General features: G+C 36.3%; 1 protein-coding gene and 3 long non-coding RNA genes across 4 annotated transcripts; 1 reads left to right on the top strand and 3 right to left on the bottom strand.

Annotated features, from left to right (window-relative positions):
* Positions 1-13,543: 13,543 nt before the first annotated feature.
* LOC113309666 lies at positions 13,544-14,326 on the bottom strand. Its single transcript, XR_003340704.1, has 3 exons — positions 14,231-14,326; positions 14,008-14,129; positions 13,544-13,700 (listed from the first exon to the last, which is right to left on the bottom strand). It is a non-coding gene; the product is annotated as an uncharacterized LOC113309666 (long non-coding RNA).
* A 12,852-nt stretch (positions 14,327-27,178) lies between these two features.
* On the top strand, positions 27,179-29,034 carry LOC113308588 (two-component response regulator ORR9-like). The gene is made up of 5 exons (XM_026557056.1): positions 27,179-27,993; positions 28,103-28,206; positions 28,294-28,371; positions 28,488-28,558; positions 28,677-29,034. Exons 1-5 carry the CDS (start codon positions 27,891-27,893, stop codon positions 29,032-29,034), a joined length of 714 nt encoding a protein of 237 aa, XP_026412841.1. The 5' UTR covers positions 27,179-27,890.
* A 2,176-nt stretch (positions 29,035-31,210) lies between these two features.
* LOC113307857 lies at positions 31,211-32,272 on the bottom strand. Its single transcript, XR_003339353.1, has 4 exons — positions 32,126-32,272; positions 31,643-31,750; positions 31,435-31,509; positions 31,211-31,331 (listed from the first exon to the last, which is right to left on the bottom strand). It is a non-coding gene; the product is annotated as an uncharacterized LOC113307857 (long non-coding RNA).
* A 23,324-nt stretch (positions 32,273-55,596) lies between these two features.
* Positions 55,597-57,414, bottom strand: LOC113309131. Its single transcript, XR_003340342.1, has 3 exons — positions 56,942-57,414; positions 56,381-56,537; positions 55,597-56,297 (listed from the first exon to the last, which is right to left on the bottom strand). It is a non-coding gene; the product is annotated as an uncharacterized LOC113309131 (long non-coding RNA).
* Positions 57,415-72,089: the final 14,675 nt, after the last annotated feature.

The raw sequence follows: 72,089 nt of genomic DNA, 5'->3' as shown, positions 1-72,089 counted from the left end.
TTTGCTCAGACGAGCAACATTAACATATAGTCATGAATCGCTGAGCATTTGTCAAAAGTGATCGATTCAACAAAACCTAGACTCATTGTTTGATCAGTCAACAACTGACTAACTAAGACATGTTTGTCATACAGACTCCACGATTCGTGAGACATCAATCACGTCATAAATGGGGGGATATCACTTAGGGTTTTGGTCTGGCGGTCTACGGCACGTGGATTCATCCACGACGAGAAATGTGTGTAATTCGTGCAAACGGTTGAAGGAGTTAGCAAAGTAGTGGGTGCACGATCAGTCAAGTCTCCACACGACATGGAACTGACTTTAACACGATCTCCCATTTTCCCACTCTTTCACTCAAGAAACCGACACACTTACATGGATCAATGTGTTCACAACTCTGACAATATAAATAAGTCTCTGAATCCATGATTAAAGGACAGAATTACATCATCAATAATCGTTCATACATAATTTCTCGAGTAACTACTCTCAAGAATTCGTCAATCTACCAGAACTTATTCGAACTTACCAGTTCACCAATTATTGCAGAAACCTTCAACACATCCACAATCCTTGATCATTATTGATCTCACATAATTCTCAGCTTCCCTCCTACAGATCAACCCATCTCCCTCTTTGCGACCGAATCGACTTTGGAACGGCCATTGACTTGGTTTAGGCCGGAGTACTACATATTGATCTCTCGAATCTAAGCACTCCCTTTGCAGTGCATCTGTGTGAGGTTGAGCAGTTTGATCGGTTGAGGAGTCTCGACAACACGTCCGTCTCTTCATTTTCCAAAAAAACCAGTAAACCGTTTTTCCGCATCTACAGATTGGCGACCACAGTAGGAGAATATTCTCTCGGTTGCAATCTCAATTCTCACAAAGATGGTCGATCTTAGGTCTGTTTCAATTACCAATCCGGGTTCAAGACCTGACTCTAACATCGCAAGTTCTAGTGGTACTGCCACCGCAAGTACTACTTCTATCAACATTGCAGGCTCCAGTGGTACCGCTAATACCACTCCTCCGACCATTAATGTCACGCCACATGTTACTACCACTCTTACGAGTGTTGGTGCTCCAATGATCACTCTTGTTAATGCTACAATCAATGCTACTAGCACTATCAATAATTCACCTCCTAGCGAATCTCCTGAAGAAACCAGAGGAAAGCTTATCTCATGAAGCTGCAAGAGACTCTCGTCAAAAACCAGATTGACATGGCTGCAACACAAAAAGAGTTGTGCAATCATCTCAAAACTCTCACTGACAAGATGTCAGAGAAAACTCAGGAGAAGGGAAAATCCAAAGAAACATCTTCGACTGCTGATCCTGAAGCCACTCCGATCCATGTAATAAACGATGATGAAGTCCACAAGGCTGCAGACAATCCACCAACGAAGGAACCTGCAGGATTCATCACCTGTGAAGTCCTGGAATGCTTTATGGAGGATCGATGAAAAGACAAGACATTGATTCATCGTCATCAACTTCCATATCCTGTTGTTACACAAAGAATTCCTCTCCCGAAGGGCTACACTTCCCCAACGTCCATACTACAAATAAACAGGGAACGCTCGAGAACACGACTGACGATTCATGGAGGCACTAGGAGAGCATGAATACAACGGAATGATCCCAATCTACAGAGCCTTGCCGGAGAATCTGTGATTCCAGACTTTTTCAGAACTTCATGAAGCAGGCAAGCGATCAGCAACTACCGCGCATGCTTTACTGGAAAGAGCAAAGTCTGCAAGGTCGAGGAACCTCGAAGCATCCGATGTTTAGTCAGCGATCAGTACAATCCCCAGCCTTCAACAAACGTTGTTGCTGAAAGGAATGAAAGGAAAGCCGATACACATCATCAGAGCGCTTCTCCAACATCCCAGGCTCCTCTGAAGGTGCAAAGAAAAGATAACCAATCCTAAAATGTGCAAACCTCGACTCAACATCAACGAACGGGGATATGATCAGGCAGACTCAAAATTCTCTCTTATCATGAAGGAGTGATCGAGTTACTGGAAGTCTGAGTTCAAGATGGTGCAATCAAATTATCGTTCATCAGGAGAGAGCCAACTGAAGAAGAAATGGAGAATCCCAGGTATTTTCGCCTTCATAAGTCCATCGATCATCCAACAAGTAACTGCAACATATTGAAACACATCTTCAAAGAGAAGGTTGATCCATAATAGCTTCAACTGGGGACTGAAGTAGTACAGATGAATCCTCTCCCAAACCTTTACACTCTCTGAATAACCAGTCAAAGAAGCAGTCCAATCGTTGATCGAGCATACCTGTGAAATTGCTCTATATGTCTAAGGCACAAAGGAAAGACATGTTCACGACACCGAATTACATTGTGTCAGACATCCGTCCATCCTGGAAATCCTCCTTGAACCTTCATCCACAGACAAGGAGATGCACGACAGGGGACTGCTTACCACAGTCCATCTCAGAGGAAATGAATTCGGAAGAATGTTGATCGATGCTGGCACCGCCATCAACGTCATTCCACTGAAAAACCTCAGAGCCGCAGGCATCACTCGAAAAGAAGCTACTCGTGATCCCATCTCAATCAGATACCTTGAAGGAACGCTCGGAAATGCTTATGGCTACATCACTCTTAAAGTGAACATAAGTTCAACCTGGACAGAAACCAAGTTTCGCATAATCAGAAAGATCCAAGATATGACATGTTCTTCAGACGAGCGTGGGTCCACGCTGAAAAGATGGGTACTGACAAGCGCCTTTGGTTGCACATCTCTCCAACAAAGAAAGTTCTGATCCAGAAGATTTTGACGGACATTCCATCATCAGAGCACTTGGAGGAAGTTCGAACTTTGACGAGGTTGAAACAAGAACCTACAAAAGATGCATAGACATTCATCAAGAGGTTTCGCACTCAGGAAAGTCTCATTCCTTCCATGTCTATGTCATTTACTTCCTCACATGATATCCTAGCATGGAGACTCAATACTTCTAGCAACTCCGCTATTGCAAGACGAATGGTAGCTTCACCGCATTAGTATTTTACCAAGTGGTTGAATCTGAAATTTCTCCGAATCGAGCACTGAGACGTTCATTACTGAGATAATGTCCAAGCATGGCAAAGAACACTTTGGGCGTTTCTCCATAGCCTTGTAGAAGTGTCCATGTGTGCCACAAAATCAGAAAGCTCTGATGACTGCACAAGTGTTGAATCCCACTACCGCAACGAAAAGGATGTTGAATCAACAGAAGATACTCAGGGTCGAGACGATCAACGCTAAGACATTCGATGCTTAAGAGATATGACGCTTCAACGCTCAGGCATCTAAGAAGTCTTCAAATTGTACTCCCAATCAAAGAGTACACCTCCTATAATGGTGCATCTAGCTTTAGCACAAATATCTCTACGATGACACACTGATTTAATACCTGCACGATCGAAGCGTAACTGAACTACAATCGATAAGTCTTCACTATCCCATGATAAGACTTCTAAAGATGCAACATCATTCATCCATGGATGACACAAACTCCTTAACATACACTGGGGACTTGATATTATTGGAATTTGCAATCTGATGTGATTCCATGAAACTTCATCAACGGAACCTCTCTACATCACAAGCCGTGCACGACCAAGGAACTTTTTCTCCTCACATCCAGAATGGAGACTGCCGTTGTTATCTGCCACAACAACATCGATTCCCTGACGAAGCCACTTCACAGTAAAGTCATATTCAGGAGAATTTAGATTGAAGTCCTAGAACATCTTCATCTTAGGAATTCTCAACTCACCAACTAGTTCGTGAATGTAAAAGGCTCACTGGATGAATGAGCAAAGGCTATGTCGATAATCCTGGTTCTAGCCTTTTTCGGTCTCTGGAGCAACTCCAAACATAGTATAAACATCAACAAGGATATGCGGAGGAACTCCGTTCATGGTCTTAGCATCAACAAGAATTTCTGGAGAAATTTCAATCGTGATATAGCATCAACAACGGTCTCAAGAGCAACATCCTCATGACAAGGATTCATCAATTAACCATTCTCTGAAGTATTGCTCGACGAAGCGGACTTCTCCAAGCACTAATGACTCATATCAAGGTGTATAGACATGAAATATGTACACATGAAAGTCTTTCCGAAGCTTGCACGATGGGCGGGCACAATCCCAAGTCTTCTACAAGATGTTCTCATCACCTCTACAAATGAGATACAACACACTTCAAGCCATGGGTTTAGAAAAACGTACCAATAGGTGAGGAATGGGACAATTATTATTGAACAAAAGATGTTTGCCTATGTCTATTCTACAACATACCAAAAGTACGCATCAATCGGACATACGATCTGAAAGATATGGCCCTTACCGTCAGGTCTACAAAATCTGAAAATTTTGTACGGGATTATAAAATACAAATGTGCACACTTCGTTGGCTGACCTCTGCAACTCCAAATTGAGTGATTCTTTGATCATATGATAACTTAGTATATTAGTTCAAAATTTGGGGTCAAGCATCGAATTACGACGTCGTATGAGGTTCCTACAGCTTCCAGAGCATACAACATGCAAGCAACAATTCTCAGACGGGATTCATAACTTCCACAGTCGGTCGGTGTCCACCAGGTCTTTCCACTGAGTCCTTCATCAAGGTATCTCCAACTTCGACCAGCTAGGTCATTACATCAATTTTTCTACCCGGTCCTCTATCTAGGTCTTGCCAGAAGATGGGAAAACGAAAGGGAGAGATTTAACAAAATACTGGGGATTGATGGTCCGCTGATCATGACGATCAATTTCACAAGTCCAAGACTCGTGACACCAGACTCTCATGTGATGATCATTCATCATAAAAGGAATGCTGCCACCGGGACATGCAATCATAGTCACTACATCGCCCCCTCTTGAGAGCAACCTCAGTGATGGTCCCGTGACCAGGGTTTCGGAAGTGATGTTTCTACGACTGACAGAAACAAGATGGCGCTGCAAGCACCATGCTCATGTATCAATCAAGGGGTCCTGAACTCAAATGAATCAATGACATCAAAATCCTTCACCAACCGTTCAAGAAAAAAGCGAATGGTCTAAAGACACAACAAGAGTGTTTTACAACAAGCCCGTCTAAGATAATTTTACGCTGCCCTGTATAAGACGACGAACTGGGAGAAACTGGTGAAGAATCTAGGGATGGGTCATATACAATTATCTTCGTATCGATGTCATCTACAACATATCCAAAATTCACAGCAATCGGAGAAATAAGCAAAGAGATATGGCCAAAACATTGGACAACATACAATCTAAAAAAGTTCTGAAAGTCTCCTGGAAGTTTACTGTTTCGCCTTTTTCAGGCCCTAAACATGCTCAATACTCAAAAAGCTTCTTTGCTAAAGCTTGGAAATTTTTTGGGCTTGAAGATACTTATGCAGATCGCAAAAATCCAACTCCGTACGAAGATTATACAGTGTTTTTACTAAAAGGCTGAAGTCTGAAATTTTCTGGTGATGTATTTCAGCAAAATTACTCGTATACTCACATGGATTCTCATTCATTCATTCGCAAATCAGAAAGTTCATACTTCTATAAAGAGATTACAGGAGATATACTTACTAGGGGAGTCTCTAAATCATTTGAAGGATTAGCAACGCTGAAATCTCCATCGGCAACGTTGTTATCTCCATTCGATTCGGGATTTCTGGAATTCTCCATATTCTCATGTCCCAAAGAAGAGCACTCTTCGTCAACATGATGCTTATCTACAATGATTTCCTCCTGGGTACATCGACAACAATTATTATTATTTCATTCAATGAGATGCCACGATCACCTGCACGAAAGAGATACTTACATCGACTTCTTCATCAGTGCTAGATTCCTGAATTGTTTGTCCGGGAACAAGTTGAAGACCGTCATGGAGCAAAATCTGAAAATAAATAACAAACCTTGGTCCCGTGATCCTAATAGCATGGGCAGGGAAAAGTCATGACACAAGGAGCACTAACAACTCACCAAAGAAACAGTTGGGGAATGCACGTCATCCTATAGTCCTTACTGCTAGGTTCTCCGCTCCCGTAGACTTTCTTCCATTTCCGTGGAGTCTACATTGATTCGGGATCTCACCATTTGATCATCCTATGGTAAAGCTAATAAAATAACCAGAAGTACAACTCAGTATGAAGGATCTCTCACCATCACTCAGAGCTCCCAGAAGTACCATTTCTTAAAGTTGTTTCCGTAGAGATGTCATCTCTAGAAACACCATCTTTGGAATTATCATCATGGGAGTCAGTCATTCTTGCAAAGTGGCTACTTCGGCACATCGTTCATACAAAGTGCAGGATTCAACAAAACAATGAATCATGGAATAGAGGTGCTCACAACAACGTCTAGAAAAATGGTAACTATCCAACTCTTACATATTTTCAGTTTCACTAGCTGTAGTGATTACAATCTCGAGAATTTGTTCGCTCCTTCAAACCTGCAAAGACGAACAAAATTTGTTTTTCAAAACCATAACGTGATTTTCATAAAACTGTGAACAATTCACGAAACTTCCATCATGTGACCAATTCACATTATTTTCACCGTGTGAGCGACTCCCAGCGAGTGAACACTCATTGGTTTTGTGCATACACAATCAGATCACAAAATCCATACAAATAGTATTTTATCAAAAATTGCTTACTTCTAGCAAATTGCGGAAAATCAAAAATTTAATTTCACATAAATTTTCACTGTGTGAACGTTCACTGATTTTTCAAAAATTGGACAAACTTCCATTCTACAATTGTGAAAACTCACATACAAACATCACCATGAACAATTGTCTATTTTCAACAGATTGTTCAGAATCAAAACATTGATTTTACAAAATATACATTTTAACGTGAAACTCACGTAACTTTGAAAATATATGTATATATTTTTGCTCTCTCTCGCGAGCATCCATCTTTGAAGCGATAGCATATTTTCAAAAATAAATTATGAAGGCTCACATATCGAAAATAAAAATTTTCATGAAAGCTCATATACAAAAATTTTATTACTAACAGACGCACTTCTATTCAAAAAAAAAAAAAAACTTTTCTCTCGTACGAGCATCCACCTTTGAAACGAGAGTTTATTCCCTTTTGTGAAATCTCACATATTTAAAAAATAAAATTTTGGCTTACGTGAAAGCGCATATACAAATTTTTTATCATTAGACTCAGGTCTATTTTGCTTGTTTCTTAAATTAACAAACGAACGAACGTCTGTTCCTAAAACAAAGATTTTTTTTTGGGATCGGACCCACGAACGCTAAACTGACCAAAACTGAGCCTTCGAGCGTCCAAATCAGCGGTGACTCATCTCCCCGTGCTCATGAGATGACACTCTATCTTGCTATCAGGGTCCTTATCTATGCATTTGCTCGTACATGACACCATTGGGGCAAATCGAGGATTCTGAAGCTACCTTTGTGCGATTGAGCTCAACCACCGATCTCGTCGACTGAAAATCACCATCTAATGCTTACTGCGGAACATGACTGTCCATCACTAAGCAGGGGACTTAATGTTGATGGTGGATTTTCAACAAAGGACAAAACCATAACATCATGATACTACATGTTTTTGAGTTGGCTTCAGGCATATGACGATTCATATTTTACAAAGCCATGATGAATATGTTTCCTGAAAGGCCTCCACTAGCTGAGTGTTCAGTGCCACACATTTCATCATGTCCTTTATGTAGAATAACGTAATTGGGCGGTTCTCCGTAAGATTGAGAGCAACAACGCCTTCAGGACGTCGATGACACTCACTGTTCCCTGACTACATGAGAGAGACCCGCCTCTACATAGAAGAACGATTGTGCGGTTCTCCGTAGATTGAGAGCAACAACGCCTTCAGGACGTCGGTGAAACTCACTGTTACCTGACTATGTAGAGATACCGTGTATAGATCCAGGCGGTTCTCCGTAGATTGAGAGCAACAACGTCTTCAGGACTTCGGCAACTCGCTGTCTTCTGACTATGTACCTTCAGAATGGGTATGACGCTTTAACTGGCTAATATCCCTTCTGTAATAGATTAATTATGCCGTGACATTTACCACTGAATTCCCAGAATGATCTATTATTGCTCCTATTCCATGGTCGAATCCACGACCTGATCCCATGGAATGGCAATAACTATTGCTCCTATTCCATAGTCGAGTCCACGGCCTGATCCCATGGAATGGCAATAACAATTGCTCATATTCCATGGTCGAATCCACGGCCTGATCCCATGGAGTGCCAGTCACAATTGCTCCTATTCCATGGTCAAATCCACGGCATGATCCCATGGGATGGCAATAACTATTGCTCCTATTCCATGGTCGAATCCACGGCCTGATCCCATGGAATGGCAATAACAATTGCTCCTATTCCATGGTCGAATCCACGGCCTGATCCCATGGAATGGAAATAAACAATTGTATCATATCATTATTCCGATTTCATGATCGAATCCACGGCTGGTCTCATGAAATGGTAATATTTAATTACTCCGATTCTATGGTCGAATCCACGATCCCGTGGAATGGTAATATTCGACTCTATTATTCCGAATTCATGGTCGAATACACGGCTGATCCTATGGATTGATAATAAACAACTACTCACTTTTATTACTCTGTTTCATGAATCATTCTCCACCGAATTTCATAAATTAGTGATAAATACTTAACAATCGGGCATCTAGATCATCACCGAGTAAGCCCCACAAAAATGGTGCAAGTGTACTCGACAATGATGCACGACTGAGCACCCGGATGCACAAACGAGCATTCAAAAATATGGACAAATGAGGAATCCTACGCAAAAAGGGAGAAAAACAACAAATAATAATAAAATAATAAGAGGCGCTCAGGGGCCGGGCCCACCGGCCGTGCCCTGGTCGTGGCCGGTCCCGTGCCTCTCCCATTATTTTTCATATTTTGTTATTTTAATGAACTCATGAAAACTCCTTGATTTTATCAACTTTTCTTGTTTGAGCAAAACTCATGAATTCTCCATAACTTCATGGATTCCTGAAAAATAATATTATAAAATAAGGAAAGGTGTGCGGGACCGGGCAACATAGCCGGCCGGCCGTGCCCAAGCCGGTCCCACACCTCACAGTCCATAGCTTTTTATAATTATTATTCCTAAACTCATGAAACTTCTTTGTTTCAACGAAAACTCATGGATTCTCCATAATATCACGGTTTCATGAAAAAATAATAATATAAAATTAGGGAAAGGCGTGCGGGACCAGGCAACATAGCCGGTCGGCCATAAACTCGCCATGGCCGTCCCCACACCTTGCAATCCCTAGTCTTTTATAATTATTATTTTTCTCAATTCATGAAGCTCCTTGGTTTGAGCAAAATTCATGATTCCTTCGTATTTTCTCAAATTTTGGTCGAATCATCAAAAACTAAAAGCCAACATGGTCACATGACCGGCTAGCCTTTCACGACAATATTAAATGTTAAAATGTCCTTATTTTAATATTTACAAAATATTGATCAATTGAGCATACATGCTCATTCCAACAAAAATCAAGAATTTCAGTCAGGATGAAACTCTTCTGAAAATTCACAATGTTGCTCGAATGCACGTCAGGAAATACTGAAACTCTCAGTACGGAGATAAGGACACCACGGAAATACGTGCATTCCTTAATGACCGACCAGAGTCATCCCTAGGGCTTACACAAATCCGGTCCCACAAAATTTCATAATTCTGACCTAATTTGCTCAATTGCTCATACTGGGCCCAAATTCTCTCCAACTAACCTGGGGATTTACTCAATCGAGCACAAGCTGGTCCCACAACCCTAAAGGCCATTCATGCCTTCTTGGCCGGTACCTCACTTCTCCGTGAATTAGGTTTTATCATCTAATGTCAATCAAGCAACTATTTTTCAATAAATGATGAAACCGGCCTTTTATCATCATTCCTTCACCAACAGTCCAACTGAGGACCCTGGTGCGTGCTTACTCGAGCACTTGGGCATCACATGGATGTCCATAATCTCATGTGGTCGGTCCCTCCTTTACTCATGGCCAATTTTCAGCAATTCGTCAATTGATGAAGGATTGATAAAAAATTAGGGTTCCGAACAAACGCTCCACGAATTACCATTCTGAGCAAGTTCAAACACTACATTATATCGATCCAGCGATCAACATCTGAATTAATTACACGTAATCTACCAATATTTTAATTAATATTTTATTGGATCACGTCATCAGTAAATAATTCGTCGAATTGAGCAATACTTTCTTAGTTGCTCGAATATTGATCCCACTATCAATATTCAGTAATTTATCAGTAATTCTTCGAAAGCAATACTTGCTCAGTCGCTCGAATATTGATCCCACTATCAATATTCAGTAATTTATCAGTAATTCGTCGAATCGAGCAATACTTGCTCAGTTGCTCGAATAACCAACATATATTCAGTAACTCATCAATATTCAACAACTCGTCGAATTTATAATATTTGCTCAGACGAGCAACATTAACATATAGTCATGAATCGTTGAGCATTTGTCAAAAGTGCTCGATTCAACAAAACCTAGACTCATTGTCTGATCAGTCAACAACTAACTAACTAAGACATGTTTGTCATACAGACTCCACGATTCGTGAGACATCAATCACGTCACAAATGGGGGGATATCATTTAGGGTTTTGGTCTGGCGGTCTACGGCACGTGGTTTCATCCACGACGAGAAATGTGCGTAGGTCGTGCAAACGGTTGAAGGAGTTAGCAAAGTAGTGGGTGCACGATCAGTCAAGTCTCCACGCGACATGGAACTGACTTTAACACGATCTCCCATTTTACCACTTTTTCACTCAAGAAACCATCACACTTACGGGGATCAATGTGTTTACAACTCTGACAATATAAATAAATCTCTGAATTCATGATTAAAGGACAAAATTACATCATCACTAATTGTTCATACAAAATTTCTCGAGTAACTACTCTCAAGAATTCGTCAATCTACCAGAACTTATTCGAACTTACCAGTTCACCAATTATTGCAAAAACCTTCAACACATCCACAATCCTTGATCATCATTGATCCCACATAATTCTCAGCTTCCCTCCTACAGATCAACCCATCTCCCTCCTTGCGACCGAATTGACTCTGGAATGGCCATTGACTTGGTTTAGGCCGGAGTCCTACATATTGATCTCTCGAATCTAAGCACTCCCTTTGTAGTGCATCTGTGTGAGGTTGAGCAGTTTTCTCGGTTGAGGAGTCTCGACAACACGTCTGTCTCTTCATTTTCCTAAAAAACCAGTAAACCATTTGTTCCCATCTACAACTTGGTACAATTCCTTTGGTTCGTATTCCAAACAGTTAAGGAACAACAAATCTGTTTGGTAGCAACTCTCTTCAACCAAGTGATGTGAGTTCGACAAAGGCTGTTCTGTTTATCCCAATAAACTCCTTCGTCAGGTTCTTAGATTTATCTTATTATCAACTACCGAAGTAATTGTTAATATTTTGCAATCAATACTTTTAATCACCAAGAATTGTATTGATGCCGATCTACACAACTAATCAATCTAATCTACCACAAGGACAAACATATTATAGTTGGATCCTCTTTTTACCGAAACAAGTATTGTGCACACCAAAGATTATGAACCCCAAATCAAAAATCTTCAATATCTTCTTTGTCTTCAAATCTTCTTAGATCTTCAATAAACGCCTGTACACAACAACTTGAATCTCTTGTGATCAATCACGCACCGAACGGAGTCTGTTAACAATGGATTATCACAAGACGTCGTTAGATCTACAAACAGTTTAAAGATCCCTGTCGAAACTTTGATCTAGTTTGAGTGAATCTTATATCAGAAGAGAAGATTCTCAAGCATAAAAAAACTAGGTGCAATCAAATTTCAACCACCGCTAGTCAATCAAATCAATTGAAAACACAAGATAAACCGCAATTATCTAGTTTCCCACCAACGGTACTAATAGAGCTTCTCAATCCCAAAGAAGACTTTAAACTGAGCGGCCGTAAGAGATTTCGCCTAATTAGGTTACTCTCCTCTCCGAATAGGCGGCTTCACCAGTAACAACACAACCGAGGAAGTTTGTTGTCTTATAGACAAGGATTAGTTTGCACGAATGCAAACTTAAAGTATTTATAGACAAGGAAGTTTGGACACCAAGGAATTTCCAAAACCGAAAATATTCTCAAGATATGCAATATATTCCAAATTCGCTTTTCATAATCCCTGGAAATGCTCTGTCCAAAATATTGACCGAAAATCTCATTGGAAAATCTTCAACTAGTAAATGCACATTACTAATTCTCATTTTCCTAAAATAAAATTAAAAACCTTAAATAAAAGATTCTTAACTATTTTATGTTTCGACCCTGGGATTTTCTTCCTTTAACTATTAAGGAATAACTTTGAATAATTAAAGATAAACGTTACTGCACATGTTCAAAGTATGTCGACATCCTTACTTTGTAAGTCCTAAATCATACTTACAATCTTGAAACCGATTTTCCACACTTCCAAACAAGTTTAGAATTGGTTCATCTGACTTTCATGAACTACGTGATTGATCATGAACACTCAATCACAAATCATGGGTTTAACGGTTCTACCAAAACAAGTTTCGGTTCTACCTCCATGTGAGTACTGTGCATAGTCACACTAGCTTTCCAAAATATGGTTGACTAGGTACTAGGATCAGTTCCCCACATATATATGGTATCTAACTTGTATGTGTTTCACATGTCCATAGGATCGGTTCCCCTTTGCCTAAAAACGTGTTGCACATGTCAATAGGATCGGTTCCCCTTTCTGTTACAAACTTGATGCACCTCATACAAGGATCGATTCCCCTTTGTGATGTGTTTCACCTCTTACTAGGATCGGTTCCCCATTACCCAGAGTTGGTCATACACAAAATCACAAAATGGATCATACCATCTCAGGTGATTACTTAAGATCGGTTTCACCAATAAAAGTCATACCAATTAGGGATGTCAACGGGTCCGGGTCCTCCCGGGTAGTACATGGCCCAGAACTGGACCCGTCATATCAGCGTCGGTTCCGGGTCCTAACGGTTCCGGGACCGGTTCCATAATGTGTTGGCCCAGAACCGGACCCGGTAAAGGTCACGGGTAATCACCGGGTCCGGGTACCCATCGGGTAAAAACACAAACTTATATCAGTTATATGACTTCCCAATTTTATGGCTCCTGAGTACTGAAAAAAGATTATTCAACACCTGAAAAGTGACCATCTTTAACATACATACAAAAGTAGAGTAAACTTGAGCTTAGAATCCTTAGATTAGGAAAATCAAAGTTACTTTCCTAGCTATAAGTAAGAATCTGCCATTATATATGATAAATATTAAATACAAAAGTTGGAAGACATTTTTTTAGCCGATAACTACAAGTAACGCCAGCCCTAATGGCTAATATAGTCTGTCGTATTATAACCACAAAAGTTGACAAACATATCATTCTATAAAGTGTAAAAGCCCCAAAAGATAAATGTGTTTCCTTCACAAGTACATATACAAAAAAGAAGGATGTAGTTCGCACTTCGCATGTTCTTTGGCTATGCCTATATAATATATATATACCAAAAAGAAGTTCCAACCAGTTCACTAAAGATTTCACCATCATATTTCCAATTGTTCCTGCAAGAGAAACAAAAACAGTTGATCATATTCAACCAAACAACATGTACAAGTAACCATATCACAATCAAAGACCTTGCCTTTGATGAAGCAAGAGTTGCTTCCATGATTGCACTCACCAAATATACAACTAGCTAGGGCCAGGACCACAAGCAAACATTAAAATTCCCAAATATACAACTAGCTAGGACAAATATTGTATAGACAGACACAAGTCAAACTTTCTTATACTGTACTACTAATCACATTTCGACAAAGTTTAAGGAAATACAAATTTGTGCATTCCAAGGTTAGCTGGTTATTTTACCTTAAATTGATAGTCAGTCAGTTAGACAATGTGCGATGTTGCATCATCATCGTCTGATTCGAGCTCCTCCATTGCCTCCAAAAGAGTCTGAAGTGAAGTACTACCTAACCCAAATCCCTCATCTAACACAATAAAATAGTTAGTTGACGTACAAGAACCATAGTAAATGAATCACTAACTAAAATTGATATAATAGCAAACATGAATTGAATATGTTACTTACTCTTTAGCGCACTTCTTATCCAATCTTGTGTGCATATCAGAGCTTCAATTGTTTCTGGAAGCATTGAAGAACGAAATTTATCTACAACTCTACCACTGATGCTGAAAACAGATTCAGAAGCCACCGATGACGCATGAATTGATAATATATCACGATCTATCACTGCTACAATTGGATACATTGGTCCATGAAATTTCCACCACCCCAAAACATCAAAACTAGAATCATTCAGATCAATACCACTTCCTTTTCTAATAGGGTGAACATCAGATGATAGGTATTGCTCTAGATCTGTGCGAACAACGTCATGTTGTGAACTTTCTTCCAGAAATGCCGTCAAACTTTTCCTTCTAGAAGTAAAAGAACTTTGAGAAGATGAAGTACTACCACTACTACCAACTGAATCTTCCATGTTCACTTGATTTGTCGAAATGTTTGCTGAGTATACATGAGCTGAAGAAGCATAATGTGTTGCATATTCATTATACAATCTTTTCAAGACTTCCATAACTTCTAACTTCTTCTCCTCGCTGTTACCAGGATATATTAATGGGAAATAGTAATCCAATAATTTCATTTTAACCCGAGGATCTAAAATGGAAGCTATTGCAAATGTTTTACTAGTAAGTTGCCAATATCTTTCAAACTTTTTCATCATATTCACTGCCATTTTTGAGATTAATGCATCATCGGAATCACACCACTCACGAAGTTCTAAATACAAAGAACAAGCAGTATCAAAATAACGATTAACTGTCACGTATGACGTACCTGAAAAGAGAATGGTGACTTCATAAAATAACTTCAAGCAAATTGAAAGACTACTTGCATTCTTCCAGTCTTCACTCGTTGGAGCAACATTAAGAAAATCAGCATACGAATGTTCCAAGCATATACGCATAAACAGCATACGCATCAACCACACACAAGGAATTAGTAGTTTATGACTTAATTGCCAAAATGGCAGTAGAAGACTTGCTCTTGTGCATGTTTGCTGCAAGCTACTGAAAACACCCAACCTTCGAGCTATCATTGATTTCTCACAAAAACAACCATAGAGTTCACATATCATTGAGATTACAGGGATACCCATTCAAGCATAATAAGTTTGCCTTGTCTGTGCAAGAGAAATCATCAAGAACAAGGAAAAAAAATTGATACAAAAAAATGAAAGAAATTAAACAGTAGACTAATAAGAGATGAGCGATTCATTTCAACTAGACAATTACTAGATAAGAAATAGTATAATAAGTTAATAACTAGACACAACAACAAATCTAGGCCGGCCTGTTTGACAACTCTACCCACAAATCTAACTTCACTAGCAGCAACAATTAGAGCCATAAGTTCAATTATTGAATTTAGAGAAATTGAGCACACCAAATACTGATTAAAATTGAGAAATTGAAAGATACCCACTGATTAAAATTGAGAAATTGAAAGATACCCACTGATTAACCTTTAAGAATTTGTAGAGTAGCATATCATACTTTTCTTTCAGTGAAAGAATTTGAGAAACAAAGGATTTCCACTTCGTAATTGCAGGCAGAGGCAGGAGAAGAAAGTAGATCGGAAATTCGGAATGGGTGGTGAGCTTCACCCTTTGCTTTATATATGACCTAATTTTCGCTGGGGATTTTACACAATTACCCTTCATGAAATACCCGAATACCCGCGGGTACCCGACGGGTAGGATCCGGATGGACCCGTTCATAAACGGGTATATATGGGTAATTACCCGCCGGGTCCAAAGTGGTTAATGGGTCCAATTTAAGGACCCGGAACCGGAACCGAATCCATCGGTTCCGGTTCCGGACCCGGTTAATGGGTACCCATTAACAGCCCTAATACCAATACAAAAGTCAAGCCTTTGTGAATATTTTTACCAAGAACACAACCAAGTCATGAGCGGTTATACTAATCACACATATTGGTAGTTCAACAGATATGCAATGAATAACAATGCCAATAATTCCTGGCGATTTCCTTTTCGATTCACAAAACAAGTTCATGAATTTACTTCCTTAAAACACATGTAAAACATTGTTTCATAGGATGAAATACTCACCTCATACCCATACATAATCACAATAGCATTCAAACGATTATGTCGATGTCTTATCTATAAAGTTTAATGGTTAAGCAATAAACCTCATATTGTATTCCTTAATACTATGTCTATCTAGAGTGTTCATGCTTCGCAGTTTTGTTTTCAATGTGCACGACTTGAAGGATACGTTAGGGAATGAAACAGTTCAAGTCAAATATCACTAACCTCAAGTGGAAGGATGATATTGTCGTTGTAGCTTCTTCACTTCTTCAAGTCTTCACAATACTTGTAATGTCTCATATCCTAATACTTTCAAGCTAACCTATACGAAGTTGACTCTAGTACATAATCAAGCGACTCTTAAAATGAGTTTTGATTCACTAAAATATGACAACCAAACTTGACATACCAACGCTTGGTAGGTTCAACCGATCTATGCACTAACAGATTGACTCTCTCAGTCAAGGTTGAGATTAACTTTAATAATTTTTGGAACATATCATGTGGTGTTTACACGAATGATATAATCGAGATTGGGGAGATTGAGGTAGACTCATTTTCTTTTGTGGAGTGACAGTTGTACCCACCAAAAAAAAAACATTTGGCTGGATGTTTGGGCCTAAAAAAATGTACCGAAAATGGGTCATTTGTCCAAATATTTCTAAAATATTGTTCTAATGGACGAGTAAAATTAGTATTGGTGAAATGGACACCAAAAAAATAGCAAGGATGAAACTGGATTCATCCTGGATTAAACTTAAAAAATAGCGAGGATGAAACTGGATGCATCCTGATGTAAATTAAAAATAAGACAAAGTATTTGAAAATGGGTAGGATGAAACTGTTTACATCCTGACTATTTTTACATTTTTGTCCATTAAACAGTATCAAAATCTAGATTTCTTTTTCACCCAGGAATTGTTGATTTTGGTCTTTTTAACCAATTTTGTGAAAAATGTATGGTGTGGCTGGTTCGTCACCACTTGGAGTTGTTCTCGCAGGTCGAGTTCGAGCTGGCGAGTTAACAAGACTTGGAGGAGAGTTTTGCATGACTGGAGTTACTACCTCTTGGGCGGTAGGTGTAGTTGATCGACATGGTGACGTTACTCCAGGTCGAGGTGTTAATACTCTTCTTGGCGGTAGCGATGTCATTTTCTTCATCGAGTCCTCTAATCATGCGATTTTATTGTATCTTTCGGATCTCAAATCGTCGTTTTCCACCCAAAATAGAAAGATTCTCTAAAAGAATTTGTTTCTCAACATTGTATCATGCATTTAACATGCCTTTTAGTTTATGACTCATCCTATCTAGAATATTTTTACGAGTGTAACTCGAAAATACACAAAAATTGTTAGGTCCACGAGATAAACTGTATTTTCAGTATAATAATAATATCTCCAATATAGTGATCAGATTTTTACCAGATCTGGAAACTTCAAGAAACAATGTTCTGACGACATGAGTCGGTTAAACAATGGTGGAACATAACTGCTTTATGTTTAAATATTAAAAGATTGATAAATTAATCTAGAATCAATTGTTGCTAAATCTGCTTCACATCAATCAAAATAAATCCGTAAAAGATATGCTCGAAATAGCGTCATACTTCGAATTTCTCTGATGAAATTCCTAGCATTTGAGATAATATGCATTCAAGATAGCAATATCTAAATATTGACAATATTAATTAGCAAGAATCATAATTGAAAATATCAAAAAAAAATGCTTCAAACTTGGATAATCATCTGATATGGTTATAGATCTATATGAATTTAACATAGATCGAGATGCTCATATTTTGTTTTTAGATTCATTTACGACATGAACTTTACGTTATAAAGATAAAAATCTAAATGGATTAGATGCAGATTGAGCTAAAAGATGAAATAATGATGATTTTGTGATCTATTCAAGCAAGATTAAGATGAGATCAAGATATTCAACGCATATCAGCAGAAATTATGTTTTAAAGTGGGATTCTAGAGTAAGATTATCATATGTGGATGCAATATTGATTGCAAAACTCATTTTTCTCCTCAAGAAAAGATAATTATGCATCGAAATTATGATTTACAAAGAGATACAAGATTAAAATCAAAATTACGAGGCAGCCTTGGACCACGCCGATGAAGATGCATACCTTTTTATCGGGATTATACTTACGAAATACATACCTACACAAGATTGCGATTGGTTAATTGCTTTGATTCTATCTCCCAACTTGATCTGATTATTGATCTTCCTTTATAAAATAGTTATCTATAAATCCAATTGGTGATTATCAAGTTATCTTTAGGTCGGTGATCACAACTTATTAGGAGAGAGAACAGAGAAAAGATAATTCTTATTATTGAGTTAGACTGAATCATACTCTTATTTTACAAAGTGAGCCTTCAAGGGATTATATACAATTGGTTTAGCGTGTGACTCACGCTAAACTTGTTAATACAGAGGGACCACTTCTGTCTAGCTGGCGAAGACGTCATGATCCACTCATACTTCAACTCCTTAGTTGGTTAATCCTTGGACCTGTGATCTTCAATGTCTCTCGATCTTCAGGTCTAGATCCTAGCCTTATCTTCGCTTCTTGCTCCAGAACTTGCGTATTTCAGGTGTGGTGATAATATTTATCATGTTTCGTCTTTCGTTAAGTCATTGTGTTCAGATTATCTTCAGATCGTGCTCGAGGTGATGACTTGTTAATCGATCTCGACATGAGCTTCTTCTTAGCTCCAAGCTCCGAGACACTCCAACTGTTAGTTGTTGGTAGATGTTATATTTTGTCATCTACACGAGAAAGATCAGTGCATGCTTCCAGCTTAATGCCTACGCTAATTGGGAAAGATGTAAATATCCTTGAAATGGCATATGCACAGGTCTAAGGCAGGTGATATGCCTGGACGGGACTCGGAAGCCAATGATGCATCGGCTTTAACCTCTACAGTTGTATACCCTTCGCAGAAAAACGGAAAGTTGCATAAATCTGTAACCTAATCCTAGTTGCATCATGCTTTCCAAGCATGTTTGCAAAGGCAAATGGAGTTGTATTTGCTTGGCGTGAAGATAATATTTAGGGCATAGTCAGTAGTATCAGAGTGGCGCATCTTGGGGTTACGGCCTGTGATCCCTGGTGCACTAGGCGTAATTTTCCGGTCCTTCACATATCTAGGTGATATTTTTTCCACCTTTTCTTATCAAGCGACACATGTCGAGTTTTAGAATTAAACAATATTCTCTCTGAGGAATATTAGCCGTTCATTTTATGAGAGACACGGAAGTTACTGGTGCTAATTATGAGCATCGCTTTTCACATGGGATATATTCTTCACCCCTTCTCGAAAATCGAAACGTTGAGGTTGGTTTCTTTCACTTATTTTTGGAAACTGAAAAGTTTATAGGTATTTCAATAGATCATCCGCATTGTTGATGCATGAAAAATGATTAACTATTGATATGGAGGGTCACCCTTGAGGGGAGCCTAAACCCATGAAATAATCTGGGGACTAAGCCCAAATCCCCATGGGGTTTTCCATCAGAAAGGAAGGATAATGAAGGAATTAAAGGAATGTTTAAGGGGGAAAAGAAGGAGGGAGCGATTTTGGTAAATAAAAGGGTCTAAGGACATGTGTGATAATAAAGAGATAGCAAAGTCTATAAATAAAAAAAAAATATTATGGAGGGGATTTTCTCTCTCTTATCTCTCTAAGGGGTGTAGTACTTGCTGTGACTTGGATAAGTTAGCCTAACACCATTTTACCCCAAAAATAGTTGGCGACCATACCAGAATGCTTGTCTCTTGTCCAGCATGATGCACCCTGCTAGTACCGGTTAGAACGCGACATGTAATCTGCCAACTAATATTGATGAAATAATAATTGAAGATGCACGAGATGGTAGTGATAGAGAGTTAGCGGTCAGAGGTATAGTAAGGAACCCGATCACGCAAGGGGTGCAAGAAGGTAGAAGAGAAGCGACGTATGATGAAGGAAAACAACATGTGATTGAGGACGCACCCAAAAACCATCCGACCCTACAAGATATGCAAAAGATTTGGAAGGTCATGTTTAACGTCTGCAAGAACTGAGGAAACTTATGAAGAAAACAGAAGAGGCATAAAGAAGGACGATCGGAGAAGCGCCGAAGAAGACCGGAAACGACGAAAGCGCGCCACAAGGAATGTCGTAGGATACAATTCCAAAGTACTTAGATGCGAACTATCGCGTGGTAAAGCACGACATCTGCAACTCAATGAACACGCCGTACTCGACCGAAGTGTCCGATTATGAGTATCCAGAAGGATACACTTCACATAAATTCAAAACATATCATGGACGAGGAAATATGCAAGAACACCTTAGCCGATTTCTATCGACCATCAATGCTCACGCTGCGGATGGGAATTTGTGCCTAAAGGAGTTTCCAAAATCACCGTCGAGCGCGGATTTTACCTGGTATGACAATTTAAAACCTGAATGCATAAAATATTGGTGACCAATGTTTGCGCTCTTCCTACAAAAGTTCTGATCGTCCAAGAAGAAGTTCACAACAATAGACCTGAGCAGATGCAATCGACAAATATGATAAGAGATTGGGAAGTTTATCACACGATTCCGGAATTTCGCCCCCGATTTCCATGAAGATAACAAAGAGGAAGCACTGGCGGAAATATGTGTGCGATGAATGACGCACGCGTTTAGATGAAATTTAAATTATTTCAAATTTTATACATTTGACGAGTTGGAAGAGAGCGTAGCTAGGATAGCTGATTGCAGAATGTTAAGGTGATCAATTGTATAAGTGCAAATACTTTAATTATACTATAAAGACAATTATAATGCGGAAATAAAATAAAGCACACACCAGAATTTTGTTAACGAGGAAAACTACAATCTTGTAGAAAAATGTCGGAACCTAGTCCAGTTTTGAATACTCAATGAATTAAGACGCTACAAAGACGAGACCAAGAAATCTAAAATCCTAGTTACTCAGCTTTAGCAGTATTCTTGTTTTGATAACACTAGTAGAACCGAAGTTTTCAATAGATGTTAGAATACTAGATATCCTAGCAGAACAAATGTTATCTTGAGGACTAGATATATTAAATCTATCTAATAGATCTTCTTAATGGTTCACAATAGCTTATGCTTCCAATCTTTCAACTGGTACGACAAGATTCCTTTGGATCGTATTCCAAACATTTAAAGGATCAAAACTATTCGGCAACCAAACTCACTTTCCAATCACAATACTTAAATATATGATAAAACCCCAGTTTAGGATCTTCTGTTTAATATCTATTACCAAATATGACTACCGAAATAATCAATCTTGATTACAAGGTTTATGATAAAATCACAAACAACTTGTAGATCTCAAAAGACTTATGTTTATCGAAATAAACTACTTTCCAATCAAATTACAGAAAGTCACACCAAGATCAAAATAAAAAACAAAGTCTTCAAATCTTCAAAGTCTTCAATCTTCGATTTAATTTTTAAAGTGACAACCCGCAAAACAACTTGATTCCTCTATTGATTTGTCGCACAGAACGGACTCTGTTAACAATGACAAATCAATAGATCTATCTTACAGATCTAGAATCATTTAGATCTGTAGTAGTTAAATCTTCAAAGTCTTGAGTGGCCTTATATCATATGAGAATGACCTTTGAATAAACAAGTACTTGTCTAGAGGATAACCGAATCGTTAGTTCTTAATCAAATAATAGTCATAGAAAACTAAAATAACAATAGGATTCTAGTTTCTCACCAACGGTAATCATAGACGCTTCTTGATCCCAAAGAAGTCTTTAAACGAGCGGACATAAGAGATTTCGCCTTATTAAGTTACTCTCCTCTCCATAATAGATGGGTAATGGACAAAGGACTCACTAATATTCACTTGGAGGATAGCCAGAGGGCGGTTAATGCCATAAATGGGAAGGAGAATGCAGTTAACTAGACTAACTTAAACATCATCCGCGACTGCCGTTATTTTTTAAATAATTTTTAATCCTGGGAATGTAGTTATGTGCATAGATATGCAACCAATGTTGCAGACTCTTTAACAAAACATGTTTTTATCAATTTCAATTTTAGAAAAGTGGGAAGTTGATAATCCTGCTTGGTTGAATGCAATTACTGTTGCGGGTATAATTCCTATGTAATAGCGTCTTTATAAATAAAATTCTCATTTCATATTTAAAAAAGAGAAGGTCCCCTCACACTTCTATGCTTACACTATCTCAAATGTTGAACGTCACTTTTGTCAATATAAATCAAATTGTAACGGATTTGAAGTTATTCCGGGAATATGTTCCTCTTCCAAAATTCTATGTTCCTACCAAAAATGAGCACATTCCAAAACATATAACATCATCATCCACTATTTTGAAAATGAGCCGTTAAAAATAACGGATTTTTAACCATCGAAATTAAGACCGGTGGATTAAGAGGTTTAATATTTCAGAACGTACACATTTTTGGCAGGAACGTAAAGTGCTGTATGAGGAACATATCCTCGATATAGTAGCTTCAAATCCGTGACCGTTTGGTTCTTATCCATAAAAATGACGTCCAATATATAAGATTGTGTGAGAATAAAAATGTAAACGGACCCTGCTCTTTTAAAAATAAAAATGATCAAAACTAACTAGTATATTTGAATGGTATGTTGGACTAAACCATATTTTATATGTGCTCTGATTCGCATTTATCAGCTTGGGAGAGAAACAGGCTGGGTTTGCTCTTGTTCCACCAAAAGTCTAGTTGCGTACACTACTTGGCAAGTAATTCGATCTCTGGAGATCGTGATGGAATATTTCGGCATTTTTTTAGAAGTATTTTTGCAGCAAAAACTAACAAATCGTACTTTTATCAAATTATTAAAGTTGTCAAATGGGCTGGTTTAGGAATACGTGAACAGGTTCATGTATTTATACACTAAAGCCACAAAAAAAACATACATTTTAAAATAAATAGAGAGGACATATTAACTCTGGCCATGAGAAGCAAATCTTTTGGGAATCAACTAAAATATTTCTTTCTCCTAATCTTACACCCAAAAACAAATCATAGACAAATAAAATCCTGATTAAACAAACTCAATAAATACATTATCCAAAATTGAATTAAATAAAAATTTGGAAATCACCAACACAGTACCTGTTCAAGATCTGGTAAGTTGCACATGATTTCATACCCAATGGAAAGGGAAAGCAAAACAGATCTGACGTCACAGTATCTTTTAAGAAGATTTCGTGGGTCCCACCTGGCCTTTCGCTTTCGTACCAAAAACATTTCCTTCCTATTTCTTGTCTATGACCATTCGAATGAGATGCATATGCAAATGTCTGTCCGATGTTATTCACATTGCCATTAGGTTTTTATCACCGGAAAGGGAAAGAGCAAATCATCTCTATGCATTCCCATGTGATATCTTGAATCAAATCTCTATGTATATTATCCATTTCAGCTTATCTACTCATTGAGTATGTTCTTTTTTGTTTGAATCTACTGTTGTTCCAAATAAACTTAATCCACACAAAATAATTTGTTCACGAATTTGAATTTGGGGTAATAAAATTATGTTTATGAAAAAAAAGAAAAAAAACTATTCCTTCCATCTTTTTTATCTATCTTGTATTCTATTTTGGTCTATCTTTTTTTATCTCACGGCTTTGCTCATAGACAAATTTCCCCCTTAAACTATCAGATATAATTTTATTTTTTATAATTATAAAATCTTTTATTCCTGATCAAGCTATTTCTCAGGCTATTTTTCAGGCCATTCAGCGCAAACGCACTAAGTATTTAGACAAGTGTGTGGCTCATGGTTATGGCTTTGGTATCCTGGCCTTTTCAATCTTAGGGGAGCTTGGCGAAGATACTATTATCTTTTTGAAAAGGTTGAAGAATTGTTTAACGAATAATGTGGCTAACGCTGGTTTTGGCAGTTTTCTTTTTCATAAAATAGGAGTGGCCATTCAAAAGGGCGTTGGAGCTTAATTTTCTTTTTCATAGAATTGTTTATTAGATGTTAATAATATTATTAGTTTTACTAATATAAATTATTCTATTTATAATAAACCTCTTGTAACATCTAAATTAGTATATTAGATGTTATTTAAAAATATATATAAAATTATTTATAATATAATAAACTCAATTCAAAATCTTAAATAGGATCATCATATATAAAGAGAAAAGTATATTCAATATCTTTCATATTAATCGTCATTCTCTTTTTAAATAAAAATATTTATGAACAACTATAAAATTTCAAATAAAGCATCTACATATTCATAAAAATATTTATGGACAACTATATATTAGTTTTAATTTTAGTAATAATATAACATTTAATAGGGTTAGTCATGATATTTTTTATGATCCCTTTAATATTTTGATTTCGTCAATTAATATTGTTAATAAAAGATGGAGGGAGTATTAATTTTTCATTTTAGCATATTTCTTTTCATTTTAACCACACACTTTTTACAAAGAAGAATCAACTTTCAAATTTCATATTCCAAGGAGATGCAACCAATATCCATGACTAGAGGTGTAAATTGGGTTGTGCCAGCACGAGCACAGCCCAGCCCAGCATGCTAAAATCTGAGTCCATCCCAGCCCAGCACGTGATTTAGCCCAGCACGGTCCAGCACGTTAGTTTCATGAGTTGTGCTGGGTTAGCCTAATCAGCACAGTAGCACAACACGTGGCACGGATAAGCCCAACACAGCACAACACGTTAAGAAAGCACGTTATAACATGCACAAGTACACTACATAACAAGACATAATACATTACATTTTGTGTATATTTCATAAAAGAGTCACTATTCTAGCTAGTTTTTGACATTTTATGCTAGCTTATTTTTATAACAACACATATAATATTTAAATATTTGGAAAATATATTTCAATATCGTTGTCGTAATGTCGTTACCTATATTTAACTAGAACATTAGTTTAACAATGATCCAATTTTATATTTGATGGGCTATTTCTTTTTATTGAATAAACTTTTGTTAATTTTACTTGAAATAATTTCAAATGATATGCTGTTTATTTAGATTCTTGTGATAATGTCCGACTTAATGTATACCACTAAGTGACTTCAAATTGTTTATAACACGCGTGCTAGCACGACACAACATGTTTATTCGTGTATTGTGCCCGTGGGTTGTGTTGTGCCTAGCTTTCGACTAGTAAAGCACATCACGGCACAACACATTTAAATCGTTGGCACAGCAAAATACGACACATGGCACGTAAAGCACGCGATTTCGTGTGCCGGGCTGTGCCGGGCCGGCACGTTTTACACCTCTATCCATGACTATAACAGGTGAAATTCAAGACATTCCTTGGAGCATAAAGTCTATCATTCTCTCGATTCAGGGCAAGACAAGAGATCTTTGTAAACATTGAATTTGTGGCTATTTGGAAAAAAGGAAAAGCTTATGTCAATTTGCAGTCTCTAATAATGTAAATAATTGGTGGGACTATAATGCTATTGCTCATGGCTTGTATTGGACATATATAACTTCATTTTTACCAGGGAGTAGTTTAAGAAAAAATGTGCGTTCCTTCAAAAATAAATAAAAATAGATTACAACCTTGTAGTTATCTAATACCGAACAATTTTACAATTCTCCAAGAAAGGTACATATATGAAGTAGATAAAATTAATATATACCTAATGAGAGAGGATCCATGGACACTCTTAAATGGACAAGGTCAGACATGATTTACGTTATTTTCTCCATAAAACCCAAACAACAATGAATTTAAGTGTAATATTTTGATGATATGTTCCTCTTATAAGACTCTACATTCCCACAAAAAATGAACATAATTCGAGATTTATAAAACGACCATCTACCCCTTTGAATATCAGACATTCAAATTTAACGGTTGAAATTAAGATTGGTAGATGATGAGGTTTGATATCTCGAATTGCGTTCATTTTTTTTGTGGGAATGTAGAGTCTCGTAAGAGGAACATATCATCAAAATATTACACTTAAATTCATTGTCGTTTGGGTTTTGTGGAGAAAATGACGCAAATCTTTAAAAAGCCAAGAAGGTATCCAACAACTTCTAAAATTGAAAAAAAAAATAATAATAAAAAAAAAGAAACTAGTGAAGCTTAAATAACATGGTTAATTTGAGGCTTACCTCTAACCGTTAAAATAAGACATTTTGAAAGAGAATTAAGACCCTCTTATCCAACTATTTTTGATGATGGCTAATTTGTCCCTAATTAACTAATGTTAGGTCAATTAGTAGCTATTTAATCTAATTAATTGTGAAATTAACCAATGTCCGTTGTTCGTCAAAGCATGAAAAAATATAGAACATCAAACTAGAATCGGGTGATATGGTGGCACATGTATGTGGATTCTAATTTCATGTTTACATTTGCGAAGAACATATATAGGCCGATTTCAACAATCGGCCGGGACAAGAATGTTTTAATAAACCCATTGTGCTACATTTTTATTAAGTCATTGTCACAATCGGGAAATATGTACATTCATAACTGCCGGTTGGTGGGTGTTCTTGAAGAGTAGCGAATGAGTATGAATTTGTATATGGAGAGGGCTATATCAGCTGATTCTAAACAGAGGGTCTTCACTTTTGAAACCAAAACCAAAATTAGCATATATTGTACAGAGGTTTACATTGGTCGATTATAGGCTTGTAGGCTAAAAAAACTACAAAAAGAAATTGGACATTACCTTTAAGCATAATCGGTTTATATAAATGTCTAATTAGCAGATTCTGACTTGAATTCTTCAACCACGAAAAACATCAACAACAATCAACCAACATATAGATGCATATCAGTTGATTCTTCAGAATCAGTAAATGTGGACACTTATATTAGTCGATTCTGGATAAGTCTGAAAAACAATTTTAGAAGAAATTCGATTTTCAGTGTATGAGTAGATCAACAACCTAATTAAGAGGAATATGTTGATAGAAAAATATCTAAGCAAGTACAACTTAATACATCTGATTAAAGGATGACTTGATAGTTTCACCCTTGTTAAACACCCCTTGTCTCTCTTATCTATGTGGGTGAAAAAAAAGCTCCGTCTCAAATTAGCCGGGTTATATAAGTCAAAAGGTAAAACTTAAAACTTCAGGAAAGCAAAGTGATTTTATTTCTTGCTTATGAGAAGTAAATTTACTTTCGTGGAAAAGCAAAAAAACATTTCTACTTTTACTTCTAGTCATCAAACACCCTCTAAAAATGGTGTACGTTCAAAAATTCTCACATCATTAAAAACCAAGAGCATGAGCTGATAAAAAGGAAGTTTTGTATGAGAGAGGGTCCATTGCTTGTTCCTTAATTCTAAAAATCAACCCCCCAAACCAAGAAAATTTTAGAAGATTTTGGATGAAATCTGGTCGGATCTTGCTTTCTTTGCTTTGAGATTTTGTTGTAGACTTACAACGTGTATTTTTCTACAATACTATTTCTTTTCCCTTCATCATTTTCCCACCTCCTCCTTATTCTATTTCTTCTTCCTTCCTCTTAACAACAATAACAACCAACCACCGTTTCCAACTCCTCTGTCTCTCTTTCATCATTTCATTCAATGGGTATGTCCGCAGAAGCCCAATTTCATGTTTTAGCAGTAGATGATAGTATAATTGACAGAAAACTAATCGAAAGACTCCTCAAAACCTCATCTTATCAAGGTAATTTCATTCATTCATTCATCAAATTTCAAATTCTGTTCATCAAGTGCGATTGGGTTAATTTGTAATCTTGTTTTCCTTAATATATTTTTTCTTATCATCTCTGCAGTTACCACTGTTGATTCGGGTAGTAAAGCTCTTCAATTTTTAGGATTAGTAGAAGATGAACAAAGAAACATTAGCCCACCTTCTGTTTCCTCAAATTTCCATCAGGTTTGTTTTTTAATATGTCTGAATTTCATTTTTTTTGCGTTTTCTTCTTATAATTTCTGAATTTCTAATTTCTAATTTTGCTTACAGGAAATAGAAGTGAATCTTATAATAACAGATTACTGTATGCCTGGAATGACAGGTTATGATTTGCTAAAAAAAATCAAGGTACATCTTCATTTGACACCCTTTGTCTCTTCTTCTCGTTTTTGTTTATGTTCTTTTCCTTTTGGACACAGAATCTTTTTGTCGCAAATACTCATTAGATTTTCTAATGATTTCAGGAATCTTCATCTTTCAAAGACATTCCTGTTGTAATCATGTCATCTGAAAATGTACCTTCAAGAATTAGCAGGTAAAATTCCGCAGGAACCACCATTACTGAATTATGATTACTATTCATTTTGGTTTTCACACAGAACGAAAAATACAGAGACCCAGATTTTGATCTTACTTTGATTTTGATTTTACAGATGTTTAGAAGAAGGTGCAGAAGAATTCTTTCTAAAACCAGTAAAATTATCTGATGTGAAAAAGCTTAAACCAGTATGGAAAGGAAAATCTAAAGAGCAACAATTACAAACAAATCTACCACTACCGCCCCCGCCTGAAGAAGAAAAACTACAAGGAAAAGATCTTCAAGTAGTTGATGACACAATTCTCATATTAGAGCCACAGTGTCTGACAGAGGTTCAATCAGAAAAGGAACAAGTATCATCAATAGAAATAGAGCAAGTTAATAATAATAATAACAAGAGGAAAACAATGGAAGAAGAGGTTTCACCTGAAAGAACTAGACCAAGATACACTACTGGTTTAACAATGGTGTGATTAATAGACTGTTAATCCCCATTTTTTAATTTTTGTTCTTTTGTTAAGAAAACTAAATTCTGTTCATGTTGATAACAGAGGTTGAACAGATATGTAGAGAGAGAGAGATATGTGATCAAAAAAAGATGATCCTTTTTATCTGTGGGATACCCTGTATACATTTACATCAAATTATTCATTCCAATTTTGTTGTGCTGAAAAAGAAATATCGAAATGTTAATCCCTGACCTGAGCTTCATAGAAATTCAATACGCGCATTACAATCTGTGATCCTCCTTTGGAACAAGCGTCAGCAGAATCTTCAATTGGGGGATTTGAAAATGATAGAAAAAACCGCATCCGCGATGTCTGATTTTTTTGTAAAGGAATAATTGTAGTTATGCTGTGATCGATGGTGTTATTCTTAATGACCCACTTTGGGGTGCTAAATGTCTCATTGATTCTCCTCACTTGGTTAGAAGAGTGCATTTTGATTACCTTGAAGCTGGTTCAGATATTATCTTTGCAGCATCTTATCAGGCTACAATCCAAGGTGCTGAGATTTAAGGCTTCAGCAATAAGAAAGTGAAGCTTAGTTGCAAAAGACCGTCCAAGGTGTTTATTATCATCACGCCACCTCTTTGAATGCACTAAGAAAATCAAATTCAACTAAAGGTTGGTCACATTTGGAAGCGCCTCTTACTCGTTCTCTAATCAAGTAGGAGGAAGGACCATCTCTAGGAAGCCTAAATGGCTGATGCATCCGGTCCCAAATCGGATTAGCAAATTTACAATACCACGTTTAAGTGATTAATATTCTCCAGATTGGCAGATTGCATTGGCAGAACCAGCTTCATCTGACAGTTTGCTATCGTCTTGCTGAATCTGTAATTTTTCTGTTCCTTCCATTGTTACGAATTTAGAATACCAGGCTCGCATGCACCGAGTTCTGTAATACTACTTGCGTAACGCTGGTCGCTCATTATACCCGTCATGTAACAGATATATTGTTCCGTGTAATGCCTCTCGTAACCATTATTCGTTACAAGTTTTGGTTCACCAGTCACATATCATAATGCAGGATATTCTTCCTCGTGGTAAACTTTGCATTGCACATTATATGTACTCAGACATGTAACAGATGAGATTGTCAGGGTATTGCTGGTTACCAGATTTGACTTTGCTACACATGTCTCGACAGGATTAATGAATTCTCTCCTGCCTGTCTGCTGAGCGGAGACGATAATCAAGAGTCTAAGCTTGGTCCACCTTACCTGACAAAAGACCAAGGTTGATTGAAGCAGTTGACCCAGTTCCTCCCTTTGTGGTAGAGCGAGGACCTTGATTACCACCCTATGCGAATCGATCAGTAAGTATACCAGCCATCTGAAGCCTTCCCAATTTCCAAACGGAGTGATTGCACCCAAAAAATACACAAAGCGAAGGAAGGGATTCACCAATGTTTAATGCAGGAAACTTTTGCCGCATCGTAAGCTTCATTAAAACCGGCCTGATACTACTAGTAATAAAAGTGAGGGTCCACAGTCATGCATAAAAGTCACATGCGGTAAGCATGTGAGCAGCATGTATTGTGCATAAACTCAGACCATGGAAACTATATATGACACAGTGGGCTGGTTGGGGACACGCAAGATAAAATTCAAACAAAAGAAAAAAAAGGAAAACACAACAAGAACTCTTATAAAGTAGCTAAGAAACATTAACACAAGTGTATCACCACAGAAGTACAAATATTAGTAAGAAAAGAAGATGCAGAGATTATAATACCTATAGAATTCTTTAGATACTAATAATAGTTACTTTGTCAAACATAATATAGTTAATCCCTAGCTTTTGGCCTCAATGGAAACCAGGAGACACCCAGAAGACATGAATAACCCATTCCATAAGATGATCAAAACATAAATACCTGCAACAAGTGTAAGAATGACATCAAGAACAGATATTGGTGCATCACCAGAGACAAAAAAACTTATCTAAAGGAATAGTACAAAGACAGCAGTGACAAAAACAAAACACGTACTGAATGCCTATCTAAAACAGGTTCTAAGGGAATATTGTGCCAGCTCTAATAAGCATCATAAAATGAGAATGTAGCTAGAACAAATTACACATATGGCAAACAAAGACATAACGATATGAAGAGAGATGGAATACGGACAAGAGAAAAACAACTTGCCTTGCCAGTTTTTTCGGTATGGATGAGGTCACCCGCCATACATATGGCAAACAAAGACATAGCGGTGACTCGATTTAGATACGTATTTTTTTTTGACGGCAAGTGGTTCCCAATAAGCCTAACAAAAGACATTTAAATTTTAATCTATAATTAGTATCAAGCTTCACATATAATAATATCCCACAACTAACAGTCAGGAATCGGAGAAGAAAAGGGCTTACAATATTGTTCTCAGCAGAAGCCGTAAGAGCCTTCATTTCTGCCAAAATTATTTTCTTGCGACGTTCATCCAGTAGCTGCATGAACACAATAACAGGAAATTAGGATTAAAAAAATCGGGTTTATAGCTAGCATTTTCAGAACCAACAACGAACTCGGAGTAGTTTAGCATCACTCTAAGCTTCAGAGTCAAAATAGTAAGTAGCTCACCTTTTTCTGAACATTTTCAGAAGATACTGCTTTCGCACTAAAGTTCCTGAAACTCCGATTGAGATCCCTCTGAGATAGTAGTCTTCCTGTAGCTCTCAGTGCCATCTTCTGAATTAGCAAGAAAAGATTAAAACATAATTCAAACCTAATTGATAATTATTTACCAAGTCAAGTGTGTGCAATTCAAGTATATAAGCCAAATGCAAATCAGGTGGGCAACTAATATTATTGCATCACATCTCATAGTTATGAGTGACAGGTTAGCTAGGCACATAATATGCAGTCCCCCCCAATCTTTCCTATTTCCTGATTCCAGAAACGAAGATATGTGTATACACAAGCTAAAATTGAAGCTTTTTCATGGATCCTTGTTATTATATTCATGAATAAATACTCGTAAAAATTTATACTTGCAGTTAAATTTTAACCAAAACCATCAAAAAGTAAATAAAATTTTTATTATTGGGGAAGTTAGATACACACCTGTTAGCTTCGACATACAACTTTTGGAAACCCTAATAATATTCTCTCTTCTAGCGGCTCTCTTTCTTTCTTTTCTGATGATCAAAATTTACAGGTGCATCGAGGGTACTCTTCCTCTTCATCCAGAGTCCAGACACGTCACACGGGTTTAACTTCTTTTTTTTCTTTGATTTTTTTTTTATTTTCAATTTTACAAAACTAGCCATAAAAATCCAAGGTGACTAAACTTGTGGTACAAAAACCCCACCCAAATGTTGGGATTCACTAAAACTCCACCTTAAACTAATTTGATACAAAACTCCCAAATTTTTAAAAAATGATACAAAAACCCCAAATTTCAAAATTGGTTTCATCAAATTTTATGATGAAACCAAAAATTGGTTTCGTCAAATTCTATGAGGTTTCATCAAATTTTATGATGAAACCAATTTTTGGTTTCATCAAAATTTTGTTTTTTGGGGTTTTTGTGTTACTTTTGTTTTGGCGGATATTTTGTGGATGGATAGTGACACCTTTGGGGTTATAACTCGCGGACCGTCAATTTTATTCAAACAACTGGGGTTAAAACTTAAAAGGGACCCTAGCGTCTTTAGTGGTGACTAATAGGATAAAATAGGGTCATCCAAAACTAAAATAAAGCACCCCTTATCTCAATGTTTTCGAAATGTCTAAAATGTCCTCAATAATCGGTAGACAATACTACAATCGGTAGTTTATATTGATGTATGTTGGTTTGTGTTACGAAAATTATAATCGGTAGTCAAAATGGTAATCTCGTGATGTTGATTTTCTACCGATTGTGGTAGTAGCCCCAAATTCAAATTTTTCAAAAACCAATGGAATTTTGTATTTCTCTATTTGCACAATCGGTAGTCTCGTGATGTTTATTATCTACCGATTATACAATCGGTAGTCTCGTGATGCTCTTTATCTACCGATTGTGATAGTAGCCCGAAATTCAAATTTTCGAAAACCAATGGAATTTTGAATTTTTCTATTTGCTCAATCGGTAGTTTCCTGATGTTTATTATCTACCGATTGTATAATCGATAGTCTCGTGATGTTCTGTATCTACCGATTGTGGTAGTAGCCCCAAATTCAAAATTTTCAAAAACCAATGGAATTTTGAATTTCTCTATTTGCTGAATCGGTAGTTTCGTGATGTTTATTATCTACTGATTGTACAATCGGTAGTTTCGTGATGTTCATTATCTACCGATTATGGTAGTAGCCCCAAATTCAAATTTTTCAATAACCAATAGAATTCTGAATTTCTCTGTTTATTCAAATTTTTCAAAAACCAATGGAATTTCGTGATGTTTATTATCTACCGACTGTACAATCGGTAGTCTCATGATGTTCTTTATCTACTGATTGTGGTACTAGCCCCAAATTCAAATTTTTCAGAGACCAATGGAATTTTGATTTTCTCTATTTTCACAATTAGTAGTTTCCTGACGTTTATTATCTACCGATTTTAATCCGTAGTCTCGTGATGTTATTTATCTACCGATTGTGGTAGTAGCCCCAAATTTAATTATTTCAAAACAAAGCACAATCGGTTGATAATACCAATACTAAACTACCGACTATGAAGGGACATATAAGTATTTTCCAACCTTTTCTGTCTTATTAATGGCCCCTAATTCTTTCGGGGTCGCCCCTAAAGACGTCAGGAAAAGGACACTCAAAAAACAAAACAAAAACAAGAAAAGAAAAAATTAAACTACAAAACTACCCTCAGGTACAAATTACCTTCCTAATCCCCCCGTCAGATTAAGCGAATTCAGGCTAAAATTCTTCAACCCTCATGTCCACCCATTTAATAATGTGAAAAAAAAAACGGGTTAGTCCAAAAACACGTTAGAAAGTACGGATTAGTTCATCCCGAGTCTACTAGGTATAATTTAGTCCAAAAATTATTTAAAATAAGAAAAATACACATATAACAATTCTGATTTACAGTTTAGTCCAAGTATTTATAGTTTAGTCCAAAGTGACTCATGATGGTGTCATCAATTTTGAATAATATAAATATGATTAAAAAATAATTTATCTTTCGAACCGTTTGTCCAAATTTCGCAAACTTTATATACTCGGAAAGCTCTTTCGGAGATATACAAAAAGAGTACCCATATAACTATATAATTTTTACTTTTTAAAAATCGTAGTTTACACTAGTGTACAAACATGTATACATGTACTGTGATAGGATTTAAATGTTTGTTTAGTTGAGTGGCCAATTAATTGGACTTACATCCATATCCATAGCTATTTAGGGTTTGTCATCCAACGATAACCCTGAAAACGAGTAGCATAATATGGTCAGGGATTGTAGTGATACTCTCTTGCGACCGTATTTAGAGTTTGACCTTTGTGCGAATTGTCATGCGCAATGTATGATAATTGCATTGATTAGCCTATTTCTGAAACTTAATGCTCCTAGGAATTGAACTTGATTAGTACAAGGCGTTAGGTTATTCATTAGGTAGAACTCACATTCACAGCTCTAACGTGTTTGTTGATGAACTTATGAAATTGACGGAGTAACTTGCTATCTTGATACTCTATGGATTTTGATAATACGAGATTAAATATGAATTTTGTTTATTCATTCAAATACTTGTTTACAATTTAAGATGAAACCCTTATCCAATATTTCACATCATTGATTTGTTTATTTTTCTTTATTTGTTTTCAGTTTTACATTAGTTTCATAAAAATCAGAAAATCCCCAATTGTTTTAGATAGGAAATCGAAACAACTTAACAACCCAAGACCTCTATGTGGGAACGATCCTTTCTTTCCCTTCATATATATAATATATTTTGAGTCGTGAGAAAGTAATTTATTTTTGACGCATACGACAGCGATCATTCAACCAATTCTTGGGTTTGTGACCTGTAATACACCTCAGATAGCCTTCTAGACATGCATTCACTCTCTCAGTTTGGAAATATGACTGAGGATGGTAAGCAATACTCCTATGAAGATGTGTACCCAAAGTCTAAATAATTCTTACCAAAAGATGTTGGTGAAAACCTTATCTCGGTCAGAGACAATGGAAACTGGTAAGCCATGCAGTTTGAAATGTTACTCAAGAACTCTTGAGCGTTGTAATTGTTGTGAAAGGATGAGTGAGTCCTACAAAGTTACTATATTTGGTAAACATGTCCATCACTACCGTAATGATATCCTTGTTGTTGGATTTAGGAATGCCTTTAATGAAATCCATGTTGATGTGTTGCCAAGCTTGATCTGGTATTGGAAGAGGTTGTAGCAGACCATGATAATAAGTATGCTCCACTTTCTTTCTTTGATAAGTATCACACTAACTGACTAAGATTAAGTTGTCTTGCATCAAACCCCTCTAATAAAAATAACTTTTTGTTCTTATATAGCTACCACGGATTCCTGAATGACCATCAATGACATAAAATGGATGGAATGGAAGGTGTGCTGCCTTAAGTTAGTAGCATTACCTACATAAATTCTTCTTTTATACCTGAGAATGCCTTCACTGTAACTGTTAGAGCAATGCTCGGTTCAACCCAGGAGTTTTTTTTTATCTCAAGCTTGTTGTCAATGTTATATGATCAAAACTATTTCTTGATTTCTAGTCTACTAAATCAAGTCACGGACTAGGTTAGAATTTGGTTGTAGAGTATCAGATATCACCCTTGAAAACTGAAGATCGATGAATACATTTGAAGAAATTTTGTATCAGGTATGTGAAGATTAAACCATTATTATTTTACTCACTATCTTATCATTCTATCTATTCAGACTATGTCGTATGACTTCTATTAGATCTACAAAGAGGAAATTCCGAGTCAAGCTTGTCTTGTTAAAATTCTCGAAATATGATTCTAACACAGATGTTCAAAGGTCCTTAACAATATTAATTCAAGACAATTTATTGTTTGAGAATTAATTTGTGGATCATTATTGAAAATCGTCCATAGAAGTGATTTTATCATTTGCGAATGTTTCAAACATCACAAGAGAGAAATTTATGAACTTATGATATTTCTGCTCAGGGTAGGTTAGCAAACCCGCTTGCGAACCATATATATATATATATATGATTTTTATAAATACAGGGAAGGTTGGTGAACCATTTCGCAAACTGCAAGTTCAGTTGGGAATAATTCATGAACCATAATGATCTGAATTTTCGGTGTCGGTGTAAAAGGCTTAAGGTTGGCGAACCCAGTTTACGAACTGTGTCCATCTGAGTTCACAAGCCAAGCACAGTTGGCGAACCCAGTTCGCGAACAACATTCATCTGAGTTCTCGAGCAGAGTAGGGTTGGCGAACCCAGTTCACGAACCGTAGCACCCTGACTCGTGAACTAGTCTTACGGTTCACGAACCGTTTCACCAACTGTCCCAGTATAATTTAGCGGATGCTCAAATACTTATTTTTAAATATACTTAGTATTGTTATGACTCTCTTAAACACTTTTAAGACATCATTAGTCACTTAAACACTTATATATGTGAATCATATTTAAATTCTTAAGTGTTTTATGAACATCAAATTGTTTATTGTTTACATGACATATTTGCCAAATCGAACAGTCACTATTCACGGTTCTGTAACCGGACCATAGTGTATATTATTTTATTGTATTTTCAAGACCTAAAGTGTTTGCTTGATTCCCAAGTTATCTTAGCTTGAATTCTAAGCAACCCTCAGTCTTGAAAACCTATAAATAGAGATGCTCTTTCAACTGGGAAAATTAATTGTTGACACCTCGTGTCCTAGTTGATAGATAGATCCGTCTTCTGTGAACCTAGGTTTCCTCTGAGAAACATAATTAGGTTTACGACTAAAAGACTTCGCTTTGGGGATTCGTGAATCCAGGTCCGACTATCTTTACCTTGATAGTTCGTGTATCCTGATCTTGCTTTTCTGTTATCGATATTTTCGTAATCTCTTTCAGGCAATATAGATAGAAATTGCAAAGTTATCTTTGTCTTAAATTTTGTGATTCCTCAAGATAGATATCTGAAAATTGATCTTAAGTGATCTATTGAAGATTGTTCTTGATAAGTGGTAAAAGATCCAGGCATCTCATCTAAGTGAGTGAAAGCATTCTGGATTGTCAGGTTTGCTAGCTTTGTGTATTCCAAGCCTTGATATTTGATCCGAAGGGAAATAAAATAGGCTTATCTATGAGAGGCAGATTGGTGTCAAAATTCTTCAATAAGGTTGAAGAAACTTTTAAGCTGTAAAAGACGCCAACTAAGGGAATCAAGTGCGTAGAGCTTTACGAGGTTCAAGAGACATAAGGAGTGCGGTTGTAACTGAATTGCTTGGAGTGTTGATTCCGTCACATATACACTCCAGTCCGAATTCTGATAGTAGGCTAGTGTCTTTAGTTGGTTAGTACAGCCCGTTGTTCAAATCTGGACGAGGTCTCGGGGTTTTTCTGCAGTTGTGGTTTCCTCATTAACAAAACTTCTGATGTCTTGTGTTTTTCCTTTTGCGCATTATATTGTTTATCTTTATAATTGGATTACGCAATTTGTACGTATTCAATCTTAGTAGATATGTCCATCTAATTGTAATCGTTTACGAGACTTTTTTCTTGTTGAATTCGTATCTTAAAAGATAGATAACAAGTTTAATTACTTGGCAGTATTCGATTGGATTATTTGGATATAACTAGATTGATTTTGGAGATCGTCCAAGTACTCTTCTTAACAATCAGGTTCACAAACTCATTCTCTTATACATACTGATTGAGAAGAGGTGGAGATATAAACTCTATATAAAATATTATTAAGGATCATTAAGTTGGTCTACTTACAATTAGATAAGGTTTTGTCCATACAGGTTTCCGAACGAAAAATTTGGTAGCGTACTTGGTATCCCTGCATTTTCAGTAAATATAATAGGGAACTGCATAAACATTAACCAATAGTTACGGAATGGGATGAAATGCCACGACATCATTTGCATAGCTTTTTATGGTGTCATGAGTCTATGTGGGAGTGGACATGGCAATGCAACTGCAGGTGGAAGTACAATTATCAACATGGAGTCTAGAGAGTGCATCTGCAACTTTATTTTCTAGACCCTTCTTGTAATTAACTAGAAATTAACCTGTACCGTAACGGCACGGCATGAGATGGAATAATTTTTGGCCAAACAGATTTAAATAAATACTACAAACTATAATAAGACTTATTTTGATCCATGAGAACTTGTTTAGATATTTGTCGTCCAGAGAATTATAACTTCGCTTACACTTATAATTGATTAAAATAATAATTTCTGATAAAAACGCCTGGTGCATTGTTTTAATTTGCATAAAATATCTTTAGTTGATCCTCAGAGATTACACTTACAATCTTTATTCGATCTCAAAGATTGGTGGTCAGTGATACAGTTGTGTTGTATTCAGAATATTATGCTGAAACTTCTCAAAATATTGTGATGAAACTTCATCGATATTTGCAACCATTTCTGGATGAAATATAACACCACTATGCAAGTTTTTCATATTCGATATTTCCAATACCAAATCAGGAGTTGAGGAGCTGGAGGTGAATCATGATAATAAAGAAAGACTTGGTGACAGTGATAGGTCAGTAATTGAAGGTTTAAATGACGATGCTCAATCGTGTTGTTATGGAAGAAAATACAATCAAGATCAAGAAGATAAAAATAAATAAATTTAGCAGATGCAGAGGAAAAAAAAAATCATCCTAAAAGACAGGGAGGCTTATGAAAAGATTAGGGTTTCAGTGTCAGCTTTGAAAATGAATGTTATTCAAAGCTAGATTGTTTTCCGACTTGCAAGGCTGCAAAGATGCAAACTTGCGAGTTTACATGTCCTAGCTAGGCCAATTCTAAACGTTAAATTAACATTTCTTTTTTCTCTAAAATTAAAACTAGGCTACGATTGAAGTGAAAATTTTTGGTGATTCGTTATTTGGATAGATCTAATTTGTATATTTATTTTTATTTTTCGCTTATTTCCAAGAAAAACAAAATGAGTCAAATAAAAATGATTTTTTTGTTTTTTTTAACATAATGTTCTTTGTTCTTCGCAGGTTGATGAAGGACAATTAATTTATTTCAAGGCAGATATAAGGGTTTTACATGTTGTAACCGCAAATATTTTAATATTATTTGTTCTTTGTAGGTTGATGAAGGTGGGTAATTCGTTCTAAAAAAAATATGAGCCAATTTTTTTTTTTTTTTGAATTAAAAATATGAGTTTATATGGTTGTAGCATTTAATTGGTAAGGATTTTTTGGTGGAACATTACTTTTTTTAATTGGTGAGGAACTAATTACAGTAGAACCTCCATATAAGAATACTCTATAAAGGAATAAACTCCATATAAGAATAAAAAGATTTGGTCCCAACTTGGCTTAATCAGTGTAAAAATTACCTCTATATAAGAATATTTTTATGCGGTCCCAAGAGTATTCTTATATAGAGGTTTTACTGTACAAGGATTATCAATGCATATATCCATAATTGAAGGAGGTTACATATCTAATTTAAAAATAACTCGCGCCGTAATGACACTGCTTTAGACTGGGTTTGGTAATGCTTTTATTTTTCCAAAAGCACTTTCAAAACCTATATATGTCAATAATTTTTGGAATTGGTGTTTGGTAAAAAAAATCAAAGTGCTTTTTACCCAAAGCACTTCCCAAATTCCTCAATTTTCAAAAGCTGGGGAGGAGGAGCTTTTAAAAGCTACAAAAGCATAAGCTTTGGTCCCACCTAAATTTAGAATGCGAAATTGGGGGATAAAAAAAGTAATTGGGGGATATTGATTACTTCCCCCAACCCATGGTGTGTGCTAAGGGGTGATTTTTTGGTATGAAAATACTAAAATACCCTTTCATTAATTAAAAACCATTATGAAAAGTCCATTATACCCTTTATCCTAAAACGTTTAAATCAAATAACCAAAACATATCCCCCATTCTCTCAATTCACTACAGGCACTCTTAGGATTAGGTTTTGAAAAAAAAAATCATCGTTCTTCATCGATTCTTCGTCGATTCAAAAATTTCTTCGTCGATTAACCTACCCGAATCATAAACAATGCCTCCACGAAAGAAAAAAAATGCCCAATCGAACTCAAAATCGATTGCTCAACAAAAACAGGAACAAAGAATTGCTAAGATTGCTCAAGAGCAAGAAGAAGAAGATTCGGAGAATCAACCTCTCACAACCATGGCTTCTGTGAGAAGGTAAGTGATTTTAAACTACTTTATGAGTGTTTAAATCGATTTATAGCAATGGGTTTAGGTTAGAATCGCGAACCCTAACTGAAACAGTTGAGTTTCAGTGAGTACCCGCACTGAAATATGTATGAATACAGTGCCGGTTTTGTGTTCCGGCATTTAATCTTGGATGAATGCAATGCCGTTTCCAACCCCAGATTCACCTGAAACTGGATTTTTCCTATCGGCATAGAATTTGGGTCGAAGTTTATGCCGGTTTTTAGTACCGGCAGTCTTTAATAATAATTCGTGTATGCCGGTAGTGGACTTAAAACATACATGAGAGTTTATGAATTTGTCACCAGTACCGACATAGATTTTGGGTTGCATTATATGCCGGTTTTGGGTACCGGCATTCTTTTGTAATAATTCGAGCATGCCGGTAGTGGACTTAAAACATACAGGAAAACTTAAGAATTTGTCACCTATACCGGCACAGATTTTAGGTTGATTTTTTTGCCGGTATAAAGTTACGGCATGGAATTGATTTATTTCGAGACTGCCGGTAGTAGTCTTTTGATATCCAGGAGAATTACATATGACTACCGGCATTCTCGATAGTCAATGTTCACTGCCGGAACATTTAACCGGCGTGGTTAGTTTAAGTAAGTCAATGCCGGTACAAAAACTGAAAGTGAGTTGTCTCACATTCATTTCGTGTGCTTATGATATAGGTCAAAAGCCAAGGAAGCTAGCAAAAGAAAAACTAAAGACGCGGTATCTAAGAGAAGAAGTAAGGACGGTCTTGATACTCCTCAATCTCTCCCTCCTCGAGGGAAAGATGAAGGTCGTAAAAAGAGTTTGGGGGCTGAGACAAGAGGGATAATTTGGGAGAGTGGTGGTGACCGTAGTCGAGTTGTAATCCATGAGCACGATGATCAAGATGAGCAAGATGAAGAGGAAAGTGAGGATGAAGATAACGTGGTTCCTCCAAGTCAATTAGCAAGCCAAAGCGAAGTTGGTGGGCCAAGTCAACAACCAACACAAGGCAATGGCAAGAAGGGAAAACGCAAAGCGAAAGTTAAAGGTTCCCACATTCCTCATATTAATGACATGATACCTGACCTTGAACGTGGTAGAATTTGGGGTGAAGCTCCGGAACCGAAAACACTATTTGGATACAAGCACTCGTGGGTTCGTACTATCTATCAAACCTATGTAAGCATTTTTTATCTTGTGCATATGTATTGTTGTGTATTTATGTAAAATATCTTAATTGTATTGTCTCCTAATTGTAGGATCATAAGAAGGTTGTGCGTGTTTGCCGAAACCAAGCGGCGGATTGTTGGAAATTTTCCGAGGAATGTGAAGAGGTCCAACAAATAGTAATGGATTCTGGTCTATATGCTTTGGTTGAAAATTATGTGAAGCCTGATTCCGTGACTGTCAATTGCTTCGTCGAAAGGTATCATGGTGAAACTGATACCATACACTTCCCTTTTGGGTAGATGACCTTCATCCTTGAAGATGCTCAAAACGTTCTAGGCTTGAGTGTTATCGGCAAATCAATTGCAGAAGGAGTTGAGTCTCTGGACCTAGAATGGTCGAAGTTGCACGCTCTGACTAACCAGCTGTTTGGTTGGGACTACAAAACTTCTGTGGAGAGCTTTTATGAATCCATGTCTGGTAAGACAAAGACAATCAAGTTATACGCTGCTTAAGAAGAAGTTTGAAAACACAAAGCAAAGAAGTTTGGAGGATGGATGGGACCCTAAAAAATTCGTTATACTGCCGCTGTATACCTGTTATACATCTTGGGAACTAGGGTATTCCCTTACACTAATGGCAACAGGGTTAGTGTGAACTACCTTCAGTACTTGGATCTGTTGGAAGATGTCTATGGATATTCTTGGGGCACCGCGGTAATGACACATTTGATGACGGAGACGAGAAGGGCCTCTAAGGATAAAACCAACCAATTTGTCGGGAATTTCACTCTATTGCAGGTAATTTTGTTTTTAAACTTATGTTATTATGTATATTGTTCACATGTACCCTTATCGTGAACTTAGAAACAAAACTTATTGCTTCACCTTGGAATAGGTGTGGGCTTATGAACACTTCCCAACCTTGTTCAAGGACTGGACCTCCTTGAAGATCAAAGACCTTCCCGAACCCGATACGCCTATAACTAAGAGATACGAGTTCAACAATACTCCGAAGCCCGGTAACATGGGTCGACTGATCGATATGAGAATGGCTTTGGACGCGATGAGTACCAAAGATGTTGTGTTCGACCCTTACAAGGAGGTTATAGCAAGTTTTGAGGTTTGGTAACGTTGCATTCTACCATGGGCCGTTGTTCCACCCAAAAGGATACGTTATGGCCAATCCTACACGTGTGATGCGCCAACTTGGATATAAGCAATTATCACATATCAAGACGGACTCTTTTCAATGTTTTTTTCTTGACTTTCTCGGTGCTTTTCAACTCCTAATCGGTTGCATGTAGAGTATAATCCAAAACCGGATCCAAAAGATTGGAGGGATAGGGAACCACGTCGTTTGGTAGATATTAGTCAGTGGGATAAGTGGGAGCTTGCGGAAAACGATGATGAGGTTGATGCTGACTACATGGAAGATTACCTGCAATCGTCACATCCTTTTGTCATCCGCCCGGATGACGTCCAAGTTCCACCCAGGAAACACCCTCCCGTTCCAACTCCCGTACATGCACCACCTACGATCGCCCAACTTAATAAGACCGTTGGATTTCTAGTAAGTATTGTTAATTACTTAGTCGTTTAATGTAAACATAATCTTATATTAGCATATATATACTAATTATGTGTTGTATGTATGAAACTAGCGGTGTCGGCTTGGCAAGTTGAGGAAGCAGTTATGTTGCAAGTACGATGAAGGAGAGGGGCTATCCAATGAAGAAGTGAAGGACGTCGTGGAGAAGCTTGATAAAATTGAAGAAACCGACCCTAGTGCAAGAGATTTGTTCGGGGAAATTAAGAAGAAACTGGCACAAAAGAAGCAAAAGACCAAGTGATTAACTATTTAGTTGTGTTTCTTTTTCTGGATGGTGGTTGTTACATCTTGAACAATTCCGAATTTGTTTTCGTTTGCACCTCATGGTTAACTCTTTAGTTGTTTGGCTTGCTTTTAGTTTATGTTACCTGGATAAGAACATTTAAGCAGAATCCAGTTGTTTGGTTTATGTTGAACATGTTTAGATTTCTAGTGATTGCTTTATGTTGAACATGTTTAGATTTCTAGTGAAATGTTATTTTGCAAGATTTATTTACGACTGCTGCCAAGCCTTTAAACCCCTAGGTGGCCCTAGTGGCCGAGTTATAGTCTCGGGAGGGCTTACAAGAGATATACCCACAAAACCTTTACTCCAGACCCTAGCTATCTACTCAGAACCTTGGAAGGCACTAAAGAATCTCCTTGGTTGGCATACTTATTGACTACACGAGGAAGTACCCTGATGCGAAATTCCAATTGTTGTACACGAGTTTGCACTCAAGCATACTAAAATTCATATAAAGTGACAGAGCTCTACTCAGATAGTCGCACTATGGTCATCAATATCCGGAGTCAAAACTAATCACATGGATAGATCAAGAAGATGGAATTAGAGAAAAACATAGATGGTTTTGATGTTTACTAAGTGAACGGTGTTTCTCATATCTGTCTGAAGGCGTCCGCTAAAATGAACCTATCCTAATGGACTGAGATACTAGTCTGACTAATATCAACACAACTGGCATATACAAGGGAACCAGTGATTGATAATCCTAACTCTAGGTCAACACAGCTGGCATATACAAGGGTACCAGTGGTTGATTTTATTGAATTTATTCCGGTTGGTCAAATGGTCTGGTCTCAGTTTTTTTTTTTTTTTTCAACTTTTTTTTTTTTTTGTATCTCAATCACTCTAATTCACCCTAGCATTGGTAACAACTTGAATCGTGAGCCCCACCTAATCACTTAGAGTAACATAGTTTAAAAACAAAATAAAATAAAAATAGAAGTGAAAAGGACTCAACGAGATATGGTGAAACTATCATGTTATTTCTAACACCTGAGCTCTGTGCTTTTATGAATAGACTCTTCTAGATGTTTCCATCTAATCAGATTGGTTCCTCAACTCCTACAACCAAAATGCTTCCATCCACTTAGGCTAGTTAGTGCTATCCTTAATAAACATAAATTTCTAGGCTCTGGAGTTTATTAATGCAACTAAAAAGTTTCTCCCATACCCCGAAACTTAAATCTAACACTGTCCTCAATGTTCTAAAGATGAAATTAAAAGCATGAACAAGGAGAAACTGTTACCATTGAAGCAAAAGAGTTAAGGAAAGATATTACCGTGTTGCATGAGATTGGGTTACCTCCCAAGAAATGCTAAGTTTAACGTCTTCAGCCAGACATAAGAAAGGATTAATCACCTCGTATCATAAAGTAATAGCCGAAATATCTGTGGGTCATCAAAACCAAATAGAGTTATCACAAGTAAAAGGAATCTGCAACATGCCAAGAAAATTAACAAATAAAGCGCACCCTTGTCTAGTTTCCTGTTTAATACAACTACATCTAGCTGTGGTTCAGGTTCAGGCTCTATGAAAGGGTCTAGATAAAATATTTTCATGCGCTGGAATTCCTCAAAGCTAAGGTCCGGTTCAGGTATTAGAGTTTGGAAAAACTCAAGTAATAACTTAGAAGCACATAATAATAACCTGAATAATTGTGGATCCTTAAAGTCAATCAGTTTTGACTCACACAGCTGACCACAATGAGAGTGGTGGTCTTCCTTAAACAAATGTGTCGACCCTAATCTCCTAAAGTAATTAGGTTTAGTCTCAAAACTTAATAATTGACACATATGAAACTTATACGTTCCCACAATTGGTCGAAAAGTATTTGGTGGGAAAACAAAGTCAATCTGGATATCATAACCTGGGTAAACCACATCAACCAGAGGATGGGTTTCTAACAACTGAACTTCCTTATGGACATCACTAGGTTCAGGAAAACGTGTATGAAGATAATCTTGTAAAATGGTTGAGGCACATATGTCAAGTCCCAAGTGAGGGACCTTTCTAATAGTTAAAGCAGATGGAGAATGATAATCACAACTTCCCTAATTTCAAGGTCATATGATTCCTGAAAATAGTCAATTGATTCTTCTAAGTCAGTTTCATCCTCACTCATCTTTACGAGTTCACTTTCTTTGTCTAAGACTAATGTTTCTAAATCGCTAGACTCTAAAACAATATTCTCATAAAAAACTCGTTCCTCTATACCATTATTAGCTTCGTAATCAAAAGGAAATACTACATCGTCTAAAACGGGGGTATCTCTAGTCAAATCCTCATCCTTTTGAATAGGTGAATAATTATTAAAATTATTTGGATTTGAACTAGAAACATTATCATTATTAAGCTCAACTGGAGTAACAAATTTCTGATCACTATGCCTACTTATTTCAAATTCTTCATCAACACTATCCTCATCATAATCATCATTATAATAACATGAAAATGGTTGAACCTCATCTAAACAAGTAGTGTTACCAATTTTATCCTCGTCATCTTGATTATGTGAATAACTATCCTCATTTTCAAAGGTACTATTGGAAACACTATATTAGAAATTAAGAGCACTTATGTTCTGGGCCTCTAACAAAATACTTTGAGTCGACTTACATGACTTCCTGATTGAATCTGGGAAAGAAAGTTCACTCGTTGCATTGCTTTCGTCTATAACTAAGTTATTCATTTCTGCTAACTTACGTGTCGACTCAGCTAACTTACGTGTTGACTCTAGTAGAGAGGAATTTTGCTCGTATGACCGGTTGGCGTGTGGATAGTAATTGGGCTCGCCATGGTATGGACCATAACCTTCAAAAGGCTGATGTTCCCAACCATTATTCACACTATGGTCAAACTAGTAACGTCCATTTTTAAACTCAGTCTGATATTCGTTGTATTGGCTATTGTAATACCAGTTCGACATTCTATTGCAGGGGTGTGAGTTGTCACACAAAATAAAACCCACTGACAGGGGATTCGTGGGTGGATAAAATCTTACCTCCCGTACCAGACGTGCGATGAACCGTTGAAGTCGACTCAGGCCACCGACTCCGATGTCAGTGTACGAACCCGAGGGGCCGAGACAGTATCGTAACTGTCGTCCTTCCCTGCAAACAGTTGATATTTAATTTTGACCCTTCCTTAGGGTTTAAAAATAATGTCCAAGAATGTCCAAAAAGTCCAAAAATAAAAATATCCAAAAAGGAAAAGAAAAATTACAAAAATAACACCCTATTTACAGTTTCTAAAAATAAAACAAAATAACTATATACAAAATATTCTTCTTCACTCCTTTCGGATTCCTATTTTCTTTCCTTCTTTGGCGATGCTTTCCTTTTATAACACTTTTTCTTCCCTTGTAGCTTCGCTCCAAATCTGAAAAGAATCGAAAAATACCAAAACGCGTAAAAAAGAACAAAAAATAATAAAAATAAAAAGAAACCTAAAACAAATCTAAATACAAGTCCGCGTCGGCGGCACCAAAAATTGATGTAGTTTTTTAAGTGGTAAATAAAGTTCGTTCAAAGACTTGTAAAGATTTGATTTCAGACTTAATACTAAAAAAATATATACAAAAGATGTCACAAATATCGAGAGGTACTGAGAGTCAAGATTCCACCAATTCTCATATTCATGTGGTTCAACTATCGATTCCAGACAATTATAGCTCATAACATAATAAATATTGACTCTTTATTCTTTGCCAAGGTAGATTTTATAAAAGATTGACTGTAAATCACAAGCATGACGTATCAAAAATACTAAGACCAAGCATACGCCATCAAACAAAATCACAATCAATTAAGAAAAATCATGAATCAATTTAAAATAGTGCAAAAGTCATAAAGGAATTAAATAGATTTACCACACGCGTAGAGAATGGCTTCCTCCGTCATCCCAGTATTGGGTTTTAGCTCATGATGGTGAAAACAATCTCAAAATAATAACTCATGGCTTAATAGGTGTTTTATTGAAGAAAATATAATAGACAATAATTCGCAACGCTGTATCACTGCTACAGACGTCACTGTTACAGTTGGGTGGCTGTTACAAATAAAAGATGACTGTTATGTATAAACCGTGATCTATTCTTCGTGTTCTTCTTCTTCTCCGGCTGTCTCGCCTGCAGCTTCCCTGCAACTCCACCTGCAGCTACCCTAACACCTCTGCTCGATCCCCAAAGTCTCGACTGTATCTTCTCTGCTCCGATGAATGACGCCTCTGCAACCTTCGTTCTTGCTTTGAAACTACCCCAAAGTATCTCCTAGGTCTCGATACCCTTCTGTGACCTCCCAGTCACCTTATTTATATCAAACAGCGGCCAAAATACTCGAGGTAACCTTCCCTTTCTTTTCTCTCACGTATCGAATTATTTTTCTTCCTTTATTCTCGGCCAAGGTCCGATAATAACTCTCTGCCGCGTCTTTTGACAGTTATAAAATTTCTAAATATAGAAGATACGAATCCATGAAGATTATGCCTTCTCCCATTACTCGTAACTACCAAAGATAAACCAAAACAATGCCGCGAACATTTCACTTTCCTGCCTCGTCGACAACTCTTATCTTCTCTCCATTCTAGCACGAGTAGCGAATCATGTTGTATTGTAACAACTAATACCAAATCCAACAGTTGAGAAAACCAACAAAACATCGACCAAATCTTTCCTTGTTTCCGTAAATAATTTTCCTCCCTGTTTTCTCGAAACCTGGTGATCCAGTCAATATTATTTGGATCTAACGCACATACATCCCCTGTATGGTCCACTCAAGTCCATCCCAATCGAGTTTGGCAATTGAATCTCCATAAAACTCGTATAACTTTGATTCTGCAATTTACGGAGATAAAAGCTTATTTTCCCCGCCATTTTCCCTTTTTGAATTTGAGAAGACAATGGAACCCCCTATCCAGCACGGGAGTCCCTTTAGCACTTGGGGTGAAAATAATAAATGTGGGATGCAAATAACGGTGGATTACCCCTTATCAACTATGTGCCCCTTATCCATTTAAGGGACGCCTTCAGTAATTTTCTCCGGAGAGTCCAAATACCACTTTTCGAGCCAATTTCTCCGCGCATGTTTATTTCTCCAAAAATACCTACAAAGACATAAAATGCCAAAATAAGTACAAAAATGGGTACTAACAATATAGAAAAACGAGATCAAAATAGATACATAAATGCGTCTATCACTAACGAACTTAGATCAAGATTTCTGTCTTTGACTCTCTCAATCTTGGTTTTCAAGATCCTTTCATTTTAACTAAGATACAATATAGAAACTAAATAAGAAAACCAATAAAGAAATAAAGATATATGACAACATAACCAAGAAAAGGGACAGAAAGAGAAAAATATTTGATCCGAAGAAACAATTACCCAGTGATCAGCATATGATCAAGAAAATCTTGAAGAAACACAGATTATAACTTGAATCAAAAAAGTAAACTTCAAAACAAGGATTTGAACTTGGAAATAATGACTTTGGCATTGAAGAACTGAACTAACCAATCAAGAAAACTTGATCGGGAATTAAAAGAAGGATAAATTAAAAAAAATATTAATTATTTAATTTGCAACTTGAACAATGAAGACTGATCAAAACATTTGATGGTGAACAACAAAGGTTGGTTTCATGAGCAAGAATACAAAAACTTTTTCGAAGTATAATTAAAAAAATGGGAACAAGAATTTGTAAACTTATTGAAGTTTTACTAGAAAATTTAACTACAAAGGAGAGAACGTTTCGAAAGCCATTTCTTCAACTTTTTAAAATTGGTACGAGTACTGAGAATGTAGTAGTAGTAATGAAAAAGCGGGGGTCTAACAACACCACCGAATATTTCGCTTAGCAATCTGTATGGACTAACTCCGAAATACTTTGCTAGAGAATCAACTAGACAGTCAGACTCAATCTAGATAAAAGTATCTCAAGGAGTTAATATCACTCTCTTGATTTGATTTTTACTCAAGCTAAAAACAATAGCGAGTCTTTATCAAATACAAGGAATAACTTGGACGGTACCAAAGACCAATGTCCAAGTGTTAATCAATGAATCGACAACCACAAGGTCGGATCTCCAATCGATTAACCTTTAACGCACAACCTGTATTATTTCAATTATAAAGATAAACAATATAATGCGAAAAATGAAATAACACAGACACTAGAAATTTTGTTAACGAGGAAACCGCAAATGCAGAAAAACCCGGGGACCTAGTCCAGATTGAATACACATTGTATTAAGCCGATACAAACACTAGCCTACTCCAAGCTAACTTCGGACTGGACTATAGTTGAACCCCAATCAGTCTCCCACTAATTCAAGGTAAAGTTATACTCCTACGCCTCTGATCCCAGCAGGATACTGCGCACTTGATTCCCTTAGCTGATCTCACCCACAACCAAGAGTTGCTGCAACCCAAAATCACAGACTTGATAATAAACAAATCTGTCTCACACAGAAAAGTCTATCAAAGGATAAATCTGTCTCCCACAGAAAAACCCTGGGTTTTTATTCCGTCTTAAGATATGAAATCAAGGTGAACAGGAACCAATTGATAATCCGGTCTTATATTCCCGAAGAACAACCTAGATTAATCAATCACCTCTCAACAATCTTACTTGAATACACAAGAGGACGTCGAGGAATCAAAAACAGCGAGACGAAGATGTTTGTGACTTCTTTCCTATCGGAGAACTCTCACGATCTCAATCCAATCAAAGATTGTACTCGTATGATAGAAGATGCAAGATCAGATCACACAAGTACGATAAAAGTAGTATCGGTCTGGCTTCACAATCCAAATGAAGTATTTAAGTCGTTAACCTGGTTTTAGAGAAGAAAACCAAAGGTTAGAGGAGAATCGACTCTAGCGAGCGCACTAGTATCACACAGACGTGTGGGGATTAGTTTTTCCCAATGCTAGATGTCTCCTATATATAGTCTTCAAATCAGGGTTTTTCCTTAGTTACAAAGCAATCAATATTCACAGTTAGATGAAAACCTGATTTAGATTCAAGCTAATATTTCTCAACCGTTATATCGAAAACTTAGCTTGTCATACACACTTGAGATATACGTTTACTGGGTTTGTGAAAACCGTTCCCAAACGTGTACGTGTATTTTGGTTCAACATAGTAACCCAAAAGGTCAACCATATGAGCACTTCATATTAACCTTGTTCTTCTTCACCATAACTTGTTCAATTGACTCAAATGAACTAGTCAGAGAGTTGTTCAATTGCTATGAGATCTTATTTAACTACACAAGACACAATTGAAACAAAGATGATTCGATTCGATTGAATCGGCTCATGAACTTTATAGCCACGGTTTGCATACTGCATTCCTTAGTAATTTAAGTTTCATGTTCAGATCAAATCTTTAGATCATAACCCACTCAAGTACGCAAAAAAGTTCGCGGACTTAAGACAACCGGCAGAGTTTTCCAAACTCAGCAGAAAATCTCGGCCAGGAGACTTCCGCCAGTTCGCGGACTAGGTTCGCGGACTAAACACGCAAACGAGTTTCTAGAAAATCCAGCAGAAATTCTCGGCAAAAGAACTTCCGTCAGTTCGCGGACTTGGAAAAGCCAATTCCTCTAGTTTCTCTCAATCAACAAAGTTCGCAAACTTCGGATTAAGGAATCGGACTTATGCATATATGTGTTTCCACACAATGCTTATATCCATCATTGGCTATATAGACCTAAACTCTCATTCCATCCATTGAAACATTCTTAGAGGACGTTATATAGTTGTTACACTATTTCTCGTCAAAGCGATTTTCAAAGTGATTGAAACATTATGACTTTCGTCATTAGGTGAAGATAAACCCGATCAAAGCGAAACGCTTTACCAACACATGATTTCGAGATATAGATAGGCGAGATATACTCGGCTCGAAATATCAAATGTGTATGATCCAGTCTATATAGCATACGACTTTTGTCTCATAAGAAGTAGGAGATAGAAGAGATAGACTTTTGAGTGATAGATAAGTTCAAGTCTCCATACACCTGAAGTTCCACGGTTCCTTGAGTAGATCTTCGTCGTTGTATGATGAATCGCCATGAAGTCCTTGAGCTCAACTACAATTTTTAGTCCAAGACTTAGCTATGTAGACTAGAAATCAAGACTCATAGTTTTGATCACTAACATTGACAAACATGCTTGAGATAGCAACGCATGCGAGGTCGACCGAGCTATGCTCTAACAAGTAAGTTTGTTTTCGGAGAGAATAAAATATATATGTTCTTGAATTGTGGTCATAGATATAGATTGATTTGTATTATAAGTGTTTTCGTAATCGGGAAAAATATCGTTTGGTCCTTTTTTAGGTGGTCCCATGTTTGTTTAGTCCTTTGGGAAAACGCCTTTACTGTTTGGTCCATAATAATTTAAAAATATAAAACTGACAAAATTACCCTTCTGTGTTAATTTTTACTTATTTTCTTGTAGCAGTTCATTCATCAAAATGAACTCCTGTTAATTTCTACTTATTTTTTCAGAAAACATATAAACCAGAGTTCATTCCAGAAATGAACTCCATATAAAAACCTAAAAAAACAGAGTTGATTCCAGAAATGAACTCCATATAAAAACCTAAAAAAAAAACAGAGTTCACTCCAGAGATGAACTTCATACAAAAACCAAAAAAAAACAGAGTTCATTCGAGAAATGAACTCCATATAAAAATCCAAAAAAAACAGAGTCCATTTCTGGAATGAATTCCATATAAAAATCCAAAAAAAACAGAGTCCATTTCTGGAATGAACTCCATATAAAAATCCAAAAAAAAACAGAGTTCATTCCAGAAATGAACTCCATATAAAACCTAAAAAAACTGAGTTCATTCCAGAAATGAACTCCATATAAAAATCAAAAAAAAAAACAGAGTTCATTTCTAGAATGAACTCCATATAAAAATCCAAAAAAACAGAGTTCATTTCTGGAATGAACTCCATATAAAAACCTAAAAAAAACAGAGTTCATTCCAGAAATGAACTCCATATAAAAACCTAAAAAAAGCGACGAAAAAACACACAAATATTCATCTTCTTCATCATCTTCATCGTCTTCATCTTCATCTTCAACACAAGCATCATCTTCATCATCTTCGTCGTCTTCAACAATAGCAGCACCAAACAAACCCTAAAAATTCCGTCGTTCATCATCTACTTTCATCGCCTTCACATCTTCAACAACAACAATGACGAGTTCATCTTCAAAACAAAAGATCATCATCTGCATCTTCAACACCAGCAAAAACATCCAAAAGCAAAAAAATCAAAAAAACATCTTCATCTTCGTCGTTTTCATAATCTTTATATGATTAATCGTCTTCATCATCTCTGCAAATCGTCTTCATCATCTCTGCTAATCAAAACCCTAGAAAAAAAAACCCAAATCTTTATCGTCTCTTGCAGCAGGAGAAAAAGAAAAAAAATGGAGAGGAAAAAAACTAGATCTGGAAATGGAGAAGAGAGAGAAAGTAAATCTGAGAATGAGATATTTTCTAGTGATTTTTTCTTTATATGTGGTCCCAAAAGGGTATTTCTGCCACTACCTAGTGACAATTACATCATCCATGACGTCACCCTATGACCAAACCATAATTTCTAGGACCAAACTATAATATATTTTATCAAAGAGGACCAAACAGACAGTGGACTCAGTCAACTGGACTAGACTCTCTCTAATATATTATTCCTAGGACTAATTGGTATTTCCTACTTTCGTAATATACCGACTTAACACATTGATACCAAAACTGAACTACTAAGGTGCAACATGCCTGATGACGATGGAGGAATGAATCATCAACCATTTCGCACAAACTATATATATGATCACAACATTTCATCTCGCCATCTTGTTTTGCAAATCGAGAAGACTTCACGAATATTACAATGTCAGATAGTTCTTCCTCCTTTTCTTTTTTCTCTCTCATTTTACTTGATTATTCTTCGTATCCTTCACCTCAGATAGTTCTCTCTTCTTCTCTTATCTGCTACATAAACCCTGACTTGATCCAGTTAGTCTGATATCCCATGGTTTGGGTTATTTTATATCCCTTCTCATCATGAATGTCTCTCTTTTTCTCTCTTTATTTGACGTTTGTGATCTAATTTGTTGATCTTACTGAACGAATTTGTATGATATTTTAAGGTTTTGGTTTATGTTTATATCCCTCATCATTATCTCTCTATTTTTCTCTCTTTATTTGATGTTTTTCATCTAATTTACCTTTCAGGTTAGCCCTCAATTGATCTGACTGAACTAATTTGGCCGACATTTTAAGGTTTGGGTTATTTTTATATCCATTTTAATCATTGTCTCTCTCTTTTCTCTCTTCATGTGATATTTTTGGTCTGATTTATCTTTTTCATGAATCCTCAATTGGTCCCGAATCGGGAACAATGTGTCAAGTTACCAATTCGCTAAAATTATAAGATAATACAATTTTGATATAAAATTAAAATGATTCAACCGTCGTTAGATTTGTTTGTGTTAGTAGTATTTGATATTATGTTATATAAAAAATATTTTTTTAATGTCCATAAAGTAATACACTAAACGCGTAACAAATAATTTTTAATGTCCATAAAGTAATACACTAAACACAAAAAGCACAATAAAATGGGAGATTGAAGTGTTTTATAAATTGGATACTTCATTGATACAACGAACAATGAAGCACATATAAGAGAATAAAGGGTGCTCTAAAAATAAAATATTTTATGTAGAAAGTAATTACTTGATAATAAATTTATCAATAAGTTAATTATCAATAAATTAATGATCTATTTTAATTAAATAATAAAATATATAAGTTAATAAAATATTAATTAATATATAAAATAATAATTATGTTATAGGGCCTTGGACCCATGTATGTGCGGCTCATATAGATGTAACCACGGTTTATCTCATAACATATATATATATATATATATATATATAGAGAGAGAGAGAGAGAGAGAGGCTTAAACCTATGTAGCATGTAACTTATCAATAAGAGTTTCCCTTCTTCTGTTCTTCTATATTTTGTTTCTACTTCAATACGTTATCAACACGACTCTATCAACTGTGCAAAATTGTTTCTATCGTTCGAGATCGGTGATGGATTACTTCTTGAAGATCAGCGTGGTTCTGATCTTATTATTTTCATATTATGGATACCATGTATTCCTCTTTAACAAAAGAATTTCATTTTCATAGTATATATTAGAGTTCCACGAGTGTATGATTAACTAACATAGAGGCTTCACCGTTAGATTTTCATAAAATTTTAATATGTTCAACTCAATTAGGTATTACTTACGAGTTCGAATTTCAATCAAATAAGAACATGTTGCAATCTCCAAAACCTGATTTTGACAAAACTGTGTACGTTCAGAAAACACATTATTTTATAACAACATAAAAATTTCATAAAGATATAACCATGGGAAGCACTCGAAAGTATGCGATATTTCCAGCTGTGTCTACATAAACGTAATCTGAAACAATTTTATGGCGTCACACATTTGTTTTTAGCCGTTGGATTATCTTGAAATTTTAACATGTTCAAATAGCATTAATATGAATCTACTCTAAAAATTTCATCATTATCGGACTATGATGTAATTGTCTATCGATCAGAATAGTTGAAAGATGAATTCTTCAATTTTTATGGTTAACAATATGTTTTGGGATTATATGCTAATAGTTTCAAGTTTATTATCAATGGGTCTGAATTCTTTATATATAACTAATATAACACGCACGCACGATGCGCATGCCATTCCATTTCAAGTAAAATCCAACTTATTCATTAAATAATTAGTAAATAAAAAATATTCATTTACAACAAAACGGGTATGCATTCTTTCAAATGATATCAATGATGATATACATTATTTTGTTACAATAACCCCGAGACTGTTAATACAAACCTTGCAAGCTAACCATATAGGACGCCAAATTGATCAAATACCTGCAGTTACATAAAAAGCACTAGATTGATAAATCATAGCATCATTAGGAAAGTAAAGTTACTTAGACACCCTTAATCAAGGTTCCTAAAGTCGTCCTTTTGGCAGAACTTATTCAAGTAGTGTGTATGTCAATGTCAAGAAGAAAAAAACGTAAAGAAGAAGTTTATTATTAAGATGAACTTTTTTCACTCGCATATGGCGAGTTACAGATTGGTTGCTGAAATAAAAAATAGAGTTCGTACATAATAATCAAAAATCTTTTGAGTGATGTTATTTGCACAGTAGCTCGTCGTTGGCCCTGATCTTCCTTCCTTGGCCAATGCGTCTGCTACTTCATTTTTGTTCTTCTTGTGTGAGTTACCTTGAAGTAGTTTTGTGTTGCCAACTGAGTTGCTTGTTTTGCTGCCAAGCTCTCAGTCATTTATGCCGATGTAGCCACTGTCTGATAGTTATTGTCCATAAATCCCAGCCTTGCTACTATCTCACCCTCCTTAATTTGGATTCATGGTATCCAAGGTTATTTTTCCATTTCCTTCGTTGAAGCCATGTCTTTCTTGTTTGTTTTCTTGAATATCAACTTGTCTATTGTTATTTCATTCTCAATAGTTCTAACCAATCCTGTTGGGGTTTGTTTTTGTTCTCGGAAGATAACTTCACATCTTGATTTCCCTATGTTCCATGTCACAATGCCACACACTGCTACCCAACCAATCATATCATCCTCCCATTCTTTAGGATCTGTGAACCAGGTTTGAATCCAACTTAATTAGAAGGGTCTGGTAATTATGCAATTTTTGCATCTAACGAACATGGGATCGGAGTTTTTTCCTAAAAACTTCCATTTCACTTCAATTGGGATTCTAAACCTTTGTTCCGTAAATCCTGTGATGATGAAGTTCACCCACTAATTAACTTAATAAAAAAATACATATGAAATACGAAAAAACGAATAATAAGGCACATACCCGGAAAAGTGCAAACATCAACATATGGAATGCCTGGATATTTTGATCTCTGAGGATGAAAATCTGACCAAAAATTGTCGCCACAACTTGCTGCTGTAACAAAGACTTCCAAACCTGCAAACCTTCAAAAAGTGCAACTGCCGCCCCGTTCCAAAACCTGCAAACACCTCATTTTGTCGCATTTTTTAGTGATGTGGCTTTGGTCTACAGACTAATAGTGGTATTTGCAGGTTCATTGTTGTTATCCTGACCTAACATTGTATGTGATGGTAATTTTTTTTGCGTTGTGGAATCTAAATGAGCATTTAGAAACCTTAAACTAACGTGACAATTCCATGGCTTCAAGTAACACAATGACCATTTATGCCCATCCCAGTCGACATCAAATCTTAACCATGAAACCGTAACTAAGTTCAGTCTTTCAAATATTTGAACAACCATAAACAACATTTTCAAGCTATCAAATCATTGAGGTATCATTTCTCAGCAATTAAAAAGAGGTAGACTAAAAAGAGGAAACAAAAGAGAGGAGAGAAACGAAGTGGAAAACAATATACTTACAATTTGCATTTGATTTATTCTTCTGGTTGCTCCTCTTTTATCTCCTCTTCACTTCAGGTACTACCACATCTTCTCCACTTCACGGACTACCACATCCGTCACTATCTCATCCATACTACCTCCATTACAATCTTCTTCTTTACCTCAAGTACATCAAAAAAAAAAATACTACGAATTTGAGAGGAGGAGAATCATTCGATCAAAATAAGACGTCGTTAGATTTCTGGTTTTAGAAAAAAGAAGCATCAATCCATTTGATTTTGGGTTTTATAATCCCATTTAAATTACTCAATCTACACCCAAATTTTTAATAGGAAAACCCTTGGAAAGAATCAAGGTTAATAATTGAGTAACTTTGTTGAACAGAGATTGAACTGAAGTTGGATAAAATTGAAGGTTAGGGTTTAATCAGGTTAATAAGGACATATGATCATCGTTCTCATTTGCGATTAGGTTTCTCCTCTGAACCTAATTCGAAGAATCCAGAGAGAGTAATGAGTTTCAGCTTCAGATCTTGTATATATAATTTTTACTTTTAGGCCCTTAGAAATTTAGTTATTTTATTAAAAACCCACCCAATATCGCTCTTATTACACCGAAATCCTTGTTAGATGGACGGCTGTAATCAAATTCCGTGTTTTTAAGTCATCTGATCTAACGAACCATATTGAAAGTACACACAGAAATTTGAGGTCGTACCAAGAAAGCCTCTTTTCTTTATATTAGTACTAGGGCTTAACCCGTGTCATAACGGCACGGGCATACTTTATATTTAGTTATTCATTTTCCGATATACGAATATTAAATACGGTCCGCGAGTTATAACCCTAAAGGTATCACTATCCATATACAAAAACTCCAACAAAACAAATTGTTCACAAAAATTCCATTTAATATAAACTGTCTATATTATCCTTCTAGTTTAAATCACCCAAACAAAAACAAAAATCAACCACACTTTAATTCTTATTATATTGTCACCCCCAACAAGAAATAAACAACCACCAATAAGCACCGCCGCCACCTCCGACCACCACCTCCGCCACTGACCACCACCGCCGCCGCCACCACCGACCACCACCGCTCCGCCGCCGCCCCCCCCACCACCCACCACCCCGCCGCCCCACACACCACCACCACCGACCAAACCACCGCCGCCGCCACCGACCACCACCGCCGCCACCGACCACCACCGCTCCGTCGCCGTCGCCGCCACCGATACTGCGCAATTGCACCACCACTGCCAGCCACCCTACCATCCAGCACCACCATTGTCGACCACCACCACCACCACCACCGATACTACGTAATTGCACCACCAATACCAGCCACCCTACCATCCAGCACCACCATTGTCGACCACCGCCGACCAAAACCAGCACCACGACCGCCCACCACCACCACCTCCCAAAAATACGATGAAACCGATTTTGGTTTCATCATAAATACAATGAAACCGATTTTGGTTTCATCTTGGTTTCGTGAGAAATCATTGACAAGAATTTTTTTAAGAGGTATTATACATCTTCACGGATAGAAATACATTGTTGAAATACGATGAAACCGATTTTGGTTTCATCATAAATAAGATGAAACCATAATTGGTTTCTGCGCTTCAACAGCAATACCACCAGTTATGTCTCAAGACCCATTACTCAGCTTCACCTGGTATATCTTTCCATCTAGGTTTACAGGCAATTCCTCATTGTATTGCAGCACTTCATTGCACCTGCAACTACAGATTCACTTCAATCTCATCCTTGGCTTCACTGCAAACACACAATTTCCACTCATTACAGCTTCAGTTAACTCAACTGACTGAAACCATTACTCCATAGTTGTAGCTTCTCCAACAGTCACCAACTCCAGTTCCATTGCAACTGCAGCCAGGTCCTGTAGTTCAATTCTTGCAACTTTACATCTCCTGCTACAAACAAAACCACCTGCGATGCTTCCATTAAACTCTCCTCCGGAAACTGCAATTGAACTTCAGGCCTGCACTTCTTTCTATCTCGCAATCCCTTCTAAACAACAGCAACATGACAGACTATCCCGGCCTCCAAATTCTGCACATACTAACTTTCATTACATCCATTCTGCAACCACACTTCTTTAATTCAGTTCGACTGCTCGTCTAATGTAGCACTACCTCCATTTCAAACTCCATCAGCAACAACTTCAGTTTCAATTCAACCACCTGTAGCAGCAACTCCAACTGCCTGCACTTGAGCATCGAACATATCCAGTTAAATGCAAGCATAACATCTCCTCCTTGAGCTGTACCTGCAACTTCACAACTGCCCCACCTCAGTCACAGATTCAACACCACCATCATCTGCCAATTCTTGTTATATGCCCAACCATCATCTCTGTAACATCACTGGTTCATTTCAGCTGCAGTTCTATTTGCAGTTCAAAACCCATTAGATCCTGTAATTTTTACCTATCCTAACATACATCTAGGTTCAGGCCTTTCAAAGCACAACTCCTCCTTCTTGCAGTTCCATCAGTAACTCCAGTTCATCTGTGACTTCATTCATTCTGCTACTTCAGTTCAGCATCAGTTACACAATTTGCAAACCTTCTATTCCCTGTAGCTCATAACCATCACTTCATCTCAGTTTCTAGCTTCAGTCTCCGCCATCATTAGCAACATTATCTTCAGCTTACTGTCGCCACTGCTATCTCCATGTATTGTTCTCAAAAGCAACAACATAAACAAATCAAACCCCATCTACAATTCTTCTCAATTGCAGCATTTCCAGTTTCAAATCTTAGTTCAAGGAAACCCTAATACGACCCCATCTTCTCTGAATCGAACCAAAACTTCCCTTGTTCAACTGGAAATCAAATCCAAGTTAAACCTATCTTCTAAATCTTCACAAACTCTTCGAATCGAATACCCATCTTTAACAAACCCATTTTCTCCTTTTCATTTTCTGATTTCTTCTCTGATATCCACAGCAACAGAAACATCTTCTCAATCCCTTGAATTTCTCGGTTCAGAAATCAATAGTTCCTTCCATCCTCTCTCAAGATCGGACTCAATTTCATCTTCAATTTTCTCCTGATTCAATTGTAATCATCAGCAGCAGAATCAATTCGTCACCAACCCATATATGTTCTTCTTGTTCTTCAATTGTAATTACAGTTGCAACCCTAATTTCACCAATTTCTTCATCCGATCTTACAGAATCATCAAAACATCACCAGATCCGCCTGTGTTTCCTTCTGATTTTTAAAATGAAACTATGGTTAGGGTTTTGATTATGGTTGATGTGACGTGAAGAAGAGTTGGGGGTGGTGATGTTTACGGTGGTGGAAATGGTGTTGGTGGTGAAGGAATTGAAGGAGGCGGAGGAGGGTGGTGGTAGTGGTGAGATACAGACGTGAAGTGGTGTGTCGGGGGAGAATAAAATTATTGTTGGTCTTCGTGGAGATCCATTGATGCTGCTGGTGATGGTGGTGGTGGGAGAAGGAGACGGAAGAAATAAGAAAAAAGAAATCAGAGAAGAAGAAGAAAAGATCAAGGGCATGTTTGTCTTTTTTTAAAGTAACAAAAACTAAATTTACACATTATTATTTGGCTTGGGGTTTTTGTCCCAGTTTTATTTGAAACGGTTTTTATTTGGTAGAAATAATATGACCGGTTTTTTCTTATCACTAGTTTGTTCACCTAGGGGTTTTGTCACTAGTTTTGTATTAAATATAATATTTATTAATATCAAGTTTATCCTTCTTATCATCATAAAAGTAAAAGAAAACCCGATTAGATATTTCCATTCTTCGCTCCTCGAATACTTTCTAGCATTTTTCGCTTTGACATTCTCCCAAACTATGCCTCTCCTTTCTCGAGTTGTATTGTAAGTCCAACCATGAAACTGTATTGTAATCAGTTTTTACATATCCCCTCCCCCCCCCAAAAAAAAACTTTATTTGATACGTTTTTTTGTTTATAAATATATATTATCGATCCTTTGAAATGACCTTTATGCATGATCCTTATTTCAGTGAACGATGTCTCAAGCCATGCATGAAATTATATTGGAAATAATTTTTACATATTTTGTCAACGATGTTAGGATCTTCATGGACCATATGAACCTATTATGGGCTCGATCACATGTCACCGATGCTGCCCCTACTTGACCACCTTGGGATAAGAGGTGTGCAGTTTTAATCTAAAACTCATCGGTGCTATGTAAGGAAATTCCCAAGCTTATTAATCTCCACATGTACTCCTATTTCTTCCATGTGGGACTATCCCTAGCTATACATATATGGTTTATCGCGCCACATATTCCAACAATATCCACCTTGGCGAGATTAAACCACTTCACCAGTCGAATTAGAATCCACCATATGATTACTATATGTATATGCTACCCGTCGATCATGATTAGTATCATTATGCTACTTCACGTTGAGTTAATGAGAAGGAAATCTCTAACTCCACCTTGACCATTTCCTTGCCTACCTAGAACCCTGCTCCATTTGAGAGCTAATATGTGAGACAGTAACTCCACCTTGAGCGCCAATTCAACATTGAGCATTTCCTTGCCGATCTAGAACGCTGCTCCACCTAAGTTAATGGGTGAGACACTAACTCCACCTTGAGATCCAGTTCAACTTTTGAGTCTGACTCCACTTGCGCCCTAAACCAGGTGACATCCACGTCCACTTCTACGTTTGGACAGTATCCCCAACCATGGGCTTTGATACCAATTTTTAAGATCTTCACGGACCACCAGACACTACTCAGTCCGGACCACATAACCCCGAACCCCACTTGACCATCTTGAGGTAAGAGGTGTGGAATTTTTAACTAAAATGCCTCAGTGATATGTATGCAGATGCCCAAGCTTATTAAGATCCACATGTATTCCTTTTTATAACATGATGGACTATCCCTAGTTATACATATGTGGTTTATCGTGCCACATACTCCAACAACCGAGTGGAACCAAAACATTAAACTATGTAAGTTGTAACAAAATTACAACACCTGAACCCATTTGCCCAAGAATAATTGTGTAGATATTAACAATCTTCAGATCCTTGTTGCTTTTTCTCCTTTAAGAATAGTCTGAAAAGAGTAAAACTCAGAATTGATTTAACAATGCATATCGTATTGTATGTTTTTACTATTTCAATGACATAATGAAAATCTAATTCATTCGCTTAAGCTATTAAATTTTAAAATGTTAAGTCATTTCCGATGGAAACCATTTAACTCAGATAAGATGTAGTTCTAGTTTTTCAAAATTCCAATATATATTATGTACATAATTCAACTCGGCAGGAAGAGTTCACTGAATGGAATAAAGGTAATGCCTTGTCCTTTCGTAACATTGTTTCCTTTCCAACATAGTTGGATCTAAAGTTGGTAAAAAGAACTGTATTTATGATTTCTCGGGCAAGAGTAATCTAGGGATGGGCTACCTCCTAGAAAAATGCTGATTAATGACCGCATCAGTGTCATTTGAAAATCCCACAATGTTGGATAACCGCAGCGACTAAGTGGGGACAGTATTGGCGGAGGATCATGTCCTTACAAATGGTATTAGAGTCAACCACGGGTTACCTTTCGAGGGTAAAAGAGTATGCTTTACGGATTGTTTCGGAAAGCATCTCATGAGTGAGAAAAAAATGCCAAAGTCTAGGATGGAACATATTCCGGAGCCGAGGACAGCTCCAAATTAAGTTGGTGGTATTATAGTAATCCGAATCGCGAGGTAGGATTCGTCAAATGGAATATACAGGTAATAGTTTGTCCTTTACTAACATCGAGACCTTTTAAGCATAATTTGCTTCATAGTTCGCAGAAAATCTCTATAGTTAAGCATGCTCGATATTGAGTAATCCTAGGATGGGTGACCTCCTGAGAAGCTGCTGCTGGATAACCGCAACGTTGAGCATTCAAAACCCCAGATGACCGCAGTGGCTAAGTGAGTACATTATCCGTAGAGGGCCAGGCCACTACATTCTACGACCTTACGCTTCCAAATGTGAGGTTATTCTTTGCATAAATAATAAAACCATGATTAGTTAGTAAGTCAAATCGTACCCTAATAACAATACGCTCTACTAACAATAAAATCTGTTATCCATCATCATTGAATAAAAATAACATTAAAAAATTTATCAAGAAATGCGTGAGATGATGGGAAATTACTCACTGGACATCAATACTTGCCACTGTCACTATGGTCCACTTATATAATTGTTAGCCAATATAACTAAGTTTGATGCTGTTTTTTTCTTTCAAAAAAAAGTACTTTGAAAACATAGTTATAACAATATTTTTTCATCCTAGTTTTGGTAAAGATGTCATAAGTGATTTTTACGCAAAACACTTCCAAAATTTGTCAATTTTAAAAGTGCAGAAGGAGCTTTTAAAAGCTTCAAAAGCAAACGCTATAGTTCACCATAATATTATACTTTATTATCCAATTATATTCCATCTTTTTTAGTAACTGACAAAAATTATCTTTGAATCCGTATATCACTGATTTCTATTCGCTATTCATATTCTTTAAATTTAATTATTTTTTATTTTCTAACTACATTTTATGTTATACAGTATCACTGAAATGTACTTTAATTTAGCAATAATAAATATTAAGCCATTATTGTTCTTTTAAAAGTGGTTAATAAAAATAATATTTTTTACTAATAATACTAATCAGTAAATTTAATATTACATACATGTACTCTAATAGTAAAAAAAATTACTTATTTTAAGCACAATAAAATAGATAAACAATTTAGAGATATGTCTTCTTTTGTCATTTTCTCATTAACTATAATTGAACCTGATATTTTCCCAGGCACAATTTGATCGCTTTTTAAAATAGTTTTAGCTTTAGTTTATAATTAACAACTATTCAATTGCTTTATATAACAGAGCTCGGCACAGTAAAGTACATCGACAACCATTCAATTTCTTTTTTTTTACATAGCCCGCACAGTAACGTCCATAGGAAAAACACTTTTGTAAAGCTCGCAGCAATACCAAACTAATCCTAACTATTAGCTAATAAAAATATTTTTGTTATCATAATTAGTAAAACATTTATATATTATCATTTTTAATTTTATATTTAATAAAATATTATCATGGCAAATTAATACAATATTTATTATGAATAATTATGGAACATTAATGACTTGATAAATTTTGTCCGTCAGATGCATTTCTAATCTCAATCACAACCATCACTTATGACAAACGATTACATCCATAGATTTATCTCTTGTGAGGACAAATCTGAACCACCACTTACATAGGCAAAGTTAGCCAAACTGTGCTTTATACTCTTGATAAGATGGACGATATATGCTTATATTCGTTAACCATGACCTTGTCAACCCAATGGATCGGACCTTGACCAAATAGTTGACCAGACTTTGACCAAACAAATTCGACTCAAATTTGACCTTTGGTCTGAAAATTACTTGAGCACCATTAAAGGTATTTGATGTGGAAATTTGTGTGCACAAGTACGACACTTTTGTAAAAATCTTCTACCTATGACGATGCACCGTTCAAGGAGGAAGTCGTACCTTCCACGTTTCTAAGACTTCACATTGACTTCAGAATGTAATGTTTTGAAGGAAGTTTGTCGAAACATTCATTTCCCCCAAAAACTTGAATGTTTAGCGGGATGTAATCCAGTAGTTAGACTATAAAAGAGTCAATAACTTCAACAAAGATGTGTCGCAAATTTGCACGTCAGCTTTTGTGGAAAGGATTTACAAAAGGTTACATGAGTAAAAAAAATATTTCCATTTTTATCTTTTCAACTTCATCCATTATACTAAAGTACCAGTAAATGCTGGAAGTATGATAATTAATAGGAGATTCACAGTCTTTCTTAAGCTATTCAACCTGATGTAAGTGGTTGGGAGTCATGTGAGATTTTTTAAACAATAATGTACACCTGTTGGGATAAAGAGATGTCTCAACTTAAGGTAATTGTGACAAGGTTAAATAAGGAAAGAACCTCGAAGAACAGAGGGTTAGACGTGTTAAATCATACCCATGCTGGTATACTAGAACATGTGAAAGAATACACACAAATTACGGTAGAAGATATAAATCTTTTCTAGAATAGGAAAAAAATGTAATTCTGGATCAAGTAGTAACGATACAAAGTAAACGTATATATTAAGCATGAGACAGAGATGTTATTCCTGACTCACCTAAACGATAGTTAGAAACTTGGTATAAACAGTTTGTGAGAATGGTACAAGCAACGAAATGCAGGTATCATATAATAGCAGCCAGCTACAAGATATATAGAAAGTTTTAAGGACAACAAACTCACTACATGTTAAAAGAAGTTCATACCCCTTCTTGTCAACTTCAATGGAAATTAGAACCTTTCCCAACCAAATACACTTACCCAATTCGATTGTTTTGGTATCCTTATTCAATCAAATCTTGTATGGTTTGTTTCTAGATTTTGTACGATGTGATCCTAAACTATTGGTTACATGATAGTTTAACCGATAATTCGTCAGCTAAAATAAAGAAATATTTTCTGCGAAGAATTATATCTGTTTTCTGCTCTTATGGAGTGAAAAGTATATCATTTCCAGGGGACTGAAATACTCTAGAGCATTGAGATATACTCTAAAGCATTTGAGTTATAAGGATCATCGTACATTATGAATCATCTTCATGAACTGTAACACTCTAAAGTAAAGGAGATAAATTTTTTTTTGTTACGTAATAAGGCCACACCACTTATTACATAAGGCTCTTAAGGAAATATATAAATACTTGTTGAATTATTTCCTTGTATAATACCACGCGATGATTGGATCATCACAAGTAATACTCGAGCGAAAAACTGCTCAATCTTTGTTGTCTAATTGGTATAAAGATTAAAGTTACATGAGCTCTATAGGAACCAAGAGCTAATCACACTTTGTTAAGTTCCTACGAAATCTGTGCAAACGGTTATTGTATGAAAACTCACTTTGAGAATGGTAATGTATCTACGAATTACCTCCAATAATGTGAAAGGAATCACATTTTAGAGAAATTAATGAGCCAATTAGTCTAGTGAACTGTAAATCACTAATGCTTGGCTACACCGACAATGTAATGTTGGGTACTGACTCATTCAGGTTATGACATAACCGTAAAGACACTTTGGTCACTAGATGATGTTTAGTTTTGAAATGACTCACACAGATATCATTTTATTTGATTGAAAAAAATGGGAATTACAAAGATTGAAAGAACGCAAAGTGATGGTATCTCTCACAATCAACGCTTTCTAAAGTATTAGAAACACCACCTCCCCTCCCATTATGCTTTTAAAGTAATAAAGCTTGTAACTCAATTTACAAAATATTTCTTTAGTAAACAGGATTGAGACCATATATAGTAAGATGCAAATGGTAAAAAAACCTATTTTTTTCAAAAGAAACAAGGTGAAATTTGAGGAAATATCTATGCATAATGTGACCATTCAAGTGATTTATGGCTCTGGTGGATGATTCAAAGTGTTGGATTAGTTATTGTTCACAAGAAATTATGCATCTTTGAAACAATGATATCACAAATTATATAATTTAAGGACTCTCCAACCTTTTCAATGCTAAATATTTACATCAAAAGGACATGATGGATATTGCATGTTTAATAGGATCAGTGTAGAACATCCTACACCATGTGGTCTCGCAGACGCTACCATCAAAGATAACATATGGTGCATAAGGGTAGGTTATGTGTAACAACCTTCGTATAAATGCTTGGGGGATATGTAATATTACACGCATATTCACTTGTTCATTTTAGAACCCACAATAAATCAACCATTTTTTGCATACCAGTTGGTAACTGATAAGATGCTCGACGTTTGTATTCTTACGCATTTTTGGTTGTATTATATATGTGCCATTACAACTCCACATCATATTATAATGGGTCATTAAAAGGATTAAGTAGTAATGTTGGATATGGATTCCCAACTATTATCTGCATTTTGAAACCTTTGGCAGGCGATCTCTTAACCTCTAGATTTGTGGGTCGTCACTTTGATGAGACAGTCTTCCCCTCGCTAGAGGAAGATAAGAAAAAGGATTTCCTATGAGAACGACATGAATTGTTGTGGTGTATTCCCACTCTGTCTCATATTGATTCTTGTATTCCACAAATGTAAATTTGAAATAAAAAGAATAATCGATTTTCAGAATGTACACTGATATCGCTCAAGTGACAAGATCACACGTACCATGTGCAAATGTGTTGGCGAGGTTATATATCCTTAAGGGGTACACCATAGACTAAGGTGTTTCAAATACAATTGGTGTAAGTGTAGCTGAGGTCGTAGCTCCATAAAGGAAGATGGAGAGACCACCAGGTTCAATCAATGCTCACCCAGAAAGGAAGTAGGTGAACAAGGCACAACCTTATATCATTAATTAAATCATCTCATTATATTGTCTCTGATTATGTCTATGAATCAAATTGGAAGACGCTCTGAAGTTTAATTATTCCAGAGAACAATGAAATCCTAAAGGATTATGAGAACACAGATGAGTCAATGGAAAGATCGTGCGAGAATATTAATGATTATTATTTTTATATACAGTTGCTCGAGGAAATAGAGCACGATGAGATCGAACCATGCTTCTTATTGTTTAATGTCAACAAAGAGCATATTTGGCCTACACAATCCAGGTAGAACTTGGTTCTTTGGAAAATATACAGGTGTTTGGTGTGGTAGTGCTAACCAACCAAGTGTAAAGCCTATGGGACATACATGATTATTTGTCACAAATTGCAGTGAGAATGAAGTCTTAAAGTATAAAGGCTCTCTTTGTGGCGCGAGGTATCTCACAACGCCTTGGAATTGTTTACTATGTTGTAATGAAAATTATAACATTTTGTTACTTACTTAGCTTGGTAGTTTCAAAAGGACTTGAAATACAACACTTTTATGCGGTTATTACATATCTCTACAAGGATTAAGGGATAAATATGTTTATAAAAGTGCATGATATCCTTTTTTTTCCCAAATTAAAAGACTCTAAACCACAGAATGCGTTTGAAATTAAAGTGGAACGCTCACTTAAGGATTAACAGAATCAGGCGGAATTGGTATACCCGAAGTGACTATTTGATTGGGAAGGGATGAACAAGTAAGGTATTATTCCCTGCGTACTCACAAAGAAATTTCCTGAATGAGAATTGTAGCTATCTATGTCGTTGATGTGGACATGGTACGTACCCTTATTGAAATAAGATATTTGACAAGCTGCTTGAAATTCAAATTTAAGATGAAAATATGGGGAAATCTCGAACGAACAACGATCTTTTGGTATATTTTGTTCCACCAGTTTGCATATGTCCAAAGTTGTCAGGAAATTTAAAAAAGGGCATGCATCCTACTAGCACTCCCAAGATTAGTCGAGGTTCAAATATAAGTTAATGACCATTTCTTCTAAAGGATTATAATGAAGATGTGTTGGGAGATGAAATTATCATATTAAGTGCAATAAACGCATTGTTGTACTTAGTATATAATGTACTCGACCAAATATTTCATCCTCGGTGAACTTGTTAGGTAGATATATCTCAGCGTTGACGCAGTGTCTTTGGGAAGGTATAATGAACGTAATCATATACTTAAAAAGAAACCATTGGCATGAGTTTGTTTTATCCATACAAAGACATAAAGAGAATTGCTAATGGAAGTGCAATCCAAAAGTTGTTGATTATAAAGGAATAATAATCTCTTCTCTCATGAAAGTAATCAGGGAGAAACATGATTGACTTATTTACAAAGTCATTTCCTATATTCACTTTTGGAAAGTATATGACTAAAGGAACTGTCTGGAAACTCCTCTGAATGGAATCAAGGGGATATGCCGACATCAGGGGAGGATCCAAAGATATGATGTCGACGTATTTAACTCTAATGCAGAGCGATATGGGAAGAACGCAATACGGAGATTGATAAGGATGTGAAAACAAGAAAGGGATACGAAAAGACGATATTAATCAAGAGAAAGAAAAATAGAAAAGAATTTGTGTAAAACGAATTATAATTAAGATTGATATTAATGTGATTGATAATAGATTGTATCAAGAGATAATTAAGCTAGATACTTAAAATACTAAAACTATAAATAAAGAGAAATATTAAAAAGGAAATAACAATAACTTGGGAAATCAGGACAATATTCCACAACCGCACTCCCCACAGAGATTTGGCAACTAAGCACAAGTTCAATTAAGAACTCTCCCCCATAAAATGTCATTCCCGAAAGAACAACAAGAGCGACCTTACTTTTACAAGAAAAGAAGAATTTCTTTGGACATTAACAAATCACATGAAACATGAATTTGTATCCAGAAAACTCAATTAAATTAACCATAAAGGAACCTCAATGATTAATTTATTCGGAAATGCTCAACATAAGAAAACTTACGGAGCCGTAGAGTACTTTCACATAGAAGTAGATCAGGGAAAGATCAATACTGCGGAATATACAAAGATTCATTCTATTTTTCATCAATGACTTAATCTTTGCATTCAAAAGTTCATTCTATTTTCCATCAATATTTGCATAATGGCACAATAGACTTAACTTTTGACATATATGGGACAATCATAGTTCACGAACGTGATATATAAAACCAATAAATATTAGTGCTGCAAAATCATCTTCCAAATAAACTTTAGAATTTAAATAGATAAATCTAAAACATTGCAAGATGAAAATTGTTGGCAATAACAATGTGTAATCACAATATAGGCTATTCCAAACCCTAGTTATCCTTCTTAAAACACAAGAATAAATTCCCATAAGAAGTTTCCTAGACATTAAGACCTCTGAAAAATTCTTTATCATCCCCGAACTCCTTGTCGTCAACAGCTATTGGAACATAAGGTTCATGAAGAAAGGAGTCAATTCCAACAAACCTTTTTGACTGATGCCGAAACAGGGCCTTCTGAATTTCTCAAAACAACAACCTTTATTGTTGAATCTCCTTCCTTGTTTCCTTCAACTTTTCAAGAACACCGGAAAACTTCTGAAGATTAGAGGGGATAACCCTTGGTTTCTTCATATTCTTCCTTTTATCTTTAAAGTCGTACATGAATGAGATTTATCTTTTTCCTTCATGATTAATGGCTTAACAATCATATTAACATCCTTTCCATCAGCAGACATGATGCTTGGAGTCTACATAGCAAATATGGGATTGTGAGATACACACAACAGACTCTACAAGAAGTATTGTGATAAAAAGAGATTTCAAGGAAGGAAAAAAGGAATGTAGGGTTACAGAACCTTTATACAAGTAAAAGGATTCACGTACGAGCAATTCACATCCCTAAAAAAGGCTGAATTGTCGACTTTAACTTTATTTCAATAATCAAAAGGGAAATCCTTTTCAATACCAATATATGATATGAAAAGATAATCAGAATTCCAGAAAACCAAAACAAAACAAAACAAAACAAAACAAAACAAAAAATTATTTTCTAAAAGCCTGACTTGTGCTCGATTCTTATCTCTTTAACCAAGCACCTGAGACAAGATGCACCTTCAACACGATAAATTTGTGTTGGGGTGAACGATAATCTGTCCACCATTCAATTCTTGTACGGAATTCTTTATACCCTTTTTCAGAAAATGTTTAGACCTTGTTCTTTTCCGGATAGGTCTAATCAATTCTTTAGAAATTAACTTTTTCGGAGAAGAATTGAGTTTATATACCTCAGATAAATTAGACTTCTGAACAAGTTTGAGCTTGTTTGCTAATCGGTTTGCTCTCCGTTGAAGTTTATTGACATATCTTATTTTATGCTTGTATTTGAAACACATAGAGAGTTCATGACCCTTAAAAGTACAATAAGAACATGTCAATGTGGAGGACGGTTTATACACCATAGTTGTGCATGCTACTAAACAAATTGCGGTACCTGAAATATGTGAAATAGAATTAGTAGACAGCGAAAAATCCATTTTATCCTCCATAGTGGTTGACGAAGTTTCCCCAGGAAGAATATCAATATTGATGTACGTATTGCTACAATTATTGAAATAAATATTTTCATCAAGAGTTGCAACAAGACCTTTGTTCCCAGTGCATTTTCTACGATTTGGACACTCATTAGCAAAATGACCAAAACCTTTACACTTGAAGCACTGTGGCATATCCTCTTCATCAGTGTCGACTGGGTTTTTAGGAGGGGCACGGTCGTGAGGTTTGACTGATGACCTGGATTTATATCTGATGAACCGTTTACTTCTCTTAAACAGAAGATCTCTAAACTGTCTTGTGATCAGTGAATTTGAGTTGTCAAGATCTTCATATGATGAATCAATCTCAATAGGATCAGCCACAGAGTTGCCAACACTTTTACTTTTATCAAGTAATTTAGTGTTCTTTTGTGCTTTGAAATCAATATCCTTTCCAGATTTGGATGTATGCTCATGATCAAAGATCTTTAACTTCCCAACAAGAGTATTTCTGGAAACAGTATTAAGGTTATTTCCTTCAACGATGGCATGTTTCTTAGAATCGTATCTAGCTGGAAGCGATCTGAGAATTTTCATCACAATGTCCTTTTCAGGAATAGTCTTACCAAATGCAAAAGATGCATTAACAATTTCAGACACTTTGTGATTAAACTCATCAAAAGAATCTTCATCAGCCATACGAAGGTTTTCCCAATCAGAATTTAGGTTTTGAAGTCTAGTTTCTTTCTCAAGGGAATTTCCTTCGAACAGTTTCTAAGATATCCCAAGCATCTTTAGACTTAGTGCACGTAGTCACATGTTGCTCAAGATCTGGGGTAATGTCATGTACGATAGCATTTAAAACGTCAAAATTTTGCTTCGCAGCAAGAATCTCGTCAGGCGCATACCTACCAATATCCTTTGGAAAAATTACATCGCCTTCTGTAACAACCGGAGGATCATAGCCATTAACAACACGAACCCATGATTGAAAATCATGTGATTGAAGAAAGACACGCATAACAATTTTCCACCACGAGTAATTCGAGTCATCAAAGATTGGTGGTACGTCTATAGAGATAATGTTTCTGTCCATAGAGTCAGATTGCTACAAACACATATTTATAAGGTCTTAAACGTGTTTGCCTGCTTTCAT

The sequence above is a fragment of the Papaver somniferum genome, chromosome 9 (assembly GCF_003573695.1).
Source record: "Papaver somniferum cultivar HN1 chromosome 9, ASM357369v1, whole genome shotgun sequence".
In the NCBI taxonomy this organism is placed as follows: Eukaryota; Viridiplantae; Streptophyta; class Magnoliopsida; order Ranunculales; family Papaveraceae; genus Papaver; species Papaver somniferum.
The sequence above is the reverse complement of the archived record's forward strand: the minus strand, read 5'-3'. Positions and strand labels throughout refer to the sequence as shown.

Bases quoted from the DNA above. Each gene is read 5' to 3' on its own strand.
- LOC113308588 (XM_026557056.1), top strand. From the start codon at position 27,891: ATGGGTATGTCCGCAGAAGCCCAATTTCATGTTTTAGCAGTAGATGAT. The intron at 27,994-28,102 runs GTAATTTCATTC...TCATCTCTGCAG, and splicing joins CAAAACCTCATCTTATCAAG to TTACCACTGTTGATTCGGGT. The intron at 28,207-28,293 runs GTTTGTTTTTTA...TTTTGCTTACAG, and splicing joins TTTCCTCAAATTTCCATCAG to GAAATAGAAGTGAATCTTAT.